This window comes from Arachis stenosperma, chromosome 1, assembly GCF_014773155.1.
Source record: "Arachis stenosperma cultivar V10309 chromosome 1, arast.V10309.gnm1.PFL2, whole genome shotgun sequence".
NCBI lineage: Eukaryota > Viridiplantae > Streptophyta > Magnoliopsida > Fabales > Fabaceae > Arachis > Arachis stenosperma.
In genome coordinates this window covers 116,156,895-116,215,253 of record NC_080377.1, presented here as the reverse complement: position 1 = coordinate 116,215,253, position 58,359 = coordinate 116,156,895, and the positions used below count along the sequence as shown (strand labels likewise).

Here is a 58,359-nt window from a genome sequence, read left to right as displayed (position 1 = left end):
TGGCGGGCAAAATAAGATTGTGTCATCTGCAAATTGTAGGTGCGACAACTCCACATGGTCTCCCCCTACTAGTAATGGCACAATGCGCCCATTCCGAATGGCTTCCCCCAGCATCCGATGCAACACATCCACGACGAGAACAAAAAGGAGAGGAGATAGGGGGTCTCCTTGTCTTAGCCCCCTTTCCATCTTGAACGGTTTAGACGGTGTCCCATTCACCAGAACAGACATAGTAGTCGTGGTAACACACTCCCTTACCCAATTCCTCCACCTTTGGCCAAACCCCATCTTCTGTAGCACAATATCCACAAAGCTCCATCGTACCCTATCATAGGCTTTTTGAAAATCCAGCTTGATGATCACCGCTTCCTTTTTACGCTCCTTCAGCCAATGGACTGTCTCACAGGCAATGAGTGCTTCATCATGAATTTTTCTACCCTTTACAAATGCAGTCTGAGTCTCTCCAACCAACCCCGGCATCACAGGCCTCATCCTCCTTACCAACACCTTCGAGATCACTTTATACAGGCAGCCCACCATACTAATCGGCCGAAAGTCCTTCACCTCCTTTGCAACTTCAACCTTTGGGGCTAATGTCACCCAGGTAACATTTGCCTTTGTAGGTAACTGTGCACCTCGAAAAAAACCCAGCACAGCTGCACTGAATTCCGGGCCAATATCATCCCAGCACTTCTTTATGAAGTTCATATTATACCCATCACTCCCTGGGGCCTTAGACGAACCGCAGTCCCACACTGCCTCCTTGATTTCCTCCTCTGATGGCATGACCTCCAATGCCACAGCCTCCTCTCCACTAATCTGGTTCACCAACCCATCCCTGAAGCCAACCCTCGGAGCACATTCCTGCCTATAAAGCTCCTTGTAGAATCCCCTAATGGCCCCTTTAATTCTCGCCTGATTCCTCACAAGTCGACCATTTATCTTCAGAGCTTCAATCCTGTTAGACCTTCTTCTAGCTGAGGCAATGGTATGGAAGTACCTGGTATTCTTGTCCATGTCTGCCGCATGCTTAGTAAGGGTATTGAAAATGACTTTTAAACTTTGTATATATTTTCAAAAATATTTTTAATGAACCCATTTTGAAAAATGTATAACTAATTGATATGACCAGTAAACATCGGTTACGAATTATAACTCGATAACGCCTGAGATCCAGTCATAACTGACGATTTCATAATGGCCATAAACGACCATTAATCAATAACGTCGGATTTACAATTAATCCTCTTTCTGGGCGTTACGACCTAAGGAAAACGGCCGACCTCTTCCATTAATATAAAGCAGACGGGAAGAGCTAAGGGAGGTATGTCACTTCTTCCAAAAATAAAGATCTATTATCCACTTTATACTAACTTGAGCGTCGGAGTGCCTTTGCAGGTACCCACCCTCGCCGTTCATCCTCTGCCGGCGTATATCTCAGTTCATTCAAGAAGTCCACCGACCTTACCAGAGGACGAGCTATACCTCGGGAGAATCAGGCAAGAACATTTGGCGCCCACCGTGGGGCCGAATAGTCTTGATATATCATTCAAAAAGGTCCCAAAACATCCTTGAAATACGTTCATGGCTGATGTTCCTCCCCTACCTCATCCGAGCTCTTACAGATGGTGACCGAGCTTCAACAAGCAAATCAACGAATGACGGAGGAAAATCAAAGAATGCAAGATCAAATTGCAAAATTGGTTAATGCTCGGTTAGAGCACAACAATCATCATCATAACCGAGACGAAAATCATGAGCGTCAATCAATGCCAACCCATATTTCTGAAACACCTCAGCAGGAGGAGGAAGAGGCTCAACCAGACGCGGAGGACGAGGAGCGCGACAACTCCGCTGGCCCATATACGGCCGACATAATGAATTTTCAACTCCCCAGACAGTTCACCCTGCCGACGACTTTAACCCCATATGATGGCTTAGGAGACCCGAAGCAACATATTAAAAAATTCCGATCTATTATGATCGTTAACGGTGCATCCGACCCTATTCTATGTCGTTGTTTTCCATCATTTTTAGACGGTCCTGCACTTGACTGGTTTTGCTCTTTGCCTGCAGATTCAATATCGCGTTTCCAGGAATTGGCCAGACAATTCGAGGATCACTTTGCAGCATCAGCAATATACCTGCATGATTCAGACTATCTGACGACCATCAAACAAGGGCCACAAGAAAGCCTGAAAGATTATATTACTCGCTTTACAAAGGTCGCCATGAGAATCCCCGATCTTCATCCTGAAATCCATCTCCACGCCATTAAAAGCGGTCTTTGTCTCGGCAAGTTCCAAGAGACAATTGCTGTAACTAAACCAAAAACCCTAGCAGAATTTCGCGAAAAAGCCAAGGGACAGATAGATGTTGAAGAACTTCGCCAAGCCCGAAAGACAGAAAAATCAGCTATCATCAAGGATGATGATAAACCTCGGGATAGCAAGAAACCCTTTAAACCTGTCCCCCGCTACGACTCGTACACCAAGTTCAACGCAAAAAGGGATGACATCATCAAAGAAATACTTAATTCCAAATTAATCAAGCCTCCTCGTAAGGCTGGAGCTTACCCAGAGTCCAAAACTGTCGATAAATCTAAATATTGCACTTTTCATAAGAAGTACGGGCATACAACCGATGAATGTGTGATTGTTAAAGATCTCCTCGAGCGCCTCGCAAGACAGGGCCATCTTGATAAGTTTATTGCAGGGCATATGCAAAAGAACGTAACCTCGGCCTCCGACCCATCAGCAGCAACCCCATCACCAAAAGAAAAAGATAAAGCACCAGCCTAACCTCGAGAAATTATCAATTGTATTTCAGGAGGATATGCTGGGGGCGGAAATACAAGCTCGGCTCGAAAAAGAACTTATAGGGCCATGTCGGCAGTAACGGACGCCCCTAAGGTTCCACAGCCGAATAAACACTTCCCAGAAATGACTTTCCGTTCAACCGACTTTAATCACACCGATGCTAATTATGACGACCCGGTGGTAATTTCCGTTCAGTTGGGAGACTTAATAGTCCGCAAAGTACTCCTCGATCCTGGGAGCAGTGCTGATGTATTATTTTTTACCACTTTCGAAAAGATGAAGTTAAGTAGCAATATCTTGCAACCATACCATGGTGACTTGGTCGGATTTTCGGGAGAACGAGTTCCTGTTCTGGGTTCCGTGTGGTTACAAACCACACTCGGTGAGCAACCATTATTTAAGACACAAGACATTCAATATCTTGTTGTCGACTGCTTTAGTCCATATAATCTTATCTTAGGTAGACCATTTTTAAATAGATTTGCAGCAATTGTATCTACAGTTCACCTTTGTGTTAAGTTTTCTGTACAGGATAATGAAGTGGCGACCATATACGGCGACCTCCAGGAAGCTCGGCAATGCTACAACATAAGCTTGAAGCCCATCAAAAGGAGTAACATGGCGCAGGTCAACTCCATACAACCTGACCAGCCAAGATTGACAGAAATAGATCCAAGAGCCGACTTTGAAGATCGGCCCATGCCAAATGAGGACTTAATGAAGGTCCCCCTAACCGATGATCCCATGAAATTCACTTTTGTAGGGACGACGATAAGTAAGGAGGAAAAAGATTCCCTTATACGGTTTTTGCGTGACAATGCCGATTTATTTGCCTGGACCCCTGCCGATATGCCCGGAATAGATCCATCTATCATTACGCACAAATTGGCAATTAATCCTGAAGCTCAGCCAATCTCGCAAAAGAAAAGAAATCTCGGCGCCGAGAAACGCCTTGCATCTCTTGAGGAGGTCAAAAAGCTCATTACGGCTAACTTCATTCGAGAAATCAGATTCACAACATGGCTCGCCAATGTTGTTATGGTAAAAAAGAACAGCGGTAAGTGGCGTATGTGCGTCGATTTCACTGACTTAAATAAGGCATGTCCTAAAGATGCTTATCCTTTACCTTGCATTGACACTTTAGTTGACAATTCTTGCGGTTATGGTTCATTAAGTTTTATGGACGCATACTCTGGCTATAACCAGATCCTTATGCATCCATCTGACCAAGAGAAAACTGCCTTCATAACTGAATATGGTAATTATTGCTACAATGTTATGCCCTTTGGTTTAAAGAATGCAGGAGCAACATACCAAAGACTAATGAATAAGGTCTTCGAGAACCAAATAGGTCGGAATATCGAAGTTTATGTGGACAACATGGTCGCTAAAACCATGGTCGGCAACTCTCATGTCAAAGACCTAACCAAGATTTTTGGGCAAATCCGACGATATAATATGAGATTGAATCCTGAAAAGTGTGCTTTCGGAGTATGCGAAGGAAAATTCCTCGGATTCATCCTCACTAGCCGAGGAATAGAAGCAAATCCGGAAAAATTTCAGGCGATACTAGATATGAAAAATCCAAAGTCAGTAAAAGAAGTTCAACGACTAACAGGGCGGCTCACGACTTTATCAAGATTTCTACCCTGTTTGACATTAAAGTCTTTTATTTTTTTTCCAATGTTTAAAAAATAACACAAAACATTTTGAATGGACTGAAAACTGTGAAACTGCATTTCAAAATCTAAAACAATTCCTTTCAAAACCACCTGTTTTACAAAAGCCAAGGATTAATGAGCCATTATATATATACTTGTCTATTACTGATGTGGCAATTAGCTCTGTCCTTGTAACAGAAACACAGATAGGTCAACAGCCGATCTATTTTTTAAGCAGGTCACTCCAAGGCGCCGAGCTTCGCTACCCAAGGTTAGAAAAACTCGCACTGGCCTTGGTCTTCTCGTCGAGACGACTCCGACCATACTTCCAGGGACACACTATAATCGTCAGAACCGAACAACCTCTTCGGCAGATCCTCTCAAAGCCGGAATTAGCAGGCAGACTTACCAAATGGGCCATTGAGCTTTCAGAGTTTGACATTCAATACCAACCAAGAGGATCTGTCAAGTTCCAATACTTAGCCAATTTTGTGGCAGAGCTCACCCAGCCAGGTCTGGAAGAAGAATTCTCAGAATGTACCTTGTTTGTGGATGGAGCTTCAAACCCCCAAGCGTCGGGGGCAGGAATACTATTGGAGAGTCCGGAGGGTATCATCCTCGAATATTCTCTCCGCTTCTCCTTTAAAGCAAGTAATAACCAGGCTGAATACGAAGCCCTAGTCGCTAGGCTCAGGTTAGCTGTTGATTTACACATTACCAGCTTAAAAGTCTATTGTGATTCTTTGTTAATGGTCCAACAAGTAAATAAAATTTTTCAAACTAAAGACCAAGTTTTATTGAAATATTTAGAAATTGTTCAGTAATTACTAAATAATTTTAAAAAAATAGAAATTTGCCACATTCCAGAGACCAAAACAATAGGGCTGACATTCTATCAAAATTAGCTACTACACAATCACACACAGCAACACTACTACAATCGACTTTAGATAAGCTGAGCATATATATCGTTAGTACTTTAAACGCTTTAAATGAGAAAAGTTGGCAACTACCTTACATACAATACCTAAAGGACGGCTCTGTTCCAGAAGGAATCTCAAATGAGAAGGGATTCCGACGACAAGCCTCTTTCTTCACATTAATGAATAATGTTCTATATAGGCGGGGATATTCCCGACCACTTTTGAAATGTTTGGACAGGAATGAGGCTGATCTTGTACTAGCCGAGGCTCATGAAGGAATATGTGGGATACACTCAGGGGCAAGGAGCCTAGCACAAAAAATACTTCAAGCCGGTTTCTATTGGCCGAGCCTCTGGGAGGATAGCAGAAAAAAGGTCAGAACTTGCGCTCAATGTCAAAAGCACGCACCGATCATTAACATTCCAGCCGAGCATCTTCACCAGTCTATCATAAGTTGGCCATTTAATCAGTGGGGGATCGATATCCTCGGCCCGTTTCTCACTGCTCCAAGACAGATGAAATATTTAGTAGTTGCTATTGATTATTTCAGCAAGTGGATTGAAGCACAACCCTTGGCAAGAATCACATCTTCCCAGATGATATCCTTTGTTTGGAAATATATCATATGCCGATTTGGAATTCCTCGACATATTGTCACAGACAATGGTCGGTAATTTACCGATCATAATTTTAAAATTTTTTTGCAGAACCTAAAGATAAACCAGCACTTCTCATCTATGGAGCACCCACAATCCAATGGCTTAGCCGAAGCCGCTAATAAGGTCCTCCTGCACGCTTTAAGGAAAAAGCTCGACGACGCCAAGGGACTTTGGGCTGAGCTAGTTCCAGAAGTATTGTGGTCATACAACACTACAGTACACACATCAACTAAAGAAACCCCGTTCTGCTTGGTATATGGGTCTGAGGCAATGATTCCTCTAGAAATTTCGCAACAATCTTTACGAACGCAAGCAGAGAATCATGATCAAGCTCGCCAAGCAGAATTCGACTTATTAGAGGAAGTCAGGAATACAGCAGCCATTCACCACCGAGCTTTACAACAGCAGCTTGGCCGAAGACATGCTAAACGAGTTCAGCCAAGATCCTTCAACATTGGAGATCTTGTGCTGAGAAAAACTGAAGAAGCTCGCCGACCACCTTCCCATGGAAAGCTTGCAGCAACATGGGATAGACCTTACCGCATACTTTAAGTCCTCGGGAGAGGAGCTTACAGACTAGAATATTTGGATGGTAATAAGCTCCCGAGTACATGGAATATCAACTCTTTAAAGCAATATTACAGTTAAGACAAAAAGCAGAATGCTAGTACTTGATAAACGAAATTTAGCATGCCGAATTAGAATTCAAAGATGAATATGATCGTGAGTATAGTCTAATCGACACTTAAATTTCGTACCAAACAATCCTACTATCTATATCCGAGAGTACTAGTCTCCCGAGTCGTCCTCCCTTGGAATTGCCAAAGTGTGCATCTTATTGATTAGAAAGCCTTGTTAGGACTCTTTGAAGGTTTTAGCAAAGTAATAGGAAACAAACAATCAATCATTAAAAGACTTGGCTTAGGGTTGGCATTAGAAGTTCTATCCTTATAGTTCATTCAATGATGACAACAATTAGGCCTTGCTTCATTTAGTTATCCCCTAGGTATAGAGGAAAGTCAAATGAAAATAATCAACTTGAGTCACAAGTCCTAGCTTCACCTCATGGGAATCTAGCTTTAGTGCACTCCAAGTCAATTAGCAATCCCTAATTCCAAATCAACAATTGACACAACTATTCAACTTCTTCTAATGGCCCAACCCTATGCCAAGTGAGAAATTTCTACTCCATAACTAGTGTTGACATTTTATCAAACATTTGATGAGCAAGAATGAAAGTCTTTGTAAAATGAGAGAAAAGTAGAATTAAAAGTATTGCAACACAAGGAACTTACAACAAGTATCAAAGAGCAACAATGAAAATCAAATTCTCAAAGTATTGATGAAATCCAAAACTACAAAGTTGAATTCTATATCTATGAGAATTGAGCAATTACAACTACTACTTGAAATTGGAGAAGAAAATCTATGACATGAACAAAGTGAAGTGAGAATTGCAATGGATCTCACCAAAGAGTGATTGAAAATTCAGAAATTGGATGAAGATGAACCCTAGTGAAAGCTTGGAATCTCTCTCTCCTTCTCCAAGAGTGTAACTAACTATCCCTCAAAAATATCTCAAATCTAGAAAATGAACTAAGTGTCCTTAACCCTTACTCCTTTGGTCTTCTTAAGCTTTTCCCGCCAAGGCATTTTCCCAGAATGGGATTCCCAACTACCTCCACGCCTAAGTCACGTGACTTCTTAAAAAAATCGTATTCGAACATCGGCGCGCACGCGCAAGGTACGCGCGCGCGCCACCGAAGCATCTTGTAATGTGCGCGGAGGCGTGATGTACGCGTGCGCACCCATGAAGATCATGGCTTAGCCGCTACGTAAGCCGGCTCGTGGCTTGGCTCTTGGCTTCGACTTCTAGTTGCTCCATCCACGCGGACGCGTCAAGTGCGCGCACGCGCCCATGCTGAGATTTCCAAGGCTCAATTCTCATGATCCCTTCCTTTGCACCCGTCCTCATTCTCTCTTCCGGTCCATCCCTGCCCTATATTCTGAAACCACTTAACACACAGGTCACGGCATCGAATGGCATCAAGAGAAGATTAGAAATGTATCTATTTTGGTGCAAAATAAGCATGTTTTCATCCATGGGGCAAAACTAGGAAAGGAACACAAAATCTCTTATTTTCATATAGAAAGTATGTGGAATCATTGATAAAATCCCTGAAATCAGCACAAGATAAACCCTCAAAATGGGGTTTATCAGTACTCTTTTTCGTCACTTGAGATTTTTCCCTAAAGGGTCTTGCTTAAGAAGGTTTTAACGAGGCTAGCTTACCAGAATTAAATTGTTAAGGTACTGCTGTGAATAAAATTCAATTATATTTACAACAATTGTTAGCATGTTATTTATCCTTACCTTAAATTTGCAAAAAACATCATGAGAAAATTTGTCATCACATTACAAATCGCTCCTCTTAACAGACAAACCAGATAATATGCAGAGCAATACTCAAAGTACAGTTCAAAAACCCCTTTCATGGGTATCAGACAAAGTAATTAGGGTCATACAAAACCTAATTACACAAAGTTCTTAAACAGAATAACACAGTCATGGGCTATGATTCCCAAAATAAAAACAGAAAACAAACTAGTTCACTAAATTATCACCACCTTCTTCGATCACCTCTTCATCATCTACAAGCTGCCCATCCCGAACCACCTTACTCGGATCCAGTAGTGAAAAGTCACCATCAGGATTAAGAAACTTCACCTGGGTCACAGCCCGTTCGAAGCCTTCAGCAAAGGCGTCAAGAATGTCACCCTCTCTGCTCGCCTCAAACTCCTTCCTTTGAATGGTTAGATCAATAACTCGTTTATTTATATCTTCAAGCTCAGTTTCTTTCTTTTTCAACAGCTCGGAAGCCTTTTCACGACTTTCTTTCTCAACCTTCAGTTCCTCTTCCAAATCAGAAACATTTTTCTTTAGTTCAGTTAGGACAGCTTCTTTCGAAGTCAGTTGTTCCTTCAAAACAGCGCACTGATTAATCTCAGTAGCAATTTTCTTATGCTTTTTCTCTTGACTTCGGCCAATACAGGCCAAACGAAAATCCAACACCCGAAAATTACAAATTTAGCAGCGTAAAGCCTACAATACAAATATTTGATTAAGACAGGTCATCAAGATAAGCTAACTTGAAGAAATTGATCAACTCCTACATCCCCAGCCTCTTCAACCCGCGCTATGTCTGAAAAACTTTGGACAACCTCGTCTGCAACAACATTGAAGGGAAACCCCCGATCCCAAACAGATGAACCATCTCCGTCATTTTCAAAAGCGTGGAGCTTATCCTGTTTTGCACTAAAACTGGACAGGTCTTCAAGTTGAATAACACCTTCTTTGCCCTGTTCCCTAGCGGTAACAGCACCATCAGTTTTCCTTTTCTTAAATACAATCCCTTTCTTCCGAGGAAGGGGCTGGTCAACTTCACCCCCAACATCCATTTTTTCAGCATTTGAAGACGAACCTTCAAAATTCTTGGATTTCAATTGCGCCCTAAGGGTAGAAGCCGACACTCCCGGAAATCTTCCGGCTGTCACACAAACAAAAAGTAATCATCAGTAAAACAATTATTCAATCCAAAAACCAACTCAACACAGACTATAATCTCACCAAAATAATCCATCACAGCCGACCTATTATCCTCCCAAGGGAGCAACTCAGACACAGACACCAGTCCCCCCTTATCTACCATTTCGATCAAAAAAGATATAATACATTCATTTCGGCTAGTTATCAATTCAGGACCCAAGATATGTTGAGGTTGACAACACCAATACAAGGAAAATTTCTCCCCAAGGTGTTCATCTAGAGAAAAGGGGAAATTCTCATCCACTGACTTAACTTTTAAAAATATTTCCTTGAAATCTTTGAAGGAAGATTTATATAATTTGAAAACTGCAAAACCAGGTGTGCTGTTTAAGTTTACCCATAATCCCTTCCATACCCCTTTGGCTTGGAATAATGAAAAGAAAAGCTCCAGCTCCGGATTAATTTCCAGAAATTTCATCAAAACCTGAAAACACTTTATGAACGCCCAACCATTGGGATGAACCTGTGACGGAGCACAGTTCATTTGTTTCAAAACGTCACACTCAAACTGACTAAATGGGAGTCGGATTCTCAGTTCTTCTAAGACACAACTATACATAAAGAAGTTTTCGAAGTCCTTTTTTCTGTGAAAGACGCGATCAGAACGATTGCATGGCAATAATTCCAAACGAAAACCAGGCTTCACTACCCTAGCCATATTAACTTGATTAACACTATCCTTATCAGAAAATAAAGAAGCCCTTATTTTTACATCATCATCAACCCAGTCGTACGACTCGTCGCCTTCGACCTTGGGTAGTAATCTTACTTTCTTCTCACTCATTGTTTTTAATAATCTCAGAGGAATAGAAGAAAAGATATGATAAGCAGGAACAGATATCTTACTAACCTCTAGTACTCATAGTGTTTAAAAGATTCTGGATAAAATCCTCCAATCTGGCAAAGGAAGAAAAATGCTAACCGTTTGGTTGCTCAACTTCTTCAATCTATGATAAGCATCAATACCATTAAATGAAACACACTACCAACAGTTAAAATTAAATCTTGGAACTTGCACCTATCTAGAAAAAGTAATAATTAAAATTTTACACATATCGATACTTGGGTAATAATTACACTAGCCAGTCTTTTCAGTTACTTTAAAAGAGATATGCTGATCTGGGGGCACAGTGTACCGAGCTATAACTCGCCTATGATAAAACTCAACCTATCTCTTTAAAAACAGGTCAAGCTTGGGGGCTGTGATATGACCAGTAAACATCGGTTACGAGTTATAGCTCGGTAACGCCTGAGATCCAGTCATAACCGACGATTTCATAATGGCCATAAACGACCATTAATCAATAACGTCGGATTTACAATTAATCCTCTTCCTGGGCGTTACGACCTAAGGAAAACGGCCGACCTCTTCCATTAATATAAAGCAGACGGGAAGAGCTAAGGGAGGTATGTCACTTCTTCCAAAAATAAAGATCTATTATCCACTTTATACTAACTTGAGCGTCGGAGTGCCTTTGCAGGTACCCACCCTCGCCGTTCATCCTCTGCCGACGTATATCTCAGTTCACTCAAGAAGTCCACCGACCTTACCAGAGGACGAGCTATACCTCGAAAGAATCAGGCAAGAACACTAATCATATTTTAAAATTATTTTTCATTTTTTTAAAAAATAGAATGAAAATGCCTAAACCAATGAATCCTTAAGAATTTGTTCATTGAATTGAAGTTACATTAATTTTTTCCTTTTTGGTTTGGTTTTAGTCGGTGTAAGCCTTAAATTCACTCTCATTTAATTGGTCGGATTTTTAATTAATCACTAAATTAGGTTATGATTTATTTTGATTGAAGTAACTTGAGATCATAAATAATAGATGAGAAAAATGAAAATATAACAGAATTTTAATATTATGATGAATTAATTTCCACGCAAGGCATTATATTGGGGTTTAGTCAATTTGAGAAGAAAAAAAAAAGTCTTATATACTCTTTTATTTCTTAGTTTTTTTTTTTTAACAATTATACTATTCATACACAAAAAAATTTAATTACTAAAATAGTCATTAAAAATAAAATAAATAACACATATTTATACATAACTACATGATAATTGATTTAGTCATATAACTTTTTATTTTATTAAAGGATAGTGATGTATTAAGAACGTTGAGCTAAAAAAAAGTTAAACTTCTCCAACTATATTTAATCCAATAGGGGATTACGATTCCTGATTAGCCATTAACGGATAACGAGCGACATTGTTGTGTAGAAAACAAAGAAAGCATAACATTATCCTTCCCCACCAAAACAAAAAAAGAAACAAAGAAAGCTAGACATTATCTGATTATGTGAATTGGACCAAATTTGATATTTCTTTAGTTTGGGATTATATCAATTATCAAGCAGATGTGGATAAACATAAACTTGAGTTTCCGGCATATTATATGAACCTATTTGTTGGACTAAGGAACAGAATCTTAACCTTTATCTTTCTATTTATTTATTTACTTTTGTATAAGCTCATAATCTTTTATGCGCACAAGGGAGCTCACTATTCAAGCACTCACTGGCAACTGACAATGATAAGATGAATTAATGGAATCGACAAAATTTTAGTCTCGGTATACAAATTTTCTTCCCCATTTTTCTTTGGGGGAGAAAGGGTTATAAATAGATTCGGCATTTTCCCAAAATGATGAAACGCTATAGACACTACCCGAGTCAAAAATCAAGCTGCGGCTGTCATCACCACTGGTCTATCAGCCACATAGCTCAGTAACCATCAGCTCTGCCTCAAAGCCATGTGATTGAAGCAAAAAGGATTCGATCTTGGACTGTATAAAATCAGTGAGAACCAATCAGTCAATATGCCAACATTTGTTAAAGCTAAAATATTGACTCCATTTATATGTCATTCCAGAGCCAAAGATTTTCTTATCTATAAACTGGTAAAAAATCAATGAGCCTATAAGTAACAATAAGCATCAAGTCCTGAAAGATAACCAAGTTTGAATCACATGAAATGGAACACCAAATTCAAGAATGCAATAGCAGAATTATGTAGGTTATAGTGAGGAACTTACCATGTGAAACTAGAGCTTTAAATTAATATTTTCAGACCATTTGAAAATCTCTGAGTGAACTCTATCTCCACCTAAGTCCTCACCAGAGGCTCCTGCTGCTACTCGTATAATATCTTCAATAAGTGCGAAGTTCCCCAATATATCAACATGAGCACCACTCTGGGTTCCCCTTCCTTCTAGAAGATTAGCCGGAGGAGCGTGTTCATACTCCCTTATGAACGTTCGGATGCCTGAAGGATTAAAACGGGTTTTTCCCCGCCAACCTTTTGCACACATGAAACCAGCACTTAAAACAGGAACGGTTTCATCCCCATTGGCACTATAAACTCCATCCTTTAAACAAGGGTCCTCATCTCCACCATTTGCTGATGTGTCAATCTGAAACGGAATGTAGCATTCCGATTGGGAAGTTGACTTATAAACATAGGCTCTTTCCGTTGGGATCCCGACCCCATACATAGAGTAAATCTCCATATCTGGAGCATGTGGTAATCTGCAGCAGCAGGACAAAAATATAACAAACCACAAAGAGAAGTAGTATGAATAAACAACGGATTTTAAAAGATAGCAGGATACGACATTATAGAAGATAGCAAAAGCAAGAATCCATCAATGCCACCAACAAAGGTAATAAAATGATTAATTTACGTAGTAGCCAAGTGCCAACAATTGTCAGATTCTAGATTGGCAGTCTTGTGTGCAACTTCTACAAAATGTTCACTAAAGCAATTAAGTAGAGAATCTCACCTTGTTTCTAAGGGGTTAGACCAATATTTGTAATGCTTGTATTTTGGGTCATCCAAATTGTCAGCAATTCCATGAGAAAAATGCGCATCTCCGCGCTTCATCATCTTGGGTGCAACAAAACGAAGGAGATCCAAAACTGCATCAGCAGTGTAAGCTTTATAATCTGAAACAGCTCTGATTCCCTCAACACCCATTTCATGATACTCTGTCCAAATATCACAAGTAGACGTGTTCATATGACTCCTCCTCCCCTTAAGAGAACCCTGTCAATTGCACAAGTAATAAAAAATATGAAACTCAAAAAAATGTAAATCAAGTAAGGTGATGGCAACTGCATGAGGTTTGAAAGTATCGACAACTTCAAGAATATCAACATTCAATAGACAGATGCAGAAATATTTCCATCCGTTAATACCATTCATATAGAAGTGAATGAAGTAACACTTCAACTTCCCGTCAAAAAAACAAGGAAAAAGAAAATAAGTAAGACTTCAACAGGAGGGAAAATGAAATATCTGTTTCTTGTAGGAATACAGAGCAATTTAAAAAGTTGGATAGTTGTATAGGATTTAATTTTGCAAGACAAACTTGAATTAGCTAAATACCTAGAAATATAAATTTCAATTACTGACAGTCAAAATGACAAATCAGGATATTTGATGTTGGAACTTGGAAGGTTTGGAGAAGGGAAAAAAAAGGAAGAAAGGAGGAATATTTTCTAAACAATTTACACAATGTGTAATTAGGATCATTACCCTGAAATCCAACATGTCAAGCTTAGAGGAATGTAACTCAGCTGCATCTTTCCCAAAGGATATGAGTCTTCCATAATTCACATGTTTCATTGACTGACTCCTTTTGTCATTTTGACATGGTTTGATACTATCATTGGTCTTGTGTTTCTTTGCACTGCAGTTATAGTATCCTTCAGGTGACCAATCAAGGCCACCCCATATAGTATCTCCACCTTTTGGTATCATTGACATGGTTGAATCCCATGTTCGGGTCATACGCATTAGATGCTCTAAAGTTTGAAGACCAAAAACATCCTTGTCCAAAACACCTGGTGCAAAGGCCCTGCAAAAGAATAGATGTTCAATAAGGACACCCTAATAAATATTTTACGCATGCAATGTATGAATGAATATGATTCACAATTTCATCCAAGCAAAGTCATAAAAGAAAAAACATAGAAATGTTTGCTTTAACAAGAACAGTGAGAAAAGAAATCCTGTCTATACCAAGGAAATCCAAAAAAATGATCAATCATGTCATAATTTAAAAGGGAAGGAGGGGGAGGGTAACTAAGGGAAGCGTATTGTAAAGAATATTAATGGAAACTTGAAATCTTCTAAGAGAGAACAGAATAGAAACTTAGTGTTCTTTCAAAAAAGGAAGTAGGAACCGCACAACCATCCCAAAACCTACTGGTTAAGAGAATAAATTTTGCCAAAGAAGACACACACACACACACACAGGACCTAAAATTTACATTATAGTAGGGAAAACAAAAACCTTGCCACAGCAATATCCCGGGCTTCAATGGAGAAGAGCCCAGCGACAGATTTGGGAACACCAAGAAAAGGTCCCCCAATGTTCATCACTGCTTTAATATGCTTGGCACACCAATCTGATCCACCCCCTCCACCCATTGGTGGTGGTGCCTCAACCCACTTCATAAAATGCAGAAAGTATAGAACACCCATTGAATGGGGAATTACGACAACCTTTTTACCACCATTTGTAGCCACCATGAGTTCTATATTATTTTTTATCCTGCTCAAAGTTCGATCTCTGACCTGACCAAATGAAGCCGACAATAACAGTAAGAAAGATGGGGAGCACCGAAAACCTTAAGCTTTGTAAACAATTATTTCAACAAAAAATTGAAAGTAGATTCAAGAAATACCACATTAGCAAAGAATTACCTCCGTATTTTGAAACGAAATTCTCCAATCATATGCAGCCATGTACATGTTTTTCTCCTCGTACCCGACACGGGCCAAATTAGCAATAAGAACTGCCCAGACAAAATAACCAGGCGCAAAATAGTCAGCTGCCACAAGTCCAGACACAGGCCTAACTCTAATGCCCGGGCGGTCCAGTCCTGTTTCATTATCCAGAGACATATGCTCAACCCAGCATAATGGTCTGTAGAAGGTAAAGGAAAGAATTATAAAGTACCACTATTGATAAACTCCACTGGAGTTAGAGTTCAATGCTAGTAGGGAAAGAAAGAAAACGTTGCCTTGTAAGGAACTGAATTATACAAAGGCCATATAAATCCATTAACTCCATAAAATGAAGAATATATTCTTTCAGAAATATAAAGAAAATGCCTAGTAATATCATTCCAAGTTTCCAACATGAAAAATAGCTCGCTGTAGATTGCAAGTTATCATTCATACAGTCATGATTCTCAATAAGAACCAGTAAATTAACCTACGGAAATATTAAATTCTCTATGAAAGGTTTCTTTTCAAGAACCAAAAACATGGTTTGGTGGAAGTTACTTTCTTAGTATTACTTAACGAACAAATTTACGTATTGTTATCAAAATTCCATTCATGCAATGATGCAACTCAACCAAAGCGTATCCGAATCTGAACCCACCAAAAGCAATAGGAACAATAATGATAACTTACCTTTTATACAGTTCCCCAAAGGTGCCACCCCACAACCTCTGCCTGAACAATCCATCGGCACACTGACGGCCCTCCCAGAGCTCCAACCCACCGGTTACTATTCCTGGCACGAAAACCACCGGGTGGTTCGCCGTCAAGCCTTCCTTCCTCAGCTTCACGCCGGGAGGGTCCGGGTACGGCCCCGTTATAGCCTCCGCCACGTACTGAGGGAAAGACGCCGGCATTGCATTGTACAGAAATAGAAGGAACCACCAGAGGGAGCATATCACTCCGATGAACCAGCAGCAGCTATCCACGCACGACCACTTTTTCGCCTTCGGAGCTACGCGGCAACCTTTCGAATTCGCCTTTTCTACTTTCTCTTCCTCCTCCTTCTCCTTCTCCTTCTCTTTCTCTTTCTCCTTCCTCCTCTTCTTCTTCTGCTGCCGCTTCAGCTTCTTCTTTTCCTTCTCGTCCTCCTCGTGATCCGAATCAGGCGGACCCGGATTCAGGGATGCCTTTCTGCGGCGCAGAAACGACATCGTTTTCCTCCGCAGAAGACAAGTATCGAGAAGTGCACAAATTGGAAAATACAAGGAAAAACTATTAAAAGAAGCCTTAAATGTTATTCAAAATCTGCACGTTCATTTAATTGAGGCTGAGACGCTTTGAGCTGGTGGATTCAATGAGGGCGAGGATTCTGGAGCCTCCGACGAGGACCTGAACGCCGGAGGCGTATAAAAGCATGCGCCGCCGGCACCAGGTGGAAGCACTGGATTGATTGTGGTGGAGGTGGAGGTAGTGCTGCAGGATCGTATTCGTTTACTGTGTTCCAGCGCACTTGTGGATACGGTGCGGGTCCCGGATTTTATGAAATGAGGTATTAAGATCTGGACACGTGGCGTGATCATGAAATGGGTGTTGCTGTGCGTCGCTTGTTTAGAATAATTGACGCTGCTGTGCTGTTTGTGAGGAATGCGCGCGAACCAATGGCAGAAAAATCAACGGTGCAAACGCAATCGAGTACGGGGGACGCAGTTTTCAAAGTGTTTTGTGTTTGGAAAGGTTTGCCTGTTTTCTTGCGAGTACTTTCAACTTTGGGGACTTTTCTTTCTCTTTTCTTTTTCCTGGAAGAGCAGCCCCAAAGGGTCTAGTAGTTTCGAGCTGGTAATGGTATCGACCACCACCCCAACTAATTAGCACAATGCGTAACAAGGCATAAATAAATAATTCGAGTTGTGCTGTCTAAAATCTAGGCCTCTCATTTGGATTAAAATCACACGCTCTGAAAGACAGAAAGTATAGAGCTTTTTCTTTTTTGGTCACATATAGAGTATGTTATTTAAGTTCTGCTGGTTTTTATTATTGAAACTGGGCTTAAAGCCCAAAAATAACGAAATTCATATTCTAAGTGACCACAACTACTAAGAACCCAAAACCGAATAGGACTGAAGCGAAGCCCAAACATTTTTTCTCATAATACCCAACATAGTCAAAACCGTTTGGCGTGTGAAGTGTCAACGAAGTTGAAAAAACAGCAACGGCAGAAGGTGGCAGAGCCAGTTGACTTCCGGTTGCAGGTTAAGAATTAACAAAAAGAGTGAAATCCACAGCAACAGCAATGAAAGTCTCCCCTCTAGCCCCCCATTACCATTATAGCCACTACCAAGCATCACCAAATCAAAACACATTATATTTTTAAAATTAACACACCGTCGCCACTGTCTACCACCAACATCCACCACTAACTCCGGTTTTTTCTTAGTAGAATCTCTGGTTTCGTTCGGCGTTAAAGTTGGAGCTCATGGCGGGTAGTTGCAGTAGCACAATATCGGTTTTCTGAATTCTCCTTCTTCTGCGTGTTTAGTTTTTGTGAGCTGATCCAACTGGGGAGAAGAACTCGAAAATGCTTACATGCATAGCACGTCCCAAGAAATCAGGCACGGCCAGCAACAACGAGTCTCTGAGTAAGACCGATGATTCCGATCCCAACAACAAAAACCAGTCCATGAAATCTCTCACTTCCCAGGTAACTCAAAAATTGAACAAGACTCTGTTTCAGTTCAGTGAGTGTGTAATTTGCATCGTCATGTATTTTTTGTTATTCAGATAAAGGACATGGCGCTGAAGGCGTCGGGGGCGTACAAGCATTGCGCGCCGTGCACGGCGGGGCCAGCGGGGAGACTGGTGAGGAGAAACGGGGAGTCGTCGCCGGAGACGGACTCGGACAGGTTCAGGTGGTCGTACCGGAGGACAGGGAGCTCGACGAGAGGTTGGGGGAAGGAGATGGAGGCGAGGCTGAAGGGGATATCGTCGTCGAGTGGGGAAGGCACGCCGAACTCCGCCAGCGGACGGCGGTTGGAGCCGGTGGTTCTGTTCGTCGAAGAGAATGAACCAAAGGAGTGGGTGGCGAACGTGGAGCCCGGCGTTTTGATCACCTTCGTGTCGCTTCCACGTGGCGGCAACGATCTCAAGCGCATTCGTTTCAGGTGATTAGTACTCTCTCTCTCTCTCTCTCTCTCTCTGTCGTATCGTTGCTTTCGTTGCCGTTTTACTTTTTCCTTACTGGTATTTGTTTATTGTTTGGATCCACCTTATAATTAGCCCGTTATCATGATGTTAATGATAATTGATAATAATAATCAGTGTCTTTTGCTTTTGGGGGAGGTCAATTTCCCAATTCTCACACTTTCGCCTTCTTAGTTACACTTTCACTCCATCTTCTGGTTTCACAAGAGGTTGCTTGCTGATTGAAAATATTCAAGTTATCATTGTTTTGATTCTTTCTTCTGTTGATGTAAATTTGTATATTATGAGAATGTTATTAAAAATTATTTCAGAAAAGGAAAATCTTAATATATTGTCAAAAAAAAAGTTACTCACATAAAGATAACCATTAAGACACAATTAAATTATATTTAATAATTTAGTAAAACTTATCAATTCATCTAATTTTCTTATTCTTAATTATTATCTTCACTTACGATTATATGAATGGTCGCATGTTAAACTGGATATATGCAGTGGTTAAAAGATATACAAAACAATATAACATGTTAAAAATGCCTAAACAAGCTTTGGATATAGTTTTAACAGTAGTTTTTGTTGAGATTTTTTTTTCTTTTGTATATCAAGAGGCTCACTCTTTTCCAAGATGTGTACTAGGATGGATGAATACATATAACACTAGTGCTAAAAAAATAGTTTTTGAATAGATATTGGTGCATATCAAGTTAAACAAACCTCACAAGTTATAATGTTATATAACTAATTGTTCAAATTAAGTTATATTGATGCAGTACTAGTCTAAGGTTGTGTCTGATTGATATATAAAAAGAAGGACTTTTATTGTAGTAGCTGTAGGAACTGAAGATCCTATAATATGCTCGGTTGTAACTGTGACCATTTAAGTATTCCAAAGTCCAAATATCCCCATGCAATGATAATGAAGGAAGCATGCAAATTCAATCTCTTCCGTAAATATACACGAAAGAGTGTAGGTAAAGGGTCCTACATTTCTCAGGAAATTTTTCACGCCCTTGTCAAAAGCAATCAAAAAAGGAGAACTTTTGTGTGGCCCCTGTAAGGTGGTGGTGCCCCGCTGGTGGGTCAATTGATTCTTGATTGTGTTTGGACCCCCTTTTTCCGAGTCTTTGTCGATTTGTCGGAGCCATTTAATTTCTTCTGCTTCCTTTATTTTTAAATTTCGTCCGGTACCACTTATGCTCAAGAGTGAAAGACTACGCAAGACAAAAATAAGAAACTACAAGGTGCACATGAAATATAAACTGAAACCCATATAGGTTGTTGGTCCCACTTGACGAATTCTGATGTAATGGCTAGTTAGCTACCAATATTTTACTATTGGGTGGTCTATGAAAAATACAAACTCAATAAATCAGATTGTTTTCTAATGCTACTGTGCTACTAATATTAGCTCAAGTTTTGTTGGGTATATATGAAATAATATAGTTGCCACTAATTATGTTGTGACCCACCAGCTTTTTGATTGCCCAGGAAACGCCAAATTAAGGTCAAATTTGGCTGTAGCACAGCTTTATTCAGGGCACCGATTGCCTAGACATTTTTATATTTTATTTATTCTTGAGAATTCTTTGTCAAAAAGTAAGTTGAGTAACTTGGCGTAATTGATTACTGTGTGTCATAAACCACTAAATATTCAACAAATTCTTCTAGAAAGGTAATTTGGTCAACAAAATAACGTAATAATAACAACAAATCAGTAGTTAGTTGATATTCAAGGGAATCATTTATACACAACATGGCAAAAATAACTTCATTATATTACAGCATGAGAGAGTTATTATTCCACCTGCCTACCCAACATTGAAAAAAAGAAAGAATAAGAGAAAGTGTTTCGGTTTACTGTTTCATAATATATGATTGCATTGCTTCTCTCCTCGCCGAACTTGATATGATGTTATGATGTACATATAGTTAAAATGTTAGCAGGAGGACTACAGTAAAAAGTATATTGAATTGCATTTTGGTTTGTTTTGTATGTATGCATAGTCGCGAGATGTTTAACAAATTGCAAGCTCAAAGGTGGTGGGCGGAGAACTATGACAGGGTGATGGAACTTTACAATGTTCAAAGGCTTAACCGTCAAGCATTCCCTCTTCCAACGCCGCCAAGGTCCGAAGATGAGGTAATTTATCTGCCTCCTAGACATGCAACATGCATGTAATAGTTTCTCTGATCTTTCACATGAGAGATGAGACAAATTTAATTGAAATGTTTAGTAACAAAAAAAATTAGTCAAAAATATCATTCCTGCAAATTAATTTACTGATTGCTACTACTTCAGTTCTCCCCTTGCATTGTTCAATGCCTTATTGATTAACCACACAATATTAAGTGATTGTTTTGCTTTGTTGATAACAGACCTCAAAGCTTGAATCAGCAGAGGAGAGCCCAGTAACACCACCACTAAGTAGGGAAAGACTAACTCGCAATTTGCACCGTCCAACAGGTATGGGAGTGGGGTACTCTTCCTCGGATTCCTTCGATCATCAATCGATGCAATCCCGGAAGCTGCATGAATTAAATGGTGTTAACTCAACTCCAAAAGTCTCAACCATTAGTGCTGCCAAGACTGAGATATCGTCAATGGATGCTTCAATCAGAAGTAGCTCATCCAGAGAGGCTGATCAATCCGGCGATCTATCAATCAGCAATGCAACCGATTTGGATACTGAATGGGTTGAGCAAGATGAACCTGGTGTTTATATTACCATCAGAGCATTGCCAGGTGGCAAAAAGGAGCTCAGACGTGTTAGGTTCAGGTACACTGATACTAATGTTAAGGAACATGCCTTTAAGCATTTGTCCATAGAATTTACTTCTTAGGTGTTTCATCTTGTGTTGTGCAGCCGAGAAAAATTTGGGGAGATGCATGCTAGATTATGGTGGGAGGAGAATCGTGCTAGAATACATGAACAATACTTGTGAGAACTACTGCTGAATGCTGATCATGCATGATGCTATTTCTTATTAAATTGTTTTGCCTATTCTTCTAAGTATGATTACAGTTATAGGTGATGAAGATGTTAGTAGAGGTACTATCCTCGCGCCTCTCAAGCCCTGTTTTTGGCTATTTACATATCTCTACTCACACTTCAGGTTGTTCTGTTGGATGTGGCTGGCAAAATAAATATATAGTTTCGTTAATTAATAATACTATTGGTGGATCAAGGGCAACAATTGCTTATTTAAACGCTTTTAAGAAGTCTAGTAGGTGTATATTATTATTAGATTTAGAGGAGCAAAACGGATATATACTTTATAGAAAATATAAATTAATTTTAAATTTAATAATTATAAAATAAAAAATTTATACATAAATTGGACTTTAAAGTAAAATTATGAAAATACTCCATTCGAATTTGTTTATTTGATTTATAGAATCATCCTAATTTTTGTTCTTTAAATAGCCACTTTTGTTTTTTTTATATTATATTTAAATATTATAGTACAAATATAAAACTCTTAGATGAAATGCAGGTTGAATATGATATTTCAATAGTTGAAATTAATATTTAATTTTTTAATTTTATTTTTTATAAATCATGATAATATCATATATTTTCATTATTATGAATAAATAATATTAAAAATTATAAATTATTAAAAAGAAAAAAGAAGTAATATATATGTTATAATTAATGAATACAATTAGATCAAAAATAGAAAAACTACAAAAGACATGATATGATCTAGTGTTTTAGGAATTTATCACTAATATACATGTTTAGCAAACTAAAAAGAGAAATAACATAAGAAGGAATAAATATAAAATGAAAAAAAAAAGTATATTTTATTATTAAATTTATACCAATAAAAGAGAATTATGTTTTTCCTTATCGAATAATATTATTCATTTTTTTTTCGTCATTCACAAATATGTTTTGGTCCAATGGTAAAGGCGCAGACCTTGCATGTAGAGTTATGGGCCTTTCCTTATCCATACCCATGTTTCAAACATAAAAAGTTAAAGCCCAAATCTACCAAAAAGAGAGTAAAAGGGCAATGTTTGTGTCTCTTAAGGCCTCTGCTGAAACTCTCCTTTGGGTTTTGTGATTCGTAAACTCATACTCATAGTCTCATATATTGTAAATAGCATTATTGCCACGACCCAAAAAACAAAAAAGGAAAGCATAAAAGGGAGAAGGTTTCAATGGGGCTGCTGTTTCTGGGCCTCTATTCGGGTCGGATCGGAATTATCCGACCCTACACACGTCAAAAAGAGAGAGAGAGAGAGAGAAAAGGAAGAAGGTGGCTGAATGCGGTGAGATAAGTCAGAAATCTGAACAGATCAGCCGCACGCGCGGGAGTGACTGCATTGTTGGTGACTTTTTTACCCTCTCACTGTCTTTCTGATTTCTTTAATCTGCATCTTTCAGTGTGTGTCTCTCCTCACACATATATCTTTCTCTTTCTCTGAGGATTCCCATATGACGCTTGAAGCTTTTGACATTCTATCAGCAGACATTGCTACAGCCTTTTCACTTTACCCTCTTTAACTACCCCTTTCACGCACGCACGCACACGCCACTCTCTCTCTCTCTCTTCCCCTATAACTTCGGGCGCAGAGAAGATGCTGCATACAAGGCAGAGATCCACCACCACCACCATGGTTCAAGTAGCTGCCTCATCCTTCCCACAAAGAAGGAGAACTCCTTCATTCTCTTCCTCTCTTCTCGACGCCATTTACCATTCTATCGACGAATCAAAATCCCACCTTGATCAACATCAACAACTGGGTATCACTATGAGTACTCCCTACACTACCGCCACCACCACCAAACACAACAACCATGGCGGGGTAGAGAGAAGAACCATTAAAGAGCGCATGGACCTCCGCCGTGCCGTCATGTTAGAGGATTGGATCGACAAGCACACTTCTTCTTCCTCCTCTTCTTCTTCCTCGGAAACTGACACATCCACATACAACAAACAGCATAAGAGACGAGAAGGCGGCGGCGGCGGTGGTAGTTTCGCGAGGACAAAGTTAAGGGCCATGAAGATCTACGGCGAGTTGAACCAGAGAGTGAAGCAACCAATTTCACCGGGTACGGGTAGCAGAATCGCTAGCTTCCTGAGCTCAATCTTCAGCTCGGAGAATGTTAAGAAGGCAAAGATGTGTTACGTTGGTGCAGTAGAAGATGTTAGCTTCGACCACCACAGTAGTAGTAGTAGTAAATCAAAGTCACCACCGTGTTTCTCTTCCTCTTCTGCTTCTTCATTTTCAACAAGGTCTTGCATGATGAGCAACAACAAGACTCCTCCTCCTCCTCCATCTTCCAAAGGAAAAACCAGCAACAACAACAAGAATGGCGGTGTGAAAAGGTCTGTGAGATTCTACCCTGTTAGTGTCATCCTTGGTGAAGATTCTCAACCATGCGGCCACAAGTGTATTTACGAAAATGACCCTAATAGCCTAGGCCTCTTGCCTCTGCCTAGTTTCAAAAAGAACAACAACAGTACAGAGAATGATGATGATGATGATGATGATGATGGTATGAGTTGTTCAAGTTCAGATTTGTTTGAGTTGGATCACCTTATTGGATCATCAGCTGCTGGAATCAGATTCAATGAAGAGCTTCCTGTTTATGAAACCACCAATTTAGAAGCTTTGCGTTTTTCTAAGTAGTTATTTTATTTTTAGTATGTAGTAGTAGTACCCTCCAGAAATTGTAATTAAAAATAATCCATTCTTCATTCATTAATTGATATGCACTCATTTTCAATTTTTATTATTCATATGCTAATGAATTTATTTTTGTGAATCTTTATTATCTAATTAGATTTGTGCGTGTGTGGAAGAAGCTCATGATCACACTCAGCTCGTACAAATTGTCAAAGAAAACAATGACAAACTGAAAAGAGATAAAGAAAAAGCAGACCCCATAAATTTGTTTATTTTTTTCCCTATCCGATGAGAATTGAAAAGTAAAAAAAAAGATGCTTTTTCTTCTCCACTGGCTTAGCACATGGCATCAGTGAGGCATGGTATTAGTAAAAAATCTTCCCCACTTTATCGTCATGGAAGATTTAATAAATAAAATGATTACAACCTCACAACACTTTTGGCCCCGTTTGAAATTCGCAATTACAGTGTGAAATTGAAACCGATGATATATTCTTTGGTTGTAAAGCCAAAATTGTAGCTAATTTGATAGCTCGCCATATAAACTAGTAGGGCCTTGATTATATATTGGAGAAGTCAATACAAATAATTGAAAGATATGATATGATATCATAAGGCATAATAGCTTAAACAGTGATGATATTTAGTTATTTACACACAAAAAGAAAATATGAATAATATGCTAAACAGCTCGAATTGCTTGTTAGTTTCAAATTAACTGTTCACACCACTATAAGAGAAATAATATAGGCAGTGATAAAATCTGATTTTCACCAATAATAATAATAGTTTGAGAAAATGCTAAAGTAGTAAAAGCATAATTCACTGTTATATAGCTACATAAAGTGACCACTAACCATAATTTGCCACATTATTAAAAGTTTTGTTTGTCTACTAAATATGAGTACATATCATTTGTTGGCAGGGACGGATACTGAGGGAGCGAATAGTGGTGTTGGTTTTCCTCAAATTTTAAAAAATTATATGAAATATGTGTTTAAAAAAATAAAAAATATTATATAATTTAGTAGTTTGATATATATTATTTTTTATTATGTGATAAATTTATATTTTAATTATTTAATTTATTAATATTTTTTATTTAATTAATTTAATATCATATATTTAAATTTTCATATTTTTAAATTAATTTTCATATACTTATTTTTATATTTATTTTTTAAAAATTTATTTGTTCTTTAATATTAACATATTTAATATTTATATTATTATATAAAATATTAATAATGATTTACATAATTATATTTTGATAATTACATTTTGTATTGCAATTAAATATTCTTTTCTTATAAAAAATACTAATTTTTTCCTAAATTTATATTCTTAAAAAATTATCTTACTTTTTTATCTTAACTCATTTAATTTCAATTATCGTTTTACTTTGATATTTGTATTTTATATTCTTTAAGAATATTGTGTCTTTTAAATAATTAATAGTTTATAATTTGTTTTTAAATTTTTTAACTTTTTGAAATAATTAATTTTAATTAATAAAATATATAAATTTTTTAATTTAACACATTATAAAGTATTAATATTTTTTATAATTTTATAATATATTATTAATATTATTGTCTCTTTTATGTAATTGTTAAGTCAAAAATAAAATTACAAAAAATAAGATTTTATTTATATATGAATAAAACTAATTCAAAAACTACATATTATGCTTAATTTATTTTTATATAATGAAAAATATAATTAAAAAATTAAAAATTTTATCTAAAATTCATTTTCTCTGTATTAAAATTTCTTGATGCGTTACTATTTGTTGGCACATTTATTTTTCTTACTCTAAAAGTAATAAAAGCTCAATTAAAAGTTCTCCTCTTTTAATAATATTTAAGAGAATCATTGGATGTGATTGGAATCATATATCATCGACGAATTCGAAACTACTCTTGCATTATGAAAGCCTCACCAGGGAAAAAGTTCAAATAATTGCACAAAGAAATTAATTAAATCATTCTCCCTTCTAAACATGACATACAATATTAGGGAAAAATAACATTAACGTTCTTATATTTATATTTGATAATATCACTCTATACATATTTTTTGATATTATATATTTATATAAATTTATAAAAAAATGACGATATCAAAATAAAAAATTGACAATATTAATTCTTTAGTAATACAGAATTAGTTAATTAAAAAAGTGCAACCAATCAAATCATCAATTCAATTGAAATTAAATAAGACATATTGCCAGTGAGAAGAATTGGGGGATGTTTCTCACCAACCATGCAGAGCCTGTGGCATGTATATATGAACTATCCAATGCAAATGCCATAAATGCGTATAGCAAATTCATGTGGAAGCATGCACCATATCACTTTACATAATATTATCACTGAAGCCAAGGACCACATACCAGCTATATCTATATGACTTGCATTCACAAATACATTTGAATCCTTTGGCATTTTCTTTGGTATAATTTAGGGTGCAAACTTCACCAACTTGCCACGCACATATTGTGTATTTATATATAAAGGCCAATGCATACAACTAGCATACACTTTAATGTTTGATTTTACTTCTATTTTAGTGTATCAAATAAATTAGCAAATTAATTGATTGTTTTTGGGACAATGTTTCAGATTATTTCTTCAAAGTTTAAAAGTTCATATATATATACACATACATACAATAATATTGGAAAAATAATAAAAATCAGTCTGAACACTCTAAATTTATTTTATTTAATATTTATTAATTATTGTTAGAATTAATAAATATTAAATAAAATAAATTTAAGAGAAAAAGACAAATCGATTTCTGATTTTTTGGTCTACGAACATTTAAGCCTCTAAAGATTTAAAAATACATTTAAGTCTCTGACATCTTCAAAATCTGGATATATCGATCCGTGATTTTAATTTGTCTAATTTTAAAAATTCTCTCATGTGTGCATCCGTATCAACTAAGTCAGTACAGCGAGGGTTATGCTTGATTTTTCTGTTGAGTCTGACAAACCAAAATGAACATGAAAGATTTATAAGTCCAAATCTTAAAAAGGTGAAGGACTTAAATGAAATGAAAGATCGATAAGTTCAGATTTTGAACAGATCAATGACTTAAATATATTTTCAAATTCTCAAATATCTAAATGTATGCGAATAAAAAAGTCAAGAACCTATTTATCCTTTTCTCTAAATTTAAATTATTAAAACTGATTTTTTATTATTTCTATAACATTACCGATACATATATAAAAACTAGAAAATTCAAGTTTTCTGAAACAATATCTTCATTTGATTATCTTGGAAATTCACTTTCCAAAAAGAAAAGGTCGTGATATCATCAACTTTCTTATTTCTGTTTGGCGTACAATTATCAAAATGGACGTATTTTTCATTGTGTTTTGGCATGTGGAAATTATTAGAAGAGTATCCGATCTTGTATATGCAATGCCAATACTAGACGGTGAATGGAATTTAGCCATAAAAAGCAAAATAATAATTGGTTGGTACAGCAAGTACCTCACCACCTTGGATTGGTTGGCCCTTTCTTTGCCTAACTCCCAAACACAAAACTGAAAATTACTCTGTTAATTAATTAGAGAGAACTACTAACTTTTTTTCACCATTATTTCGAACGACAATACGATCTTTAAGGGAAAAATAGTTCATTTCAATTTTTATCTTTTGTTTTTACAACACAATGTAGTCTTTTTATGTGTTTTTCCCTCAAGTTTGAATAAAAAATATTGACATATCACGTTATATAATGTGATAGTTCAGTATTTTTTATTTGGATTTAATAAAAAAATACATTGTATCACAAAAATAAAAGACAAAAATGAAAGTAGACTATTTTTTTTTCATAAAAAATCATAGTGTCATTCAACAAAATAATTACGTCGAGTTGGTAGTTCACACTATTAATTAATTATAGTGGATAACTTATTAATCCTACTCTTTTTTTTTTCATGAACTAATTACATGATCTAAAATGTGATTTTTAATATTTTACAAGTTTACCAATGGGTATCCATTATCGAGCACAAATGAGAGCTTTTGGAGTTTTTATTAATATTGTATTTTGAATTTTAACATTTTAAATTTTAAATTTTTATTTGATTTTAATTAAATGTATTAGTTTCTCTATTTAATTGTATTACAAAAATATCAAATGTAATATGTTAGTAAGAAATAACATTTTAAAAAAATAAAATAAGTCATCCAAACTCTTCTTTATGATCTACTTGGTGACTTGTGAACAATATAAAAAAGGAACTTAAAAATCTCAAGCTCTTCTTGTTCTTTTTGTTCTTTAAAAGATTTATGTAAATTTAAATTTTATTTAAAAATTTATTATTAATTAATAAATTATTATATATCAAAATAAAATTTAAATTTTTAATATTTATTTAAATAAATTAGTAAATTTATCACTTGATCAACCTAAGGTAGCCATGTAATTGGTATTTTCAAATGTAAAAAAGTACGCATGTTTTTAGCTGATCATGGAAAAAATAAAGAAATGAGTGTGCTTTATGGGCTACAAATCAAGAATTGGGGCAGAAAGAAGGGCGAATGCATGTAAGACAGATTCACACGTGGTTAACTTGGAGAGCTCTCGTTTCCCCACTTAGCTAGCTTTTCAAAAAGCCAAACCATCCATCACGTGCCCACGTGTGATTCTTACACCTGCTTTTTATGTCCCCACCCTATTATTGTTGCTGCTATAAACTCATAATAATTTATAAACACTTGCAATGGGCTCATTAATTTAAATATGGGAAACATTTTGGTGTATTGGGTGAAAATAGAGCAATTATATGTATTACAAACAGATGGACGTGTCAGATAAAGGATCCAACACGCAGGGGGCGTGGTGTTCACAACACGTGGGAAGTGTGGAAGTTAGATGGCATGCTGTAGTCGAGCCACGTATGCAGCACGCGGGGGGCGTACTTAGTCAGCACGCAGGGGCGTGCTGACATGGCAGAACGAGGTTGGGCAAGAGTAGCATCACACAAGGGGCGTGCTGAGTCAGCACGCATAAGGCGTGCTGACGTGTCGACGAGTGATTGGTCCACGTATGAACCACGTGGGGGCGTGTTGATTTAGTACGCAAGGGTGTGGTGACACGTGTCAAAGTGTGATTGGTTGAGACAGGCAGCACGTGGGGGCGTGTTAAGTGCAGCGGTCTATATAAGGAAGAAATCGAAAGTGTTTTCCATATTGAGTGAGTTTTGAGTGTGTTGTGAGGATTCTTTGAGGCTGTTGTTGGTGTAATGGAGGGCACCGCAAATTTGGTGGTGTATCATGACGGTGAGATAATACGTAATACTCATGAGGGAGTGAGGTTTGTGTCCCAGAATCCGTTTTCGTTTGTGGTTTCATGCACGATGACGTTAATGGAGCTGCAGAACGGCCTATGTCAAAGCATGGAGAATGGTACGTTAATGAGAGTGAGCAGAATTCTGTACCGGAATTCGGTTGTGGTTTTTGGTGGTCTAATACAGTTTGACACCATTCCGATCACGGATGAAGCGAGTATGCAGAATATGTTTCAAATTCACCAGCAGACTTATACGAGACACCCACAGATTGAGTTGTACATTGAGTTTGAAGCTGTAGAGGCAGTAGCGGTCCAAAATGATATAGATGTAAATGATGATATAGCTGCAGTGTACGAAGGAATGAATAGTGATAGCGAAGAGGACTTCGAAGCCACTTATGAAGCCGACGACGAAGATGAGGATGGTGATGTGGGAGTTGAGGCAGCAGCAGAGAATGTAGTGGTGCATCCGTCGAGCAGTCAATCGATGGGCGTTCCACCTTTTATGCGTGAGTTGGATCTCGACGCCATGCATGCCCCCGAGTTTCCGGAATATGCTAACATAGGTACGTGTTGACTAAATAAGAAGTTTTTGTTAGTTTATACCTTGGACTGTGCAATAAACAATGATTTCGGCTTTCTATAGGAATTGCTGATCCTAAGGATGGAGAGTTCCGAATTGGAATGGAATATAGTTCTAGAAAGTCGGTTGTCGCAGAAATTAGAAGTTTCACTATATCTAGAGGAGTTGACTATGATGTGTATGAGTCTGAGCCACAGACGTTCTATGCAAAATGCAAGATGTACGGTCGTGGATGTGACTGGCTTATCCGAGCCAGCTTGATACGAAAAAAAGGTTGTTGGGAGATACGCAGATACAATGGTAGGCACACGTGCACGATCGGAACGATTTCACAAGATCATTCCAAGTTGGACTCGGATACAGTTGCTGAGGCTATAAGACCATTGATCGAGACGGACCCGTCCATGAAGGTGAAATCTATAATTGCGGAAGTCCAGTCAAGGTTCAACTATATCATCAGTTACCGAAAGGCTTGGTTGGCAAAGCAGAAGTCTGTTGCCAAAGTTTTTGGCGATTGGGAGGAATCTTACCAAGCATTGCCATGGTGGCTCTCGGTCATGTGGAGAAGATTCCTGGTTCAGTTGTCCAAATAGAAACACGACAACTGTACAACGGAAATGAGGAGGCACAAGGTGTAAAAATACATCATCGTGTATTTTGGAGTTTCAATCCATGCATTAGGGCTTTCAGGCATTGCAAGCCCCTGGTTCAGGTTGACGGCATACACCTATACGAAAAATACAAAGGTACACTTCTAGTCGTTGTTGCACAGGATGGGAACCAGAACATTGTGCCTATCGCCTTTGCCTTGGTGGAAGGTGAGACAGCTGATGCGTGGCACTTCTTTCTTAGGAATCTGCGAATGTATGTTGTTAGAAAAAACGGTGTGGGTATGATCTCAGACCGGCATGAGTCAATACGGGCAGCAATTAATCATTCCGGTGGAGACTGGCAACCTCCAAGAGCATGGTGGATGTTTTATATAAGACACATCGGCAGTAACTTCTTAAGGGCATTCAAAGTCCCTCACTTGCAGAAGCTTGTTGTCAACATAGGGTATTCAAGAACGGTGGAGGAGTACAACATCAACTATAAGAGGTTGGAAGAGCGAGGCGAGGCATATGCTAGGTGGTGCGATGCCATCGGACTCAGACATTGGGTATTGGCATTCGATGAGGGACATCAATGGGGCCATATGACAACGAACCTTGTCGAGTGCATTAACTCAGTGTTGAAGGGTGCCCGTAATCTACCTGTGTTGGCGCTGGTCCGAGCAACATATTATAGGTTAAATGAACTCTTTACGCGGAAGAGTGCCGAGACTCATGAACGCAAGCGTGCTGGATTTATGTACTCTGCATTTGCGCAACAGCGGATAGAAGCAAGTATGCAACAGGCTGGGAATATAGTTGTGCACCGCTTTGATAGACGAAATGAGGTGTTTGAGGTGCGTGAAATGACTACTGAAAAGGTGTTAGTTGTTGATCTTGCGCGACGGACGTGTGACTATGGGCACTTTCAGGTTGAATGAATACCATGTCGCCATGTTATTGCTTGCTGTGCTAACCAGCGTCTCGATTGGCAGTTGTATATACATGATGTGTACAAGATGACGGAAGTTCGTAAGGTATATAGATTTGAGTTCACATCGTTAGGAGATCCCGAGACATGGCCTGCTTATGAGGGATCCACATTGGTGGCTAATCCCGCGCTGAGGCGAACGTCTAAAGGCAGGCCCAAACTAACCCGATACTTGAATGAAATGGACTCACGTGACATGCGTGGTCCTCGGATATGCCGTCTCTGTGGTGCTCAGGGTCATAGTCGGAGTAGGTGTCCGCAGCGTGCTGGACCGAGTGGTGCTGGTTCATAGTTTAATATGTTCATGTTTGTACTTTTTAATTTGTATTTCGTCAGTTGATGCTTTTGAAATCAGACCTGTTTATATTTTTCAAATGAAGTCAATCCGTTGATATTTTAATGTCTGCTTAATATTGTCATTAACTGATTTTCTTAAGTTAATATACAAAATACATGAACTACGGGTTACATAAGTCAACAAACCAAATATTAAACACGAATTACATTAACTTAACTCTGAAAATAAAATCTAGATAACCTAAACCAAAGCTCACTTCTTTCCAGCTAAGTACTTCAGTCCCTTGCCCATAATGCCCAGACTGAACTGCGATGGAGTATACCTATCAGGTGAATTTCACTCCGTCCGTAGGTCATATGGGTGACCTCGAACCGAGTCATCCACCCCCGGATCTCCCGAACCACCTGCCTCTGTAGGAGCGGCCGACCCACATGCATGTGTCGGAGCGGCAGACCCACCTACCTCTGCTGGAGCAGATGATCCGGGGTTGAACGTGTCAACAACTCTGTATGCCCGCTGACGCTGGATAAAACCACTATCACATGACGCACTCCCTGACGTGTGGTCAGAAGTACGTCCCAGGAAACCATGAGCCATATCTACTGATGCCCTATGTGGATCAGCTGACACCGACAGTGAAGGGATACCACTAAAATCTGACCAGCCACCCAAACCAGTCTCTCCGCCGCTGGAGAACTCAAACCAATCTGTACCGGAAGGAATGGTAAGTATGGGATCATGATGCTGGCCGGACTGACTGTGGTTACTATGCTGAGAATGGTGGCTGCTCTGAGCGTGGTCACTGTGCTAAGAATGCTGAGAATGGTGGCTACCATGACTGTAGGCCGGTGACTGTGGTATATAATAAGGAATCGGCTCAAACACTGCATGCTGTGGGGCAGGTGGCTGTGGGACAGGTGGCTGTGGGTCGACCCTAACAAACAGAAGATATGACATCTGACGTATCTCCTGATGGACTCCTCAGTGTCCAACGGCTCTGCGTCTCTGATACGTCGAACCAAACCCAACTTTATATAAGACTTCGCATTATGACTGACTGATGGCTCACGACCGAATATCGCTATGCCCTGACTTTGAACAAACTCGCTACTACTGTCTGTCCATCCACTGACAGGCTCTCCATCAATGGGTAGGCCGAATATATGAGCGACATCCTCTAATATCACTGTAACCTCACCGATCGGCAATACAAAGGTGTGAGTTTCAGGCCTCCACCTTTCAACCAGAGCAGCTAACATGGGGTGAAATCCTTTTATGACTCCAATTCTAGAGACGTGGTAGAAACCCGTGGCGCGTAAGTAGTTCTCCACTATCGGATTCCACGTCTGTGGCGGATCCAGTTTACGCACCAACAAATTCCTGTTAGGCTGCATCAACAAAGATATATGTTACTTTAATTAAATAATAATCCTTATAAATATTATAATAAACATTCACATATTTATGCGATAACAATATTTAATAATATTTATCTTTTACGTATTATTTAATAATCTTTATTTATAATTTTATTTATTTATTTAGTTTCTTAATAACAATATAGTATAATATACTATTTTATACATTTTACATATTTAAGTTATTATAATATTTACTTACTCATATATATGCGCAACATATATTTTTACAAAGTCAAAATACTTTTTTTTATTCTTCAACATATTCATAATAACAAAAATTATAACAAATTATACATAATATTATTATTATTATTATTATTATTATTATTATTATTATTATTATTATTATTATTATTAACGTTTACTTTATAAAAACTATTGTTATATTCTTAAAATATTTATAAAATACACAAAATAATATTCTCATTACAAAATATACATGTATAAAAAAATAAAAATATATATAAAATAAAATAAACTTTACTCTAAATACAGCAAAAAAAAAAAAGAATTTATCCACTTACATAAATAGGATGATCCAAATAGTTGATAATATGTTTTTCAGGCGCCAAATAATTACGTACCATTTTTTTTAATCCTTTGAACTAATATTATTTTTCTTTCACCGTATAAATTTAACTCACCACTATTCACTACTACTCACTATACTCTCACTACACTCTCCTCACTAATATTACCTACAGACTAACCCACTTCATTCTTTCCTTCTCCTCACTATACTTCATCTCAAAGACCATGGATGGAGAAGAAGAGAGCCCAACGCATGCATATATATATATATATATATATATATATATATATATATATATATATATATATATATGTCAAGGAGTTTCACTGGCGTTGGTTTCATCACGCCCCCGCGTGGTGCAGACATCGGGACTCGGCGCAGCTTCACGGACCTCCATGTATCACGCCCCCCGCGTAGTGAGTCACCACGCCCCCGGCGTGCTGCCACCTTGCTCTCCAGCTCACTCACCACGCCCCCGGCGTGCTTCCACCTTGCTCTCTAACTCACTCACCATGCCCCTAACGTGCTGCCACCTGGCTCTTCCTCTCAGCCACCACGCCCCCGGCGTGCTGCCACCTGGCTATCTGCTCAGCCACCACGCCTCCGGAGTGTTGAACGTGACCTCCACCCATCCGCAATTTCCCTCCTTGGCCAATATTCGGCTAATACACCAACACTGCCTCCATAAAGAAAATAATTTCCGCTTGCAATGCACCCAAAAGTTCGAGGAATAGTTGGCAATATATATTCTATTCATAAATATTTAATTTGAATTCGTTTAGATAGGATTGTCTATTTGATCTGTTACAAATAGAGTAAAGTAAGGTACAAATTTATTTACAGATAGAATAGGATATGAATTTAGGGTATATCTTATTTTATTTTATTTGTATTTCGAATATATTATATAATATATATGTCAAAATTATGTATATAATAAAAAAAGTGAATGTTAAATTTATAATTTATTTATAAAAATTTAAAATAATTATTAAGTTAATTAATAATCATATTATTTATAATTTTATATTAATTTTTTTAAGATTTTATTATTTTTTATTTTAATTTTAACATAATTTTTTATTTTTTATTTTATTAATATGTATGAAATTTGAAATGGTTGAATTTTATATTTATTTAAAATTTTTTTTATTTTTCTACGAATAGAGTTAAATACGATAGGGTTTAGAACTTTAGGGTGCATGTAGGGTTAAGATTGAGACATTCTCAACTCGCGGTAGGATAAGGTAGAATTTTGAGAAAATTTTCAGGTATATGTAGGGTTAAGATTGGGTAATGCTAGGTAAACAAAAAAAAAACAGCCAAAATTTGCCTTATTTAGCATTCATTAATTGTCGCAACAATTAATGAATGTTAAATAAGGCAAGTTATGGCTGATTTTGGCTGATTTTCTTTGGTTACCAAGCATTTTCGATGTTAGAATATAATTGGGATCAATTAGTATTATTTAGTATATCTAAATATTTATTATAGGAGATTATGGCTTTATTATTACGATTCTCTTAGTATCTATAAATATCCTTTTATATTGTATCATTCTAGATAATTTGAATACATTCAATAACATAAACGGGGAGCTTTAGAGATCTCACTCTACTCAACCGCCTCCTCTCACACTCACCTCTTCTTCCCTCTCTTTCTCTCTCTGTCTCTCTCCTTCTCTCACTCCTAGGTTTTGATTTCCCCTTCGAAAAGATGGCATTGTCTGATGGATCCCCGACCCTGCAGATGGTTGGCAATGCTTTTGTGGAGCAGTATTACTCTATCCTGCATCAAGATCCAGGCCAAGTTCATAGATTTTACCACGATACTAGTGTCCTAAGTCGGTCTGAAGATGACGGTATCATGACAACGGTGACCACTATAGAAGACATCAATAAAATGATACTATCACTGGACTACACAAGCTTTAGGGTAGAGATTTTGAGTGCTGATGATCAACCGTCTTATAAAGAAGGGGTGATGATTGTCGTGACTGGCTGCTTAATTGGAAGTGACAATTTAAAGAAAAAGTTTACTCAGTCATTTTTTCTAGCTCCACAGGACAAAGGATACTATGTTTTGAATGATGTATTTAGATATGTTGGTGAATACAACTCAATTGAGATTGAATTTGTGCCAGTAAATGATGTTGTTGAAAGTGCCCAAGCTGATGCTTTTACTCCTGAACCAGAGCCAATTTCTATTCCTGAAAGCATTTCACCTAGTTAAGTAGCTACTGTGAATGCTGAAACTAGCATTAACAAAGAAGCAAGTTAATCACTGAAGATTGTCCGTCCTAGTTAAAGATTAATTTATCTTTAAAATTAATTTTTTTATTTCTGAATGAAAAAGCTAGAAGGATATTCTTTATTCTCATATTTCAAAATACAAAAATATTCAATATATGTAAACCCCGGTTAAATTAGTAGATAATTAGTCAATAAATTAGTTTTTAATAAGGAGGATTAAAAATGTGAATATTATATCAAAATAGGGTAGAGCTCATCGAAACGAGAATTTTGACACCAATTTCAAAAAAATCGATCTAAAATTGGACCGAACGGGCCGAACCGGTTAAACCGGGCCCAAACCGGGCCGTGGACCCAACCGGACCAGCCCTTTAAGTGAACCCACGTTCTTCTTCTCCCCATTTTTGGCAGCGTCGAAGAGCATCAGGGAGAGGAAAGAAAGAACGTCAAATTGTTACGTTAACTTCCGATCCCCGTAACTTCTCCGTCCGAGCTCCAATCGCCGCACCGTTTGCGGCCAAGCGTTCACCGCGTCGAGCTCTACATTTCTACCGGAACAATTTCATTGGTAACTTGTTTAATCACTCTCAGCTTCATCTTCCCCCAATTTTTGAATTGTAAGTGGGAATATTAAATTTCTTTGATTTCTGATGTTTTAGGATCCAATTAGCTTGAGAGAAACGTTCACTCTTGCTTATGTGAAGCTTGGGTAAGGTGAGGATACGATAATTCTATTTTATTTTCATTGAATTTGAGCTTTAAGTATTAAATTATATATATGTGTTATGAATGTGTATTAGGTTGTGAATAAATAATTGGAGCTTGAAATTGTGAATACTGGAACTTAGAGGAAGCGGATTAGTTGAGTTTTGAGGGGCTGTTTTGGTTTTGAATAAATAGCTTTGGTTGTTACGTGAAAATCGGCTAAGGTATGGTTTAGGTTTCTTGCATTTAATATATAATGTTCTGTGAAAACTTAGGCTAGACGGCCTTAGGATAAGTTGGAATGCAGGTGTATGTTTAATGTTTAGTAATTTGTCGATGAATACATTTGGTTGAAGTTTATTGGATAATTAGTTATTAATCTTGGATGGTGAATGTTATTGTTGATGAACATGGTTGGTTTAGTGCTAATGATTTGGTGAATTATTGATTTGAGATATTTTGTGTTAGAAGCCTAGGATTAGTGAACTATGATCCTTAGTTGAATTTTGGTTGTTGGATTTGAATATTGTATGAATATAATTGTTAATCTGAAGTAGATTTATTGTGGTGACTGTTATGATGATGAGGAAGGGTATGTTGAATTGAAAAGAAAGCAGGTTTGGACCCGAAAAGGGTGGCAAAGTCCAAGTTTTAGAGGAGATGCTGTCAAAATTTTATAAAAATTAGAGATTTTGTTTATATGATTATTTGAAAAGATTTAGATTCAAAGGGTATATGGTTTGATTTAGAGTTATTAAGGAAATGAGCATGTTTTAAGTTTGATTCATTTAGAAAATAATGAATTATGTTTTGAATTGGAATTATTGATGGACGGAATGGGAGGTGTGACAATGAAGGATAAGGATTGAATATGATTGACGTATAATGATGAATGAGATGCGATTAAGAATGATGTGGATGTTGATGAATTATAATTGAATTATTTATATGGCTTATGAATTTGACTAATCTGAGATACGAGATTCCCTGGATTAAGTGCCGTGGCTTGCCACCACGTGTACCAGGTTGAAAACTCGATACTCTGTTGACCCTACGACGTAAGTGTGTGACCGGACACTATATAAATTCCCGGAAATGTTACCCCCATTGAGTATTATTGATTATTTGAGAAAAACTATGCATAGACTCTTGGGGATGCACGTCGGGGGACAGTCTAAGTACAATTCAGACTTGTCAGGTTGGCTGGATAACCGACAGATGAGCCTCATCAGCCATAGGACAGGCATGCATCATATGCATATTACTTGAATTACTTGCTAGTGTATTAACTGGGTGTGCCTAAATGTACTTGCCATGTTAAATGTATATTTGTTATCTGCAGTACTTGTAACCTTCTTGTGCTTGCGTTTGTTTGTTTACTTGTCCGTGAAAATGCATGATGGAGTTGGAGGTAAGGAGGAATGGCAGAATGGGATTTAGATTTAAGGTTAAGTTAAGTTAGGTTTAAATATCCTTAGTAAACCACCTTTTATGGCTTCTATTTAATACTTTAAGCTCTATAATCTGAGTGTCGGCGTTCTAGGATTGCCTTTGGCATTCCCAGGACCTTATATATTATGTGTGTGGCACCTTTACCATACTGAGAACCTCCGGTTCTCATTCCATACTATGTTGTTGATTTTCAGATGCAGGTCGAGAGGCATCTCGTTAGGCGTCTGGACTCTTGAAGCGGAGTGGTTACTGGGTTATTTTGTTATGCTATGATGTATATATATGTACTTAGCTTTCTCTCCACATAACTTATTCTTTTTGATCCTCCTAGAGGTGTATGGAGAGGCAGGATTTTGTTTATGTACATTTGGGTTTTGGATATGTATATATATGTATATATGTGTGTATATTCTCCGGCCAGTCTTGACTTCGCAGGCTGAGTCAGGAGCTCGTTATTTTGTATCTTTGACTCTCTGTTCCTGTTTTGAGTTACTTTACACTTGACAGCTGTAACTTTCTTAGCACGCAAGTTAACTCATTTCTCGAGCGTTGCGCTTTTACATTTGCGATTTTTATTTCCTCTATTCTTCAAGGCTCCTAGCATATTATAATTCTTCTGCTATTATGTGTACTAATTTTATTTTAGAGGTCGTAACACCACACTACCTCTGTTTTACGACTTAAGCGTAATGCTTAGTGTGGTAGGGTGTTACAATATACGCTAAAAGTTAATCAATAAATCACTCTTTAATTTTTATATGTCTGTTAATTTTTATTCTTTAATTAAATAATTAACAGCAAAAATATCAAATATGATAAAAAAAGATTTATAATAAATAAATAATTAAATTTATTTAAAATAGTATAATAAAAATTTGAAATATTAAATATAATTTTTTAAAATAAAATAATAAATTTGACTGTCTCTAATTTTAGACATTACATCACAAATTTATGTATACTATTCACTTATATATATACCAATATTTTTAAAAAATTTTATTCACCATTTGACATTATAAAAGTTCAAACCTGAATGTAGTATATTAAAAGACATACTAATATGTTATTTCAACTAAGTATTAGCTGTGATATATTATAATTTCGACATGTGTGATGGTTTCAGTTTTTTCTTTGGAAAATCCATGAGTACATTTTTCCTTTTTTTTGGTGAGTGGGTATTATTTTTTTTTCTTTTTGGTGAATTTGAGGGATCAAGGATTCTAGAAAACAAGAAGCAAAGAAATTCACAAAACAAGAAAATAAAAAAGGAAACACTAACTAGCTACTCCCTCTCAGTCTTAGGGACCCGAAGCTATCACAGTACAGCATGGTACTAACACCATGGGAAAATTCAAAGGTATGTAAATCAAAGAGAAGATCGTGATCCATTTTTGCAAGAAAATTAGTAACACAGTTTACTTCTCTTAAGGTATGTAACCAGTTAATCTGATTCAGACGTCTTATCATAATTTGGATCTCTTTCACGAGAGGGTAGCAAGGAGGGTGGTGTTTTGGTAGACCTTCTTTGATAAATTAGACGACTATCATAGAATCTGATTCTATGACAACTAGTATATGTTTCTGTACGGGATAATTAATAAAAATATATATTTTTATTTTAAAAGATATTAAACAAAATATATATAATAATAATTATTATAAATATTTTATAAAATTGTAATTAAAATCAAAGTTTAATTTTTTTAATGTTAAAAATATTAAAAATAATCAGTATTTGTTTTAATTAATTTAGATTAGTTGAGTGATCACCTTATTCGTTTATCTAAGTAAGTATTAGAATTTTGAATCTAGCATTGTGTATGTAATAATTGATTGACTAGCAGCAGATCCTTAATAAGTGGAGTTTTAATTTGTGGAGGATTAGTTCTCGATCTGCTGAGTTGAAAAATACAGTGAAAGAAAATAGTATTTGTCATAAAAGTAGAACAATTCTCATTGATGATAGCAATAATACTTATGGAGATTTGCCTTTGTTGAAATTTAACTGTGATAGTTTTATTTATTGGTATCATATTCATTCAGGAAGTCACTACAAGAAAACAAGCTTTTTGCTACGCTTTTAAAGCGTGGCGAAAAGTCCAAAAAAGCGTAGCGATAGCTTTTCGCCACGCTTTTTGAGATACCGGCACGCTTTTCAAAGGGTCACAACTGCAAGGGTGCCGGTTGCTATATCGCCACGCTTTTGGTGACCTATCGCCACGCTTTTGTTTTTGCCACGCTTTTACATATGGCCACGCTTTAAAAGCGTGGCCATATGTATGACATATGGCCACGCTTTGAAAGCGACCCAATAGGTAGATATGGCTACGCTTTAAAAGCGTGCCAATAGCGTACCATATGGCTACGCTTTTTAAGCGTGCCAATAGTAAGACATATCGCTACGCTTTAAAAGCGTGACAATAGCCTTGAGATACAGCTACGCTTTTAAAGCGTGCCTGTTGTTGCCTACTGTAACGTTATGGTCACACGTTCAAAGCGTGGCAACAAGTGGAGATATGGCTACGCTTTTGAGGCGTGCCAATAGCAAGACATATGGCTACGCTTTTAAAGCGTGCCAATAGCTGTGAGATACAGCTACACTTATAAAGCGTGGCTGTTGATTGCTGTTGTACAATAGGACCACTCTTTTAATGCTTGGCTGTAAGTTCAGTACCTATATTAGCACTCTTTTTTTTATAAACCTTAATCATGGATAATTTTAAAATTTAAAAGATGACTACAAACTTTAAATCAACTAATCCTTCTTCATAAACTTGTCATAGAAAAAAAGTGTTTGATCACATGATATACTCTAAACAAAATACCAAAAATCAAAGTCTCATCCACTAGCAATTTCCTAATACATGAGTTACAATTCCAACATGGGTTACATTATCTACTTCATTTACACTTCGTTACAAAATACAAAAGTTCATGATTACTGATCATCATTGTGAGAGAAATTGTTTTCAGCACTGCCTTGCAAAATTTTAAATATTGTTGTGTGTTAGTGCATCTTATACCAAACCAAAAAATTAAAAGACATATTATCAAACAAACTATGTTATAATCGTACAATAATTATAACCAGCAAAGGCTTTTCTTTCATTGAAAGCCACTATACTTTTTTTGTTCTTAAAGTTTTCAAAAAAGAGAAAGGGTACTGATATAGGAAGCTAACAATCAAACAGCCCCCTCCCCCCTTTTTTTTGCTGCAAGTGTCACATGTTTTACACAACAGTGACATGTATCACCCTAACTCCTAATATATTTCACAACCAAATTAACCAAATTAACAGTCACATGCATACTAGCAACTGGAGAATCAATACAAATTGCATATGGATCAATTCTATAACTGATTCCTTCTTCTGATTAATATTTAAGGTGGGAAAAGAAAGAAAGAAAACCAATCCCCAATAAATAAATCAAGCAAAATGAAATATACCATGAGAGCCATTAATTCCTTCTGGAGTCTACAAAAATAAAAACAAACAAAACCATTAAAATTCAATTATGGTTTCTTTTCTTTCCCTTTTTCCAATTTAATTAGGAAAAAGTGCAAATCTTCAAAGATTTCTCGTGTTTTCCAAAATTGAGATTCAATGCCACACTAGACACAAAACAAAACACCACTAAAGCTTCAACAAATTGGAATTCAGATTTTAATTCAACACCATTAGCACCGTCTATAAACTTTTGTCTCACTATCATCACATGTCCAAAATCAACAACAACAATAAGTTAACTACTTTGGTTGGAAATATATCGAATATCCAAAGATAGTGACTTACATCTTTGGGTGGAATATGAGTTGATTCTGAGCTTCGAGGAGTATTTCTTGGTCTGCTACTTGAGGCATCCAAAGGAGAATTTTGGGCAGCTTGCACTAAGGCTGCTACCTCTTCCTCACTCATTCCAGGGTTGACTTGGTGCACCAATACTTTTAGTAAACTGCATACACCGTCCATCTTCTTCTCTAATGATTCAACCTTGTTGTTGTATTCAACTTTGACTTGTCGAATCTCCTCATCCTTTTTAAGAGAGCTTCTTGTAATCGAAGCCCCATAACAACGAACTCGACCTGGTTGGTCATTTCCTAGCACTCCTACAAATGCATCCTCATCATTTTTCCCTGCCTCTATTCGGGTTTGAAGTTCAGCCTGTCAAAAGTGAGGAGCAATAAAATACAAAGCCGCATTAACTAAATATTAATAGAAATCACTATAGAATTTATATTGTACAAATCCAAATACAAATACAAAAAACTCACAATTGTGCTTTGTGTTTTAGCATCAATTTCTTTTCCTTTTTTACTTGTGCGAGTTGCTATGAAAACTTCAACTCTTGATGGTTCTTCACTATTCTCTTTAGAGTCGCGCTAGAGTACATATAAAAAAATTTACATGAAGCATACTAACTAGAAAACTACAACATGAATATAAATGAGAAATCACAAAAAATATCAATCTTATATTACCAGCTGCTTGCGCACTATTCCAAAATTTGTGGAACCCATCCGGTGAGGACATGTTTGCTTTGACCTATTTTCAGCATTTTTAGTAGACACAGCCTAAATATAAATATGAAAAAGTGATGTTATTATTCTTAATAAACATGCTTTCTTGTTTTTTCAAAATCACACTACCTTTTCCCAAAACACCAAATTTAATCACATAAAGAACAAAAAGACAATATTACCTTGACAGTCGGAAGACTCCAATACCGAATTAGTTTGCGAAATTGAACCTCAGGGATCTCTAACGGTCGGTTCTTTATCATTTCTTTCTTTGTGTTGTACTTCAAGAAATGTTCCTTTTTTATTTCGCCTTTGTATTTTTTCCATGCACGACAAAATCCCTTCATTACCCATGGCTTTGAAGTTATTGGAAGAATGAATTTTTGCTAAAAAATACAACAAATTAGAATGTCAAAGGTTAGCATTAATAAAGTAACAAATAAATTTTAAAAACATTATCTATAATGCTATATTTACATACATTGGCATACTCCCACATGTCCTCTTTGATGTTTTTAGGCACACCATGCCAACTAGTATATAGCAAAGTCACAAAACGAGGATTTCTAACTGTTGTGCCCAAAAGTTGGTTGAGGTTAGATACAACCTCCTTGGTTGGACCTATAGGTTGCCCTCCAAAAAATTCCACCTCCCGTCGATCATTAAAATCAGTGGCATGAAGCTTTTTGCACATTGTCTTTCCACGAGTTTTCTTCTTTATTGTGCCTAATTCTGATTAAAATAACAGAATTTTAACTCAAATCAACTTAGAAGTAATACAAGCTATATTTTGACAATAAGGTAAAACAATAAGGTAATACAGCCTTGAAATCCAATGCACCAAAAAATGATACTTTCTACTCAGCTCTGAACAATTGCTGATATGGATCCAAAATTAAAAGAGAGGTTACCAGACATATATATTAGCATAAGGAAAGTATACACTGAAATAGTGAAACTAATACAAGTTAAACAACCAAATAAACAGCAACCTCATGGTGAAGAAAGTAAACATACACTTTCAAGTTATGGAACAAGCCTAAAATTTGGACGGTACAAAAATGTCCTTTCAAGCAAGGGGAATCACAATCTAATAACTACACACAAAAAGCCCTAATTCTTACTAACATTTGGACTAGACATGCTTTTGCATAGAAAAAGCGCGTCGGGGAGATTACAAACATTAGCAGGGTTGAGCAGCCCCCCCAACAAAAAAAACACACACACACACACAGCAAAACCCGAAGCTTTCAATTCAAAGATTCAAATTTTCAAAAAAGATAAATAAATGCAACCAAAATTGCAAAAGCAGCACCAAAAAGAAAAACTTACGAATTGAAAAAGTACAGAAACCAGAACACCAATCATCAGCTACACACAAACTAAGAATCCCCAAAGCCTGCAGTGTAAACCAAACCCCATAAGAATAGCCACTATGACTTCAGAATCGGGTGAAGAATCTGCAGTTATTCGACGTGTTTTAGTTCCAAACGCAACAATTGGATCTGATGTATACAATTCTCACTGCAAGCCCCAGGTCCAAGGTCAGAAATTATAATAAAAACAATGAATAATTAAAAAAAAAACAGAATGAAAACTTAGAGTCATCCTCATGAATCTGACTGCAGAAAAACAAAAAGAGGAGAAACCTACAGCCTTCTTTGAAGCTGGAACTGGCGCTTTTCCACCTTGTCAGATGTTACAGCTTTGTCGTTCTTCACGGAAGCGAAGAAGCAGGAAGCAAATGGCAGCACGGAAGGGAGGGCTTCGTCCTCGTTCTTCACGGAAGCGAGGAAGCAGGAAGCGAGCGGCAGTGCGAAAGGGAGGGCTTCGTCGTTCTTCGTTGGAATGTTGTCGTCGCGGTGAGGGCAGGGGTTAGGGCTTTTGAAGAAGGGTTAAGGCGAGCACAATGAAGAAGGGTTAGCTAGGGCTTTCAAAGGGGGCAGCGGTGAGGCACAACGGAGATTGGTGGTCGCCATTGGGGCTTTCGAAGGAGGAGTCAGGGCAAGGCACAAAAAAGGAGTTAGCTAGGGCTTTTTTTTCTAAGTCTTTGAATCACGAAGGGGCTAGGGCAGGCGTTTTTGTTTTATTCGAGCTTCTTTAATTTTTTTTTCTGAGGGAACTTTTTGGCCACGCTTTTCAAGCGTGCCAAAAGGCTTGTAGGAAACGGCCACGCTTCTGAAACGTCACAATAACAAATTTCTGTTGCCACGCTTTAAAAGCGTGCCGAAATCTCTCTATGGCTACGCTTTTTAAGCGTGGTAGAAAAAAACGTGGCTAAATCTCGCATCAACTGCCACCCTCATAAAAGCGTGGCCATTGACCCTTTTCGCCACGCTTTTAAAGCGTAGCAAAAAAAAGCGTAGCCAAATCTCTATTCAAACGCCACCCTCACATAAGCGTGGCCATATACCACTTTTCGCCACGCTTTTAAAGCGTAGCAAAAAAAAAGCGTGGCCATAGGCCTTTTTTCTTGTAGTGAGTCAAACAATATAATCAACGTTGTTACGAGCTAAAATTTTATATTTTATGACATAATTTTTAAGTTTCTAAACTTATAAACTAATCTCATTATAAAAGCTATTAGATTGATTAATATTTCTTAGTAATATTATCAAAATACCGTTATTGAGTATATTAGTTTGTGTAAAAAGAAACTATAATAACTTTTGTTATTTAATATATAATTTATTGTATTGAAAAATGAATTATTATTCCTAGATTGGTAAATATATATTTTTTTCCATTTTTATATCATTTTATTTAACAATAATTGCCATTAAAGAAAAAATGAATGATTATAATATCTTATAATATGATATTACAAAATAATTTTTTATTTTAAAATTAATTCTAATTAGTGAAAAAAATTCAAAATATTTTCTTACACAAATTTAAATTTAAATTTGAATTTAGAATTGATTAACAACTCACCTTTTTTAAAAGTTTAATAACAAAAACAAAATTAGTTAACTGCAAAATATTCATTATTTAATAATTTTAATTATTTAAATTTTAATTACCAAAAATTGAATTAGAAATTAATTATAACTTAATAATCAAAGATATATATATATATATATATATATATATATATATATATATATTAGTGTGCAAATAATAATATCAAATTGCATCATTAGAAGAATTAGCATTCCAAGTAGAATTTTATCCAAAAAAAAGTAAAATTGCATATATATAGTAAATTTAAAAAATAAGGATTGTTAAGTAATTATGTTTTTTTTAATTAAATAATAAAAAATATTATAAACTATATTCTTTCATAAATAACCCTTTTAAGTTGTACGTTATGTTTGGCATGATTTATTTGTATATAATTTAAATTGGCATTGTTTTTATAACGATCATTTATTCTTAATAATTGTTAGAGTTTTTTATGTCTTACAATAATTATCTATAAAGAAGAAACATACATATTTTTAAAAAGTTATTAAATAAATTTATTCTTTTTGTCCTATTTTTACATTAAAAAAATTTTTGTTCTATCTTTTTTCAACTATTATCATGTTATTATAATTGTTAAATAATATTGAAAAAGAATCTTTAAAAATAGAAATAGTGATGACACTACGAATAATTAATTCAATAGAATTAAACTTAAACGAATAAGATGATTCAATTAATTATACAGATAATAGTATATTTTATAAATATCAATAATAAAAATAGTCTCACTAATGTAAATGATGAATACAATAATTATATTAAAAAAATAATTACATAATTGCATAATTTTTAAGATCCTATATGATTGAATTTAATGGAGAAATTAAAAAACATCTATACGATAATGTCCTAATATTTCAGCATACTATAAATTATACTATAATTTTATATATCATATTATAACTTTAAGTCAACTCCTTAAACACATGAAGTACACATGATAAAAGAGAATATTACAAAATAAAATTATAGTAAGACAATTTAAAAACACCGTAAAAAAGACACATATCTTTTGTTAATCAAAAGCTAGAAGGGAAAAATATGCGCCTAATCATGAGCAACTAAAATAGATAAAAATCTTTAAAAATATAAAAAAATTAAATGTATAAGTAGTGATAAAAGAATTAAAAACTAAATAAATTACAAAAATTGTACCCTAAACACAAGAAAGAGAGAAAGAGATAAAAGAGAGAAAAGAGAACGAATAAGTAAAAAATACATTATGATCTCGTATAAATAGATAACATTGAAAAAAATAAACTAATTAAATTAATTCATGTATTTCGTTATCATATTTATTATTTACTAAAATAATTTGATATTTACTCTGATCAAATCAAATTAAATAATTAATTGATATAATTAATTATAATTAATCAATTTATATAAATTATAAATAAATTGTGAAATTTAAATGTCTAATCAAATTAATTAATTGATATCATTAATTAGTTATAATTGATTTGCTTTACAGAATTAAAAGTAATAAATCGAAAAATACTCTTAGAAGCATGCCACGTCAACTCCATCATTAAGTGTAGAAACCCGATTTTTATATAATAGAATAGATAGAATAGATGTGGTTGTAACCGTTAGTCGCAACGAGGTGCAGTCTTTTAACAATAGCACAGAACTCAGCATGCATAATTGAGCAGCTCCCTAAATTGCAAGAGAAACTTTTGATAAATCTCCCCAGGCTGTCTCTCATCACTCCTCCATAGGTTACATTGTTACTACTTGTAAGGAAGGAGCCATCTACATTGATCTTGATGAAACTTTCTCCTGGCGGGTACCATCTAATAAGAAGACTAGATGTGAAAGTTTTATTACCAGTCAGTATAGAATTTTAAATCACTTTGAGAATTTCTTTGACACGATTATGGATGGATTCCACAACTCCGCTAGGATGTAAAGCACTTTTATCAAACACTAGTTTGTTACGAGCAAACCATAAAGAAGAAAGGGTAACCCAAAAGTGCATGACCACTTTGTTGGAGGGACAGATTATTTAAGAGCCACTTTTTCCTATCAAGATTAAAGAAATTAGGAACATGCTCTTGAGGCTTGAGTGCTTCCCACACTGTTCTAGCAAAATTGCAATCACTACAACAAATAAGGGTTTTCGTAACGGTCAAAAACCGTTGCTATAAATCAGAAAACCATTCTTAAAATTTTAGACAACGGTTCAACAACGATTTTTGACCTGTGGTATATGCGGCCGTTGCCAATACTCAAAGACAACGGTTTTTTACCTAAGGCAACGGAAACAAAAAAACCGTTGCCATAGTTACTGGCATAGACAATGATTTTTACAATCATTTTTAAGGAACGGTTTTAAACCGTTACTGTATAGACAACGGTTTTAAATCGTTACTGTATAGACAACGGTTTAGAACCGTTTTATACCATAGTTGAATAGGCAACGATTTTAAACTGTTGTAATTTTGTTGTTCACAAAGACACCGGTTTTAAATTGTTGCTTTCGTTTTTTTTTTTTTTTTGCAATGATTTTAATACCATTGTCATTGTGTGTCTGCCTTTGGCAACGGTTTTAACACCATTGTCTTTTGTAACTTTTGACAACGGTTTTTGTAATTATTTAATTTTTTATTTGCAACAATTTTCTCATGTTGTAGTGAAATTAGTTCCAACTATTTTTTTAATTTAGTGTCAATAAATGATCATAACTAGTTGAATCAAATTACTAAAAAAAAACTAATTGAACATATACCATCAAATATGATATATAAAGTATTATGTAAAATCCACAATCTCACATTACATCATCATTGCAAAATACCATAATACTAGTCTAAGTCATAATTACTTCTAATTGTATCATCATCATTTTTCAAAATACCATAATACTAGGCTAAATCATCATAACAATCTCGAACTATATCATCTAAATTTGCAACAAATACAATAATAAAAGAGAGTTAAAAAAGCTAAGTAGCAAGTAGGTTTATCATCATAATGTCCATAAGTTCATGACTTTTACTCTCTAACATTTGTACTTCAAAAAATACATTATGATCTTATAAATAGATGATATTGAAAAAAATAAACTAATTAAATTAATTCATGTATTTCATTATAATATTTATTATTTACTAAAATAATTTGATATTTACTCTGATCAAATCAAATTAAATAATTAATTGATATAATTAATTATAATTAATCAATTTATATAAATTATAATAAATTGTGGGATTTAAATGTCTAATCAAATTAATTAATTGATATCATTAATTAGTTATAATTGATTTGCTTTACAGAATTAAAAGTAATAAATCGGGAAACACTCTCAAAAGCATACCACGTTAGCTCCATCATTAAGTGCAGAAACCCGATTTTTATATAATAGAATAGATAGAATAGATGTGGTTGTAACCGTTAGTCGCAACGAGGTGCAGTCCTTTAACAATAGCCTAGAGCTCAACATGCATAATTGAGCAGCTCCCTAAATTGCAAGAGAAACCTTTGATAAATCTCCCCAGACCGTCTCTCATCACTCCTCTACAAGTTGCATTGTTACTACTTGTAAGGAATGAGCCATCTACATTGATCTTGATAAAATCTTCCCCTGGCGGGTACCATCTAATAAGAAGACCAAATGTGATAGTTTTATTACCAGTCAGTATAGAATTTTTAATTACTTTGAGAATTTCTTTGACATGATTATGGATGGATTCCACAACTCCTTTAGGATGCAAAGCATTTTTATCAAACACTAGTTTGTTACGAGCAAACCATAAAGAAAAAAGGGTAACCCAAAAGTGCATGACCACTTTTTTTAAGGCAAAATGATCTCCTTGCTTCTAAGGCAAATGTGGGGACAGGGATATAATCCTTTGAACCACTTGGTCCGGGAGCCATCCTTTCAATTTCTCGTTTTCCCACTCACCTGAAATAGTTAGAAAATCCATTAAAGAATAATCATAATCGACTAGATTAATTACCTGAGATGCGTGTTGATTAAGGCTCCCAAAATCAGGGACTCAATTGTGCTCCCAAAACTTTATGCGAGATCCATCACCAATATGCCAAATGAAATTGCTTTGGATGTCTTTTCAAGTAGAGCAAACTCCCTTCCAAAGGTTTGAGTCGCTACTTCTTCTCGTAACATTGGGCATAATGTCGTTGCCACATCTGTACTTAGCTCACAACATTCTAGCTCAGAGGGAGTCCTTCCTTCCAATTAGGATCCAACCAATTTTCATCATATAAGCTTGATTAAGCTCCTTTACATGTCTGATGCCCATTCTCCTAGATCTTTTGGGCTTGCCGACAGTCTTCCAATCAAGGAGATGAATTTTCTTTGAATTCTAAGAATCCCCCCATATGAAGCTCTTACATTTATGGTCAATAAAATTACAAGTAGATATAGGTAGAACAGCAAGTTGCATAGTATAACTAGGGATAGTAGAAAGGATTGATCTCACCAGGGTGATTCTGCCTGCCAAAGACAAGGGTGTAGCTTTCCAATTGTTAAGCCTCGCATTGATTTTGGCCTCGATGTCCTTGTAGGTGTCTTTTGTAATTCTCGAATGAATAAATGGAACACTAAGATATTTTCCAAGGTCATCTATTCTAGTGAAGTTCAAAAACTCACTGATTTCACTTCTGACACTATGCCCGACCCCGACGTTCTGGGAGAAGAAATTCTGGTTTTATCATTACTAATCTTCTGGCCAAATGTAAAACCCGGTTAATTAACGGCTAATTAACCCATAAATGAGAATTTATTCTAGAAAGCCTAAAATGTGATTTTTATGGCTAAATGTGATAGAGGAGACTGAGACGAGAATTTTGGTACCAATTTTATAGAATTCGGACCAAGATTGGACCGAACGGGCCAAACCGGGCCAACCGGACCCAAAGTGGGCCCTTGGCCCAACATAGCTTAACCAAAACCCTAGTTTTCAGCACTCTCTCTCCTCATTTGTTACACACACAAGCTGAAATTAGAAAGAAAGGGAGGAAGAACACTCTCTCAAGTTCTCTCCCTTGGTTGATCTTCAAACCACCATAACTTTTGATCTAGAGCTCCGATTGCCACCCCGTTTGCGGCCACGCGTTCACCGCGGAGAGCTCTACAAAACCCATACAACCAATCTTGAGGTAAGCCACGTGTTGCTGTTCGAAATCTCAGCCCTTATTTTCGAGTTTCATGGGTTGAATGTTGAGATTTTGGGTTCTTTGATGTTATAGGACCCAACTCTCTTGAAGGAGAAGGTTAATCTTGTCTCCTTGGACCTTGGAGGTGGTAAGATTCTCAACCCTAGTGTATTTTGTTGTTCTATGATGTTTGGGTTTTGAGATGTTGTGTATGGGTATGATGATTGTGGCTTAGGTTGTGTATATGTAAATATTGGAGCTTGATTGGTGACTTTGAAAAGTTTGGGAAGGGTTGGTGGTGAAAAATCTGTTCTTGGAGGTGTTGAGGCCTTGAGAGCTTGTGGATAAGTGGTTTGGAAGGGCTCCGGTGGAGCTTGGGAAATTCGGCTAAGGTATGGTTTCGGTTTCCCGTATCTAATATGTAATGTGGTAGGAAATACTTAGGCTAGAGGCCCTAAGATAGGCATTGAATGGTTGATGTTGTTGAATGATTGAGATATATGATGTGGTCATATATGTGATGATGATTATTGATGCCTTGGTGGTATGATGTATGAGAAATATGCATGTTGTGATATATGCTTGATGATTGGTTATGGTTGAATTGTGTGTTGGACCATGTTGAAGGTGAGTATGATGTTGATTGTGTACAATAATAGTTTATTGGAATTGGTGTTGTTGAAAATTGGCATGAGGAATAGTATATGATATGTCAATATGTTTGAGTTTGAGCCACTTGGGTGAAGTGGGCTAAAATGATGAGATAGTGATTTTGGTAAATTGTGGTAATGTGTCAATGTGTGAGTTGAGGAGGCTTGATGTTGAGTTTGATACATTTTGATTGTTTTCAAAGAAAAGGGATGAAATTGGCATGTTTGATTGACTTTGAAAGGAGTTGAAAATGGTTTGTTTTGAAAATGGCATATTGTGGTTTTGTATGAAAATATGGTTTTTGGGCATACTTTGACGGGACATAACTTGGACTACGGATCTCCGTTTTGTACCAAATCTATTTAGAAATGAAATTGGATCCGGGATGTCCATGCCGTTCGAAGAACGGGTGAAAAACGATTTAAAATGAGGAAGTTATGTCCGTTGGAAGATTGGGGTTTAAATCTGTGAATTCTGCAGCTTTTAACTTAGAAAATTTTTAGCAGAATGACCCCTTGCGCGTGGGCGCACCTGGCGCGTGCGCGCCGATCTTCCGAGAAGTGCCATCCACGCGTATGCGTGATGTGCGCGGGCGCGCCGATTGTGCTGCACCCAATGCCCAGTCATTTTCCCGAGAGTTATGCCAGAACTGTGCCTGTGTTGTGCCTGGGGCATGAGAGCACCCACGCGTACGCGTGGGTGACGCGTGCGCGTCGATTGGCAAGTTTTGAATCCACGCGTTAGCGTGCATGACGCTTGCGCGTCGATGAGTTTTCGAGGCCATCCACGCGTGCGCGTGGAGTGCGCGTACGCGTGGCCCTGTTTTCATCCCAAAGGTGATTTTTGAGTTTTAAAAGCCAAATCTCATACTTCTAAGCCTCCGATCTCACCATTTATGTCTTAAATCATTATGACATGCCTAGCTATTAGAAAGGGGCTAGTGAATGAGTTAACTTGCGAGTGAAGCAAGGGAAATATGTATGATCAATGAGGATCAAGATGATTATGTGAGATGCGGAGGATGGTGGTGGAAGTGCTTGTTATGCCATGGGCCGAAAGGCTGGAATTGTTAATGAATTGGCTGGTTATGGATTTAACCGTGAGCCGGAGTAGCTGTGTATGCTATGAATATTGGCTGGTTCTGGATTGAACCGTGAGCCGGAATGGCTGATATGGATGTTGATCCATGGATGAGAATTCATGCATGTTGATGCTGAATTATTGATAATTGTGATTTGCACTTCCACTATCAGAGATACGAGTTTCCCTGGGTAGTAGCAGTGGCTAGCCACCACGTGCTCCAGGTTGAGGCTTGAGACTCTGTTAACCCTATGTCGTAAGTGTGGCCGGGCACTGTGAAAGGCCCGGATGAGCTCGAACCCCCGTAAATATTCACCAGTGAGGGTGATGGATATGGATCATGTTTATGATCAAGTTTATAACGAGTATAACTCGAGTTTGGGGATGCACGACAGAGGGACAGTCCAATGGTTAGCGACCAGGACTTGTCGGGTTGGCTCTATAACCGACAAGATGATATCATCGGCCACTAGGGACAGGCATTCATCATATGCATACTATGTGAACTGTTTGAGATTGCCTATTTGACTGCATATTACTTGCTAATTGTCTAAATGTCTTATCTGCTACTATTTGTATATTCTTTGTTTGATATATCTGTGTTTGCTATAATATACTCCTGCTGGTGGTTGGGAGGTTTGAAGGAATTGGAAAGGGAAGTATTAGTTAGACTGAAGAATCTTTAGTCAGATACCCTGATATGGTTTAGCTTGTTTATAAGCTTTGATATTATCTGGAGGGAGTTATAGGATTGCCTTTGGCTTTCCTCTATTATTATGTATTATATATGTGGAAGCTGTTACCATGCTGGGGACCTCTGGTTCTCACCCATGCGAATTTTGTGGTTTTCAGATGCAGGACGTGAGGTGTCCCGCTGATGCATGCTGGAGACTCTATATTGCGAAGATCCTTTATTCTCGGGGCTATGTTTTGGTTTATATGTTTTTCTTAGATACTTTGATCTCCATTAAATAATACAAACTGTGATGACTCCTCTTATGGGAGATTTTGGAGAATAGGTTTTATGTATTTGTGTCCCTTTGGGTTTCCTTGAGGTTTTCCTTATTTTATCATATGTATATGTTGTTATGCTCGGACCGGTTATCTTCGCAGCCGGATTTTGAGCCTTGATATTCCTGTTTTTGACACTCTTTTATATATATATAATCTCGCGTTGGTTTATCCTTGTTCGTTACGTTATCGATCGGAGTGTTGCGCTTTTGAGTTGCGGTTTTTGTTTACCCCTTTTTCTACAAAGGCTCCTAGTTATAATTAATCATTCTTACTACTATACGTACTAAATTTTTATTTTTAGAGGTCGTAATACCTTGCCATCTCTGAATTATGACTTAAGCATAAGGCTCTGTATGGTAGGGTGTTACATTATGGTATCAGAGCAGTTCGTTCCTGTAGAGCCTGAGGAATGGACTGACTATGCTTCTGTGCATTCTCTGTGTGTGTGTTATGTGCCATTAGTATATCTGCTTGATATAATTGGCATAAACGTTCATGAGCATGCATTTGGAACTTTGAAGCACTAGACTTCCGATATTGAGACTGATCAACTTAATATCGATTGTTTGGTGTGTATTGGAACCAGATGGCGCCTCGTGGATGCGGTAGAGGTAGTGTGAGAGGTCGTACGAATGCTCGTGCACCGGAGAATAACTCGAATAACCCGGTAGACCTTATGGCGGTATTGGGGAACATGGCTGCGGCTTTGTGGGCCACTGCAGAGGCTCTTGGACAACAGATGAGCAACCATGGCAACGACGGAAATAGAGCTCAGGGACCAATAGAGATCAGAACTTCCGTTGTGTTGGTGAACAAGTGTGGGGTTGCTGAAGAGTATGTGAAGAAGGCAGCTGCTGAGAGAGGGAGTCACAAGGGATCATTCCCACGGAACCGAGGGAAGAGCTTTGCACCTAGAGGTCCGCCTTTCAAGAGGGGAGGCTCCTTCAGGAGGCCCAACAACAACAACTCCCAAGGAAAGAAGTTTGGGAAGCAGCCTCAGAATGATCAAGCTTGCACTAGGTGTGGGAGTCACCATCCGGGAGCACCATGCAAGGCCGGATGGGGTTTGTGCTACAATTGTGGAAAAGCGGGGCATAAAGCCGCCAATTGTCTGGAGAGGCAGAAACAAGGTGCTGGGAAGGCACAACAGACTGGTCGGGTGTTCACCACTTCGGCTGTAGGAGCTGAGGGATCTGAGACACTTATTCGAGGTAACGGTGAATTAGCTGGTCAAACCTTAAATGCCTTATTTGATTCGGGAGCATCACATTCATTCATTGCATTTGAGAAAGCCCATGAGTTAGGGTTAAAGATTGTAACCTTAGGTTATGACCTAAAGGTATATAATGCTACCCATGAAGCCATGGTGACTAGGCTAGGATGTCCGGAAGTTTCTTTTAGGTTCAAGCAGCGTGATTTTGTTCATAATTTGGTCTGTTTACCGATGGTCGGTCTTGATCTTATCTTGGGATTGGATTGGTTATCTAAGAACCATGTCCTGCTTGATTGTTCTACAAAGTCGGTGTATTTTATGCCGGAAGATACAGAAGGGCCGGTCGTGGTGAATAATTATTACTTGAACTCGATGATGGTGAACTGTTCTGGATTCGAACGTCAGGGTATCATGTTGCTAACCGCGGGTGTTTCGGAAGATGATCAAAGGTTGGAACAGATTCCGGTTGTGTGTGAGTTTCCGGAAGTGTTTCCCGATGATATTGATGAGTTTCCACCTAACCGAGAGGTTGAGTTTGCTATTGAGTTGGTGCCCGGGGCGGGACCAATCTCAAGTGCTCCTTATAGGATGTCACCGTTAGAGATGAACGAGCTAAAGTCTCAGTTAGAGGATTTGTTGGGAAAGAATTTTATACGACCAAGTGTTTCTCCATGGAGTGCTCCAGTGTTATTGGTGAAGAAGAAAGATGGGAGTATGCGGCTCTGTGTGGATTACAGGCAGTTGAACAAGGTTACAATAAAGAATAAGTACCCATTGCCGAGAATTGATGATCTCATGGATCAGTTACAAGGAGCTAGAGTTTTCTCTAAGATTGACTTGCGATCCGGTTATCACCAGATAAGGGTGAGGGGCGAGGATATCCCTAAGACCGCTTTCAGGACTCGTTATGGTCACTACGAGTACACTGTGATGTCTTTTGGGTTGACGAACGCTCCTGCGGTATTCATGGATTACATGAATAGAGTCTTCCGTCCGTTTCTGGATAAATTCGTTGTTGTCTTCATTGATGACATACTAATTTATTCCAAGACTGAAGAAGAGCATGCGGAACACTTGAGGACCGTATTGCAGATTCTAAAGGAGAAGAAACTTTATGCAAAACTGTCTAAGTGTGAGTTTTGGAAGAGTAAGGTGAAGTTTTTGGGCCATGTGGTGAGCAAGAAGGGAATAGCAGTAGATCCAACTAAGGTGGAGGCGGTGATGGACTGGAAACAACCAACCACCATAACAGAGATAAGGAGTTTTCTGGGTCTAGCTGGCTATTACCGAAGGTTTATCAAGGGCTTTTCACAGATAGCTTTGCCATTGACAAAGTTAACCCGCAAAGACACTCCGTTTGTTTGGACTCCTGAGTGCGAGGAGAGCTTTCAGACATTGAAGAAAAAGTTGACCACTGCACCTGTGTTAGTGTTACCCGAGTCGAATGAGCCATTTGAGGTGTATTGTGATGCCTCATTGAAGGGTCTAGGGTGCGTGCTGATGCAGCATCGTAATGTGGTGGCGTATGCCTCACGACAGTTGAGACCTCATGAAGTTAGTTACCCTACGCACGATTTGGAACTCGCTGCGGTTGTGTTTGCCTTGAAGGTGTGGAGACATTATCTCTATGGGGTTAAGTTCTAAGTTTTCTCTGATCATAAGAGCTTGAAGTACCTCTTTGATCAGAAAGAGCTCAATATGAGGCAGAGGAGGTGGATGGAATTGTTGAAAGACTACGACTTTGAGTTGCATTACCATCCGGGAAAGGCGAACGTAGTGGCGGATGCGTTAAGTCGGAAGTCGTTATATGCGGCTTGGATGATGCTTCAAGAGGAGAAGTTGCTCAAGGGATTCGAGAGTCTGAAAATCGGTGCTCGAGAAGTATCCGGAACTTTGTGTTTGAGCCGATTAGAGATCTCAAGTGATTTTAAGACCGAACTCCTAAAGGCTCATCAAAATGATGAAGCGTTATGGAAGGGGTTACCGGCTATTGAGCAAGGAAAACGGTGGAGAGTGTCGGAAGAAAAAGATGGGTTATGGAGATTCAAGGGTAGAATCATTGTGCCGGATGTTGGCACTTTGAGGCAAGATATCTTAAAGGAGGCACACAAAAGCGGATTCTCCATTCACCCGGGAAGTACTAAGATGTACCATGATTTAAAGGCGATGTTTTGGTGGCCGGGTATGAAGAATGATGTGGCGGAATATGTTTCAAAGTGCTTAACTTGTCAAAAGGTAAAGATTGAACATCAAAAGCCCGCCGGTATGTTACAACCTTTAGAGATTCCACAATGGAAGTGGGAAAGTATTGCAATGGACTTTGTGTCAGGATTGCCAAGGACTAGGACTGGTTTTGATGCTATTTGGGTGATTGTGGACCGATTGACGAAGTCAGCTCACTTTTTACCCATTCGGATGACTTACACCCTTGAGGAGCTAGCACGGTTATATATAAAGGAGATTGTGAGACTTCATGGTGTACCTGCTACTATAATCTCTGATAGAGATCCTCGTTTCACTTCAAGGTTTTGGGGTGCATTTCAGAAAGCTTTTGGAACCCGATTAAGCTTGAGCACGGCTTACCATCCTCAAACAGATGGTCAATCTGAGAGGACGATCCAAACACTAGAGGATATGTTGAGAGCTTGTGTTTTGGACCAACCGGTGAGTTGGGATCGATATATGCCATTAGTGGAGTTTGCATACAATAATAGTTATCATACGAGCATCGGAATGGCTCCGTATGAGGCCTTGTATGGGAGGAAATGTCAATCTCCGCTATGTTGGTATGAAGCTGGAGAGAAAAGCTTGTTGGGGCCAGAAATGATAGCTGAGACTACTGAACAAGTCAAGAAAATCCGTGATAGGATGCTTACGGCGCAGAGTCGTCAAAAGAGTTACGCCGATCAGAGGCGAAAGCCCTTAGAATTTGAGGAAGGAGACCATGTTTTCCTTAAGGTTACTCCGACCACGGGAGTAGGTAGGGCGATTAAAGCAAAGAAGTTGAATCCTCGATACATTGGTCCATTTCAGATCCTAGAGAGGATTGGACCGGTGGCGTATCGGATGGCTCTACCACCTCATCTTTCGAACCTGCACGACGTGTTTCACGTGTCGCAGCTTCGGAAGTACACTCCTGATGCTAGTCATGTGTTGGAACCTAAATCGGTTCAGTTGAGGGAAGATTTGACGATTCCAGTGGCTCCGGTCAGAATTGATGATACTAGTATCAAACGGTTGCGTGGAAAAGATGTTTCACTAGTCAAAGTGGCATGGAGTCGAGGCGGTGTTGAGGAACACACTTGAGAACTTGAGTCAGAGATGCGATCGGATTATCCGCATTTATTCTCAGGTAATTGCATTTGAATTTTGTGGGCAAAATTCCCAATTAGGTGGG

The 58,359-nt window shown here is 37.4% G+C and overlaps 6 protein-coding genes and 1 pseudogene across 7 annotated transcripts; 5 read left to right on the top strand and 2 right to left on the bottom strand.

Annotated features, from left to right (window-relative positions):
* The first annotated feature begins 1,625 nt into the window (after nt 1–1,625).
* LOC130984162 (uncharacterized) lies at nt 1,626–2,801 on the top strand. The gene has a single exon (XM_057907576.1). It carries the CDS (start codon nt 1,626–1,628, stop codon nt 2,799–2,801), a length of 1,176 nt encoding a protein of 391 aa, XP_057763559.1.
* Nucleotides 2,802–11,991: 9,190 nt separating this feature from the next.
* LOC130961422 (phospholipid:diacylglycerol acyltransferase 1-like) lies at nt 11,992–17,261 on the bottom strand. 2 transcript variants are annotated; one of them, XM_057887414.1, is made up of 7 exons: nt 16,103–17,261; nt 15,386–15,608; nt 14,973–15,256; nt 14,213–14,534; nt 13,458–13,720; nt 12,711–13,203; nt 11,992–12,618 (listed from the first exon to the last, which is right to left on the bottom strand). In XM_057887414.1, exons 1-6 carry the CDS (start codon nt 16,621–16,623, stop codon nt 12,720–12,722), a joined length of 2,097 nt encoding a protein of 698 aa, XP_057743397.1. In that variant the 5' UTR covers nt 16,624–17,261; the 3' UTR covers nt 11,992–12,618; nt 12,711–12,719. The 2 variants fall into 2 exon arrangements, with proteins under 2 accessions (XP_057743397.1, XP_057743328.1); XM_057887345.1 differs by having other exon boundaries at nt 11,997–12,461.
* Nucleotides 17,262–17,673: 412 nt separating this feature from the next.
* Nucleotides 17,674–21,788, top strand: LOC130943181 (protein Brevis radix-like 4). The gene is made up of 5 exons (XM_057871059.1): nt 17,674–18,110; nt 18,191–18,570; nt 20,615–20,750; nt 20,987–21,387; nt 21,475–21,788. Exons 1-5 carry the CDS (start codon nt 17,988–17,990, stop codon nt 21,551–21,553), a joined length of 1,119 nt encoding a protein of 372 aa, XP_057727042.1. The 5' UTR covers nt 17,674–17,987; the 3' UTR covers nt 21,554–21,788.
* A 1,410-nt stretch (nt 21,789–23,198) lies between these two features.
* On the top strand, nt 23,199–24,254 carry LOC130984146 (protein BIG GRAIN 1-like B). The gene has a single exon (XM_057907575.1). It carries the CDS (start codon nt 23,199–23,201, stop codon nt 24,252–24,254), a length of 1,056 nt encoding a protein of 351 aa, XP_057763558.1.
* Nucleotides 24,255–29,520: 5,266 nt separating this feature from the next.
* LOC130984130 (uncharacterized) lies at nt 29,521–32,023 on the top strand. The gene is made up of 4 exons (XM_057907574.1): nt 29,521–30,133; nt 30,214–30,560; nt 30,611–31,621; nt 31,721–32,023. The coding sequence occupies exons 1-4, from the start codon at nt 29,521–29,523 to the stop codon at nt 32,021–32,023; spliced, it is 2,274 nt and encodes a 757-aa protein (XP_057763557.1).
* A 3,675-nt stretch (nt 32,024–35,698) lies between these two features.
* Nucleotides 35,699–36,269, top strand: LOC130984113 (nuclear transport factor 2-like; annotated as a pseudogene).
* A 5,553-nt stretch (nt 36,270–41,822) lies between these two features.
* LOC130984097 (uncharacterized) lies at nt 41,823–43,607 on the bottom strand. The gene is made up of 6 exons (XM_057907573.1): nt 43,395–43,607; nt 43,096–43,299; nt 42,875–42,967; nt 42,668–42,775; nt 42,189–42,557; nt 41,823–41,870 (listed from the first exon to the last, which is right to left on the bottom strand). Exons 1-6 carry the CDS (start codon nt 43,605–43,607, stop codon nt 41,823–41,825), a joined length of 1,035 nt encoding a protein of 344 aa, XP_057763556.1.
* Nucleotides 43,608–58,359: the final 14,752 nt, after the last annotated feature.

Bases quoted from the DNA above. Each gene is read 5' to 3' on its own strand.
- LOC130984162 (XM_057907576.1), top strand. From the start codon at position 1,626: ATGGTGACCGAGCTTCAACAAGCAAATCAACGAATGACGGAGGAAAAT.
- LOC130961422 (XM_057887414.1), bottom strand. From the start codon at position 16,623: ATGTCGTTTCTGCGCCGCAGAAAGGCATCCCTGAATCCGGGTCCGCCT. The intron at 15,609-16,102 runs GTAAGTTATCAT...TACCTTCTACAG, and splicing joins TTTGGGGAACTGTATAAAAG to ACCATTATGCTGGGTTGAGC. The intron at 13,721-14,212 runs GTAATGATCCTA...TGCAATTGACAG, and splicing joins TTGACATGTTGGATTTCAGG to GGTTCTCTTAAGGGGAGGAG.
- LOC130943181 (XM_057871059.1), top strand. From the start codon at position 17,988: ATGCTTACATGCATAGCACGTCCCAAGAAATCAGGCACGGCCAGCAAC. The intron at 20,751-20,986 runs GTAATTTATCTG...TGTTGATAACAG, and splicing joins CGCCAAGGTCCGAAGATGAG to ACCTCAAAGCTTGAATCAGC. The intron at 21,388-21,474 runs GTACACTGATAC...TGTGTTGTGCAG, and splicing joins CTCAGACGTGTTAGGTTCAG to CCGAGAAAAATTTGGGGAGA.
- LOC130984146 (XM_057907575.1), top strand. From the start codon at position 23,199: ATGCTGCATACAAGGCAGAGATCCACCACCACCACCATGGTTCAAGTA.
- LOC130984130 (XM_057907574.1), top strand. From the start codon at position 29,521: ATGGAGGGCACCGCAAATTTGGTGGTGTATCATGACGGTGAGATAATA. The intron at 30,134-30,213 runs GTACGTGTTGAC...GGCTTTCTATAG, and splicing joins TCCGGAATATGCTAACATAG to GAATTGCTGATCCTAAGGAT. The intron at 31,622-31,720 runs GTGTTAGTTGTT...TGTGCTAACCAG, and splicing joins GTGAAATGACTACTGAAAAG to CGTCTCGATTGGCAGTTGTA.
- LOC130984097 (XM_057907573.1), bottom strand. From the start codon at position 43,607: ATGTGCAAAAAGCTTCATGCCACTGATTTTAATGATCGACGGGAGGTG. The intron at 42,968-43,095 runs GTAATATTGTCT...ATTTATATTTAG, and splicing joins GGAGTCTTCCGACTGTCAAG to GCTGTGTCTACTAAAAATGC. The intron at 42,776-42,874 runs GTAATATAAGAT...TATGTACTCTAG, and splicing joins GAATAGTGCGCAAGCAGCTG to CGCGACTCTAAAGAGAATAG.